Source organism: Schistocerca piceifrons, chromosome 7 (genome assembly GCF_021461385.2).
Source record: "Schistocerca piceifrons isolate TAMUIC-IGC-003096 chromosome 7, iqSchPice1.1, whole genome shotgun sequence".
Taxonomy (NCBI): domain Eukaryota; kingdom Metazoa; phylum Arthropoda; class Insecta; order Orthoptera; family Acrididae; genus Schistocerca; species Schistocerca piceifrons.
Window position 1 is genome coordinate 292,169,439 of NC_060144.1, and position 72,089 is coordinate 292,241,527.

Consider the following 72,089-nt stretch of genomic DNA (forward strand, 5'->3'; position numbering starts at 1 on the left):
ATGCAGTAGTTCACTGGTTACCAAATGTAATAATCATGATTTAATCGCACCTAACATTAGGAAATATGTTACGAAGGTAAATTCTACAAATAAGTATTGTTCCTGGTAGCAGCCAATGCTTTAATGATAAAAAAAGTATATGAAATTATTTTAAAAGGATAGCTAACTTACGGATAGATAGCAAAAAGAGTCGTTCGAAAATGCTTACTGAATAATGTGACTGGTTAGTCGCTGTTGCTAAATTACAGAAGAAGTGAATATACCGTAAGAGTGATAAGCGTAGACGAGTAATTGTGACAGTAACGTAATTGTCAGGCATTTTTTGCGTCGTACGTTCGTCTTCCGGAAGTCGGACGATTTCAATCTAACAGACATCCAGGGCTGCAGAGAAGAATGGATTGCAGATGTTGCAGAAAAGGCCGATTTTCTTTGTTCGTGTAGCTTTTCCTCTAATCAACAATCAACAATGCCTGTACAACGGTATCGGGGTGCAACAAATCAATTAACGTGTCTATCACCAGGGCCACATACAGCAATGATAGTACAATATAAGAGCACCGATGGTTCTAGTTCTATGGCAAACCTGCTCTGATTTGATGATTGTATCTAAAAGAATACAGGCGCTTTACGCCAATTTGATCATCTTATTTTCTCCTTTTTTTTATTAGACCATTTGTAGTATTAAATTAACACGTGAGTAAACTGATTAATTTTTCGGCTGCACTTAGGCTGCTGTGAGGTTATTCGCGATTAAAGTTATTTTTCCTGCAGTACTGTTATACACGCCGTGATATATGCTACTAGTTATTGTGAGTATTTTTCTGGGGGGTTTATATGCTGGCTACGTCGAGTGGCAAACTATCTCAATGTATATATCTGTAATACTCTTCCTGACAGATATTGCATATGTACCGTCTGAAACAATGAGGCACAGACAAACGAAAACTGAACACCCGTCACAACGGAACCGTGGGATGATTCCATTCAAAAGTAATCACCAGATGTATTAAGGCATTTATCTCACTGGGGTACGGGACGATCAATTGATCATTCGTCGAACGCGATGGCCGCTGACGGATCCAAAAGCACACTTACTCTTGCACTTCCTCGTCCGATTGAAACCGACGCCCACACATGTGTTTCTTCAGGTCACCGAAGATGTGAAAATCACACGGTGAAAGATCCAGGGTATACGGGGCATATTGCAATGTTTCCCAACCAAATAGCTGAGTAGTAGCCTTCATCCAGTTGGTAGCTTGGGGGTGAACGCTACCGTCTCATCTACCAGTGGGGTAAGCGGGGTTAATGTCTTAACCCATGTGATGACTATTTTTGCGTCTTATGGAATGAGCCCTGGAGGAAAGATAACCTTTTACACTGCAATAAATAGCTAAAGAATGAAAGTAAAAAATAGAGTCGAGCAGCTTTCAAGCTCATTGAAAGACCTGTTTGCATGCTTACACAATTTAAGGTGTGCATGTGTAATCATATAGGGTATTGCTTCCCTCTGCGATTCTTCTCTATTTGTGGCTACTGGTAGCATTCGTGTTGCATTTTTTATTTTCGTTTACGTGGACATAATTCTGACTCGTATTAAACAGAGTTATACTGATTAAACTTTTTAGTATGATTTCCATGTTTTACGGAAGTCATTCGATATTCTTCCGTTTGAGCTTCAGAAAAGCAGTTATTAAAGTTATAAACCTCATAAGCCAATTTCGAAACTATACCGTTTGTTATTCCTACCATCTCTGAAAGATTCATATTCTATGCCTTAGTCTAACTGACTAAGTTAAGTTAAACTGATTTTTTGGTAAAATTGAAACAAATGAGCCCTCGGTCACAATTTTTACTTATATTAACCAGGTTTCAACACTTCTAAGAGTGCCTTCATCAGAATTTAAACGTTTTAAGTAGCCTGTAAATATAATTACAAATTTCTGGGAAAAGAAATTTTTTATCTAAAAGTGTAAGTACTGACTATCAATACAAGACAGAGACAGTACTTATATGTCACGTATAAAATGAAAAAAAGGCCAAAGGGCATTAGTCAAAAAATTTTTTAAAAGAATGCATGAAGGTGAGCCACTATAGGCTGCTCATACCTGTAGAGCCACAGATTGCAACGGACTGAGGTGCCCGCGTTAACAAGTGCGGGCAGGTGAACATGACATTACATCGAGAGTGCCATCTAGTAGCCGGAAGTACAACTTGGCTACTTAACATTCAAGTGTATAATAAATATTATTAGGTACATAATGTAAAGCAATATTTTGGTAAAACAACGACAGATAAAGTAACATTTTGTCTACATCAGAACTTAGAAGTACAGTTTGAAGCATAAAAACGTAATTGTAGAAAATGCAGAAAGGGCTGAATGACAGCCTGTAGAAAACGATATAATATGAAATACAGCCAATATATCATTTAATAAATGAAAAATTATGAGTTGATGTAGATGGAAAAAACCTTTCGGTAAACTGCACGAGGAGACAAGAAATTAAGTGTCAAGTAACGGCTTAGTAACGTTGAAGAAATTTTTATTACGCAACTGCAGCTGCTCATTGACAATGAGCCTATCATTGCGAGAAAGATGTTTAAAAATCTCTAATTCTTCAAGAATATCTAATCCACGCACTTTCTTCTCGGTGTGCAAAAAGTTGATATCGTAAACAGCTTTAGGCGCGTGACCTGTAATGGCTCTGAGCACCATGGGACTTAACATCTGTGGTCATCAGTCCCCTAGAACTTAGAACTACTTAAACCTAACTAACCTAAGGACATCACACACATCCATGCCCGAGCCAGGATTCGAACCTGCGACCGTAGCAGTCCCGCGGTTCCGGACTGAGCGCCTAGAACCGCTGGACCACCGCGGCCAGACCTGTAATCAGGAGATGATCAGCAAAAGTCGAATTTTGGAGGCTAGTGCCATTTTTCCTTAAAAAGTGTTTCTTATATCGGGTTATAAAGGCACGTCCTGTTTGTGTTATGTAGTAAGAAGAGCAGGTAAGACAGATAATCTTATAGACGCTAGCACTTTCTAAAGAGCAACGAATGGATTTTAAATTATGTATTAAGTACTTTTTTTTCAAATTATTATTGGTAGAAAAGGCAACTTTGCAGTTGTCTTTTTTACGAAGAAGGCGTTGGATTTGATAGGAGATGGGCCCCAAGAGAGTAATAGAAAAATTCTTTTTTGGGTTGGATTCAATGACACAGACGCCGAGTGTAGTAACTCTTTTATCAGTTTTCTTTTTAAGTATGTCATCTACTATGCCAGGTTTATAGTCGATATTAGCTACTATCGTTTTGAGTAAATAGATTTCGTCGTTGAACATTTCTTTCGAAAGTGGAATGGAAGCGGATGGGTGAACAGCACAGTGAACAAGAGCGTTGTTATGAGATTGTGCATGCATAGAAGACGCAGGTATGATCTGATCAGTATATGTTTATTGGCGAAAAATTATGAATAAGATTTAATTTTCTTCTATTTTCAAGCACCAAGTCAAGAAAGTTTAACTGGAGGCCTCATTTTCAAGTTCGATGGTGAAAGATATTTTCTAATGAAGTTCATCGAAAAAATTAAAAATACGGTTAATGCCATCAGCAGGTCCCTTGTAGATGATTAAAATGTCATCAGCGTATCTGAAATAGGAGATCATGCCTAGTGCTGTAATTGAAAAACAGTTAAAAAACTTTTCTTCTATAGGTTTGATGAAAATATTGGCAAGAATAAGGAATTTCCCATAGCGAGAGCGTCCGATTGCTGGTACAATTGTTCATCAAATTCAAAGTAGTGGTACTTGACTACGATTGTGATGAGATTCATGAAATCAGTGATTATTCATCCGAAAAACATTTTTTGAAATGGCGTAATTTTTTTTCAATGATTGTAAGCGTTTCCTGTACTGGGACATTAGTATAAAGATATTTGATGCCTAGTGAAAACAATTTCGTGTCTGAACTGCATTCTAAATCTTTTATTTATGGACTAGGGTGTGACTATTGGGGATGGAACAATTGTTCTCGAAAACGAATCATTTTTCCAGAATTTCATGTAGAAATATGAGCAAATCATGGTGCGCGCTATTTATACTATTAGATATCGGCCGTATCGGATGGTTAGGTTCGTGGATTTTAAATTGAGACCCACGTTATGGGGAATGAGTGTTCATGTTACTAAGCATTTTCTTCTGGAAAGGTTTGACTAGAAATTTTGCGTTATTTATGCCTGACTTGACTTCTTTTTGTAATTCTGGAATCGGATCTTCATGCAGTTCCGAAATATTATTTCCAGTAAAAAATCTAAAGTTTCGGAAAGTATTCAGAATTGTAGGCAATAACTAACGAGAAACTTTTGTCAGTCTTAGTTATTAGAGCATCTCTTCTTTAAATTTATTATTAATGGAATTAACCAATTTTCCATCGTTATGCGTAACATTATGAAGAGAGGCTGTATTTTTACTGAGAGTGGTAGCTACATCATGAGCAATTCCAGTTTCACAGGAATTATTAATTTTTTTTTTTTTTTACAACCAAGACCAATTTTTAGATCGACAATCATTTTTTCTACCACATTTTTGTCTAACAATTTGGGCATGATATCGTACTTCAGCCCTTTTTCCAGCAAGACAGTTGCATTCTGTGTAGAAGTAATGTTAGTTTTATTTACAATTCTTTTATAAAAAACGTGACTGCTTTTTTTAAAAGTAATTTGAGGACAGTTTTCACCAGGAAACAGACAAAAAAGCTTACTAAGTTTCTTCTCGTGCGTACGCATTATGCCTTGTTTACAAATTTCTAAATGTTCATTAATCTGTGTCCTAAAATTATAATTAATACTAAAATTATTTGTGAGTTATAAATACAGATAATACGCATCTTCATTAAGAAGGTCTTTATTCGCATATAGCTTTTTACCATTATCAGAAATGATAATGGTAAAGTGTCTTATTTCAAGTGTCTTATTCCCCAGTATAATTCCCTCAGAATCACCTGGCTTATTTCGACAACATTCCGTTGTCCTCGTCTTGCTTTTGCTGAAGTTCATATTATATCCTCTTTTCAAGACACTGTCCATTCTGTTCAACTGCTCTTTCAAGTTATTTGTTGTTTCTGACAGATACACAAGGTCATCTGCAACCCTCAAAAATTTTATTTCTTACCCCTGGACTTTAATTCCTACTCCAAATTTTTCTTCGGTTTGCTTTACTGCTTGCTCAATATACAGATTGAATACCGTCGGAGACAGGCTCCAACGCCGTCTCGCCCCCTTCTCAACCACAAAATCCATTTCGTGCCCCTCGATTCTTATAAATCCCTCTGGTTTCTATACAAATTGTAAATAACCTTTCTCCCAAGTCTACATATGCTATAAACGCAGGTTTGCTATTCCTTAACCTATTTTCTACGAGAAGTCGAGGAGTCATTATTACTTTGTGTGTTCTTATATTTCTTCGAATTGAAACTGATCTTCTCCAATGTTATCTTCTGCCAGTTTCTCCATTATTTTTAAAAGGATTGGTGTTAGTATTTTGTAACTGTGACTTATGAAACTGACAGTTCGGTTATTTTCACAACTTTCCGCAACTGCTTTCTTTGGAATTGGAATTATTATATTCTTCTTGTATTCTGAGGGTCTTTCGTCCGTCTCACACATTTTGCTCACTAAATGGAAGAGTTTTGTCATGGCTGACTCTCTCAAGGCTATTAATAGCTCTAATAGAATGTTGTCTTCTCACGGGGCCTTGATTAACTTAAGTCTCTTAGGATTCTGCCAAATTCTTCACGCAGTATCATATCTCCCTTCTCATCTTCATCTACGTCCTCATCCATTTCCATAATTTTGCCCCACCAAGTACATCTCTCTTGTAAAGACCCTCTAAATACGCTTTCCACATTTTGTTTTCCCTTCTTTGGTTAGGACTGGCCTTCCATCTGGGCTCTATAGTCGTACATCTCGTTCTCTTTTCTCCAAAGGTCTCGAAAGTTTTCATGTTGGCAGCATCTATCTTACCCCTAGTAATATACGTTACTACACCCTTACATTTGTCTTCTAGCCATTCCTGCTTCGCTTTTCTTGCACTTCCTGTCGATCTCATTTTTTAGACTTTTCTATTGCCTTTTACCTGCTTCATTTAATACATTTTTCTATTTTATCCTTTCATCGACTAAGCTCAGTATCTCTTGAGTTACCCAAGAATTCCTGCTAGCCTTCTTATTTTTACCTACTTTATCCTCTGCTATATTCACTATTTCACCTATGCAAGCTACCCATTCTTCTCATACTGTATTGCTTTGCTCTTTTCTTGTTAATTGTTATCTAATGCTCTTTCTGGAACTCTCTACAACCTCAGGTTCTTTCAGTTTCTCCAGGTCCCATCTTAAAGTCCATCATTTTTGCAGTTTATTCAGTTTTAGTCTTCAGTTTATAAGCAATAAATAGTGGTCAGAGTCCACAGCTGCCCCTGGAAATGTCTTACAATTTAAAATCTGTCTCACCATTATATAATCAATCCGAAACTTTTCATTGTCTCCATGTCTCTTCCACAAATACCACTTCTTTTATGATTCTTAAACCACATGTTAGCTATGATTAAATTATGCTCTGTGCAAAATTCTACCAGGCGGTTTCCTCTTTCATTCCTTTCCTTCAGTCAATATTCGCATACTGCTTTTCTTACTCTACTTTTTCCTACTATCGAGATTCCAGTCACCCATTACCATTAATTTTTCGTCTCCTTTAATCATCTCATGGTACATTTCTTCAACCTCTTCATCGCCTGAGGTACTATCTCGCTTATAAACTTATGCTACTATGGTGGATGTGGGCATCGTGTCTACCTTCGCTACAACAGTGCGTTCACAATGCTGTTCACAATCGCTTATCGGCATTCCTATTCTTTTATTCATTATTAAACCTACTCCGGCATTACCCCTATTTCATTTTGCATTTATTACCCTGTATTCACCTGACCTGAAGTCCTAATCCTTCTGCCACTGAACTTCACTTATTTCCACTATATATAATTTTAACCCTTCCATTTCCCTTTTTATATTTTCTAACCTACCTGTCCGTAGAACGCCAGATGGTTTCTCCTGATAACGACGTCCTCCTGAGTAGTACTCGCCCAGAGATCCGAGTGGGGGACTATTTTACCTCCGGAATATTTTTCCCTAGACAATGCCACCATCATTTAACCACACAGATAGAGCTGCATGCACACGGGAAAAATTACTGCTGCTGTTTCTCCTTGCTTTAAGCCGTTCGCGGTACCAGCACAACAAGGTCGTTTTGGTTGATGTTACAAGGCCAGATCAGTCAATCGTCCAATCTGTTGTCCCTGTAACCTCTGAAATGGCTGCTGCCCCTCTTCAGGAACCACACTTCCGTCTGTTCTCTCAACATAAAGGCCTCTATTGTGGTTCACCTATCGTTGCATCTACGTTTCGGATATCTGTGTCGCTGATGCAAGCAAACTTCCTCACCAATGGCAAGGTCCATGGTTCATGGGGGTCGTTTAGTTATTGATACCAATTAACTGTTTGCTCCCAGAGTGGGGTGACCTAATTAGTAATTTTTGTCTTATATGATATCGCGAACAATTTCTCTAGTTCACAACATCACCTATACTTAACGGCAGTGGTCTTACCATGCAAATACATAAATTCTTCCCCAACAAGTTTCGAACGTACTACGTCACGGGTGAGAAAAAGCACGTGAGTTTTCTTCAGTAAATTAGTACATAGAATAACCTAAATTGCCGTAGAAACTGGTACAATACTAGCATACTTTTACAATAAAATCTTTACGATATTTCAATGCCTGTATTGTTAAGAAGCACGAAGCAATGTTCTTTCGAACATGCAATATCGTATGTATCCGCCGATATCAGGCAGCGACTTTCAGTTAAAATGTCCTCTTTCTATGCAGAAATTACTTAAAGTGTGTAAGAGTGCTGGCCATGACGCATGGACGACGACATATGGAAGTTTGGTTGGTGCCGTGAACAGTGCACGAATAGCCAAAGTGCTTAGGGCTACCTCTCGCGTAAGGCGATAAAGCTTCGTTCTAATTCCAGTCGGGCACAAATTTTTACCGTCGCCGTTCTATTATATGATGGTTGTCGGCATTGTCAACGCCGAATGCTGTTCATGTACTCAATCTTTGCTTAATTTCTTCACCAATTAATAACAGTTGCCACCTTCATCCTCTTTTCGCTTCTTAGCACTCACTGCACTTGAAAGTGTGACAGTAACGTGGTCGAAAGTAGCAGTGGTAAAGATAGATGTAGCAGTGTACGCTACGTAAGTGAGGATGCCTGGAGCCGAAGAGGATGCTGGGACCAACGGCGATAAACAAAAAGAATTCCTCCTAAACGACGAGTGGACAATACACGTAATGGGCGCCATGCGCTTTTTGCAGCGAGGTAACGTATTATTTAGGACTTATTCCATCAGCGACCGCTTTCATCAGCCGGGGGACGTGCTCTGGGTCTGTTGTGGATGCGCACGCGGCAAGTTACGACGTAGATAAAAGCACGAGATTGCCTCTTTTCCCACGAGCGCCGAGTCATAAATCAGCGACGCCGTTTCGGATCTTCACTTCCAAATTTGCTCAAAGTCTGAGGCTACCGGAGCGGCTCGTCGATCAATAAACTAAATTGATTCCGTAATGCGTGGCGCCATCCCTCTGAATTGCGAATAAATTTTCCTTAAGATGTCCCGAGGGAAATAATAGAGGAGCGCTGTACGGAGCGCATCTGCCGCCGCATGCCTCCCCCGCCTCAGCCGGCGCATTCACCGCCTCCCCCCGCTGCAAAAGTACCGAGAGACCCACATTTCAGTCGATACACCAAGGAGAGCATTAGTCTTGTACCTGCCTCCAAATCCTGTCTACAGATGTATTGTTTATGGCTGCAGCGTCACGAAAATAATGATGTTTACGGATAAATGTGTCTCGGTTCACTTTCCATGACAGATTCGCCTTCATACTCGAGCTTTCAACGAGTTCCTCTGTCATTGTCGTTATGAGTTTACTGTCGTGATAACAAGTCTTGTCGCACTTTCATAAACAGTTGGCCAGATTGTGTCATGGAGAATTCAGAAAGTCGCGGTATTTCGAAACGCTACTGGAGAGTATGTCGATGTCTGTGATGAAGGAACCTTAGTGGTGATGCTGATCGCGTTGGAGGTTAGATAAACGATTAAGTTCCTGAGCGCATTACGTACCCTTACACCGCGAGAGGTGGCACACATAATGCACAGTGTCGAAAATGATGATTTAGGTGGTCCAGGTAATGGGGGAGAAGTAGTGTTATGAGGCTGTACTCTCCACTGAATTTTCCAACATGATAGCGTCCCAGTTCAAGGTTTTTGTGACACTGTACTCCATCCCCATGAGCCTCTTTTCAGGGGTATATGCTGGCCCAGATTTCGTTTTTATGGATGACAATGTGCAAACGAATCGAACTGCACTGCTGGAGGAGCTGTTGGATATTCGGCGAATGGACTGACCCACCCGTTCCCCTGAAAAATCCCATCGAGCGCGTCTGGCATGCGTTAAGAACTGAATGGAACACCCCATCGCAAGCATTCCTTACTAACCTTGTGGCAAGCATTGGATCGCGTTGCAGAGAACGCATTGCAGTTAGTGGTGATAACATACTCTATAAAGACCATATACCACGATTTCTAATATCCAACGTACCATCATAAATCACGGTGCCTCCGATGTAATTACTGTCTTTGAATAAAAGTGCCATATCTGTTCGTCTCATTGAGTATTTCTTTTAGTTACCTTCTGTACTGTACTGTGATGTAGCAGTTCATTCTCTGTATGATCCAAGTTTCAATGAGATGTGGCACTTGTCAGGGACACACCATGCGAAAGTCACTTTCGTTCATTATTTTGCGCGCCAGTGTAGGATATCAAGGGCTAGCTAGCTTCGACCAACTCGCCTTAGGAGTGCATAAAACGGCTTTGAGGCACCCTTCCCAACAGAATTAACGAATGAGCCAGTCCACAGTGGCTGCATCGTTTTACTGTTCAGCAGACTTATACTGCGAAGAATTTTGACAGTTTGAGTCGATTTCGTAATCAGTGCAGCAACAACCGCGAAGTTTTATTTATCGTCCTCCTCCACTACAACGTGCTTTTCGCTTCTTGTCAAACAGTTTACAGCGTTTGGGGTGAAATGAAATTCTAGCTGTGCAGGCATACCGACCGTATATTTCAGTGATACGTTGATTATCAATTAATATACAAATATATGAATATTTTCTCCAACCATTTACAGTTATTCTGGGTTTAATCGCTGACAAGTCAATGTAAGGTGCTTGTAAGCTCACCGAACAAGATTTAAGTTACCCACTAAAATGAGCAAGCAGGTCACGTTGGAGCGCTATGGGTGGCGTAGAACTGGTGCCAGGTGCCAACAAAGGCGGATTTAAAAATTTTCGCTCCGCGGGACACCATATTATATGCGCCCCTTCCTCAAAAAACTTTTTGAAACAATAACTATTACCCGATAACTTCACAATTGCTGTTTTGGGTGGGAGTGCTGTGAGCTTTTTCAGTACTCTGCTATTCGTTGTTCTGAAGGACGTGTCAGCGCCCTCGACGCGTTCAATCAAACTGTAATATGGTTCCTGAATTGTACAGTACTTGGTGTACGGCGGCAGACAAAACAAACTTAAAACTGCAATGTTTTAACACATTTTTTGTCGAAAGGCGAAAGAAACGAACACAAGGAAAGTAACTTTTGTTTTATAGGCAAATAATTCATCAGAGCGTGTTGGAGACAACGGATTTTTGTTATATATTCACTTTTAACATGTTCTTTTACATGAAACCGTTGAAAATTAAAATAAACGAGTTGTGTTACGATCTAGAAATTGAAGAGAACGTGACATAGATTATAAATTAATACGTACCTTTACAGAGATGCGTTGAAAATCAAAATTAATCAGGCGTTTTACGATCTAATAACATGAATGTGCAGCAAATAAAAAAAAACTCGATCGGTATTAATACGTGAATCTATAGGAAAATCTTAAGAAATGAAAATGAAACACAGGTTTCGGTGCACGAACTAATAACTAAATACAGACGAACAAACCCACACCAATGGATTTGCTATTACATAATTTTACAGAGTAGTATGGAAAAATCAAATTTGTTTTATTACCTAATAGTTAACGTGTAACGCATTAGGGTCTGTGTAGCTAGATGCTGCACATAATACCTTTAATCCACTTAAGACCTGAAAAGTTATGTACTGCAGCTACTGCTCCCACCATAGCTCTTACTAACGGTATTAGCAAAGCTTTTCCGTATTTATCGACGGAACTGAACTACGTTATTTATTAACACTTTTTCATCTGAACGTACTCTCCGATAACGTATATTTCCTCGATAACTATACATTTCAGCAGACGCCAAGAATACGTATCAGTTGTAATATACTACAGTATCAGTAGGACTTAACTGTACAGCGCCGAGCGGCCTGGATCATTTGGGCATTGTTTAATATTGTCGGGCGCCCGTAAACGAGGTTTAGTTCCGCGTTCTGCCATCGGCAGTTGTAAAATAAACAGGTAATATGTGGTTTGTAAATCCAATGATTGTGCTCTAAGTTATAATAAAAGTCACATTACAATCTCAAATTTTTAAAACTACTATCAATAAATAAACAAACTTACCAGTCAGCGAAGTTTCCGTCTGGCTTTGACAGCAGAAAACTCGTGGATCATATCTTCATAGTTCAGACGGTTATCAGTTAGGAGGGGTCGGCTTCGATGTGAAGAATGGACAAGGCGTTCAATCTCTCCTCAGACAACGTCGAACGTAGGTCCGATTTCAGTCTTTTAACAGCCAAAAACGAGCGTCCTCCTGAACACTTTGTAAGTGCCACACATAGAAATATTCTAACGACAATGTCAACATTCGGATACTCGGACCGTAACCTCCCTTTTCGCAAATCGACAAGCATATCAATAATCTCAGAAGATTTCAGTAGTTCCACGAAATGTACACATTCACTAGGGAAGGAGGGCTCTAAATCTGTGTAATATGATGCTTGGAGTTTTGCAGCACGTTCAGCAATATCGTCAGGTAAACGGTTCTTAAGGTTACTGAAAACTGCGAAGGAGTCCAACAAAAAAAAAAAGAACTTCTTCATAGTGTGCTTCCTCGTCATCATGAAGTTTGCGTTTTTGTGATCTTTTATAGGTTTATTCATAATCTATATCAGTCACAACCTTCATGGATTTATTTTCAAGATAGTCGAACATGCCACGAATAGCTGCAATAAATCCTACAAGTGATTCTTATAATTAATGCACTGTTTTAGTATCAATATTTACTCTTTGCAATTTCAGATTATGTATGTCCATCCAAACTGTCATCATGAATACTGTTTCTAGTCTGCTGAGTTGATTCAATAAAGCTAGTCTCATTTCACACAATTGCTGACCAACGTGGTTTTCATAAACTTTTTATCGTTTTGCTTCATGGTTTCATGAACGAAAGAAGTTTATCCCAGCGCTGTATAAAGGTTTTGCACTACACTGAAAAATATACATGCTTCCCGACAGCAGCTTGCAGCAATAGTGCCGACTAAATTCAATGAACGTGCGGCACAAGGCATATAATGCGCTTTCGGATTTGTTAGAAATATTTTTCCAATCTGCAATAGTATTAGTAGCAATCGCGGCCTTACTTCCGAACAATTTACTTGGTGCACAAGAAACAGCACTGGTGCTACAGGAGTGTACTAGAGAATCACGCAAAGTTGATTCACCATTTAAAAGTTTACTGCAAAACACTTTATGTTCAAATATCTGGCTGTATCGCCTATTGCTCTTCTTGAATTAGAAAAACCACCGTTACAATTTTGATTAATGCCACTTTGTAAGAGAATGTCGATTGTTGATTTATTGACACACCATTCTACAAGATCATCACTAAAGAGGTTATTTCTTTTTGTAATGTCTGACCCGACACTTAGTTTCTCGTGAAACTCGGATTTATTCGTTCTTACCTTTCGTTTTGTCTGTATTTACTTCTTTTACAACAGCTGCAGTGCCAGGAATATCATCCATACTACTTGAACTCAAAGTCGACTAAACAACAATTTTTGCCAATAATTTGTCTATTATGCCAAGCGTTTTGAGAACGTTGGCTTATAGTACTAGCCTTTCCTCCGATAATTTCCGAAATGCCGCCACACTAATTTTGCACGTGAGCTTTTGTCATTGTTATTCATCGTAAAGCGCTTACAAAATATCTACCAACAGTCAAAACAAAAGAAAAACATTTGTAAAAGGAAAGAAAGAAACACTGTATCCAGTTCCAATCGTACGACACCGCACATAAGCATAAAGCTTTTTTCTTTAAACACGGCACGCGATCACAAAGATTTTTCCTTTAAACACGGAGCAATGAACTGACCAACTCGGATTACTCGACGTAACTGTGCTACGAAAGAGCGACAATGGAAAATAATTTAATTTCATTGTCGCCTGTTTCTCTGTTGCCAGTAATCAGTACAAGCACATCTGCCGGCTGGAATTCGTCTTGTAAAGAAAACGGGACAGTCCCTTTTTTCACTTCTGTTTCCCGCGTCGCCGGAATTTTAGCTGGAACGCAAATGTGTTCTGAATATTCTTGACACTGCCCTTCTACTTTAAAAAGCAAATAATTTTTACAATTCCTTGCAGTTAGGTGTGCTGGATCGACTCTTTTTCGACTTATTCTTATGACATTTTAGCGGTTTCTATGGGCAGAGAGGACAGCTCCAAAGTTTAAGTAGTTTTGTTGGCATTTGATGTGGTATGTTGTCATTTGTGTGAACACTGCTGTTACGTCAACAAGCAAATGCACCTTTTGTTCGAACATAAAACAAAATTAACCTTTTCTCGAAGAAAAAAAGCTGAGTTAAGAAGTATAATATAAAATTTGCAATGCTACGTACTATTCGATTGCTCATAGTGATAACTCTGATATCGTGCAGGCTGCAACACAACAAATGAAACAAATGTAAGTTGGTTTCTTCTTCTCATTTCGCCAAAAAAAGTAACTAATTAAATAAATAGATAAAATTTTTAAAGTGTTGTGCAGTGTATTTCACATATTATTAAATGTTCTGTTTATGTTCTTTCCGTATAAAGATGTGTTTAAAAATTTAAAACATTCCCAGTATCAACATGTTTTGTTAAACGGGTGTCATTAAAACAAAGCTCAGATACTGAAGACGACAGAGCATTCACATTAATTAGAGTAATGGAGGGTTGACTTGATACTTCCCCGTAATTTCTACATGAAATTTAAGTAGAGTCAGGTTTTAGATACTGAGGCCCACACTCGTTACACTGTTTAAGATACTGCTGACGAGTTTATCACAGCTTTTCAGAGGTCCCGGTATTTTCACAGTGAAAGTATGGTAGGCTTAAGGAGAAGCCGACAACATTCTCAGAATAATAACGTTTCCAACACTGTATTGTAGATTTCTGTCCTGACAGGTTACTTCAAAATATTTTGAACTATCATGAAGATGATACCAGACAGAAACCTAATGTTAAATTTCCAATCAGTCACCAAGTAAACTATGTATATTTCCAAGCTTGTATTGCCGAATTTAAAGTAGCAAGTTGTTTAACAATGTTATTAAAATTTTGTCGTTTGTAAGCGCAGTTATTTTAAAACGTAAAAGGTTAAAATGAGTACAGAGCGAAAAATGCCGCCCCCCTTAAGGGGCCGCCCCTAGGCCCGTGCCAAGTGGGCCATTATGTAAATCCGCCATTGGGCAACACATGGCTCTCGATCATTACTGAGCGTCACGCCTCTGAGTTGATGCATACAACACGCTCTATGGAATCAGCGTAGCAACACGCCTCGGCGTGTAGTCATGACATAATGTCAGAAAATCAGTATCGTGTAGAACGTGACAATGGCTATGCAAAGAATAAAGTTCCCCGATTTGTTGGTGCTTCATTATGGGCTGTCTAATGTGCCCAAGAGGAATTGTGGACTACTACTCGTAGCTTTCTGACAAGGAATGAGAACAGTGATTGTACACAGATCCTAAATGACAGGTACTGGAGATGGTGTCATGCCTTTTCAGCGACTACCAGTTTCAAACACGGCAGGATTTGCTGCTGTCAGTGAATGCAGGTCCATCGCAGTCATGTAGTGCATATTCAGAAGGGAACTTCATGAAGTTGACATTTCTAGTCGAGCTCCTCGCAAAATGCCATTGTTGTAGATCTTCAGTGGAGCATAAAACTCTGAAAGTTATGGATTGGTGGGGGGTGGGGGGAATGGAGGAGCATCTAGCCTCGTGCGGCAATACTAGATTTTGTGTCTTTCAGATTATTCAAGACTTCGAGTGCAGTATTTTAATACGCATAACGTGAAGGATGTACTTCAGGTCGGATGGTTGTTTTATCTTTTCGGGTATTTATGGTGACATGAGTTCGGCGCACTCATTTCCGTTACCGCCAACGTGAACCTGGATGATTATTTCAGCACTTTTTGAAATCTAATGATGCCGTTTCTAGTATGTCTTCATGCTGAGTGTGCTGAAGATACTTGATGTTCCAAGATAACCACAACGTTGTAAACCCATTCTTTCCTGATCTGACGAACACCCACCCTATCGCTTCTCGACTGACCGCTAAATGACCCTATCTTAACAGAAAAGATATCAAGTGTCTATAATAGCGGGCGAAATGCGTTAGTCAACAGGTTCGCAGAAATGCGGTCTTCGGTATATGACGTTTAATGAGTGGCTTCAGTTGCATGTAGTGTATCTGTAGAAGTCAATGGACTTTCTTCCTCGTCATTATTATGGCTAGGGGTGATAGAGGCTAGAGGTCATGTTACAAGTAATCATCGTGATTCCTCTTATGTTTAACATCGAGAAAGCGAATGATATAGATCCGCATTGCCAAACGGTTCTTCCAGCATAAGAGTTTCCATAAAAAGTAATAACAAGCCTACTCACATAAAAAATTATTTAATGTACGATGAGACATTCTGAAATGCTTTTCTAATATTCTAGGGCCACTGGCGGTTCATTCACCTTTACTGTCTTACTACTGTGCAATCCAGTAACTGAGCGATATGTCGTAAAGTATAAGTACCACAAGAGGAAGGCAGTTGTCATTATCAACATGGTCTTATTGTGAAGAAATCGTTATGGCTGGGCTAGAATCATCCAAAACTTTTCTAGAGCTGTAGAACTATGACAACATAGTGTTCTGACCCGATGTGTCTCAGACACAGTCATGACAACAGTTCCAGGTTGAAGACACACTTAACGCACAAATGGCTCTGAGCACTATGGGACTTAACTTCTGAGGTCATCAGTCCCCTAGAACTTAGAACTACTTAAACCTACCTAACCTAAGGACATCACACACATCTATGCCCGAGGAAGAGTTCGGACCAGTGACCGTAGCGGTCACACGGTTCTAGACTGTAGCACCTAGAACCGCTCGGCCACACCAGCTGGCCGTCCTCTTAAGGCCAATGCAATTATGGGCATGTCACTCATATCTTAAATATTCCACTGATGCAAAAATTTCTCTGCCTTATTTTCTGTCGTGTAAAGACAAAATTACATGGCAACTCAACTATTTCCCAGAGTACTATACTATGTAGCATATATACCCTCCAGCATGTAATATCGCAGTGAACGAAATGATTTGATTTACACAATGTCTCTTCTGTTATACGAACGTTTACGACATTTGTAAAAGGTGATAAGCTACGCAAGCAGCTTAACGGCATAACGTATTAGAAAAGAGAATGGTTAAAAATTAGCTGTCTAGCTAAACTGAGAAGAGAAAGGGGACTCGTTGCTCGTTGTCTTCAGTGTTTTTCAGTATGTGAAATAATTACTCCTGTAAATGTGAATCAATGAGTGTCACGTTTTGTTGTTTAGTGTAATGTTAATTTGTTTTGTATCTACGTTGCTTATGTATGAGTATGATGTCACTTCTACCTTACATAATATTTACTCTACAACAGAGCACATCAAATAACATTCATCCGTCGGGTGTCACACTCCACAAAAAAGTTTCATATGCGGCATGCTGTTGGTATTCATCCTGTTCACTTACATCAAGAAACATTAACAGGCTATGTATAAATAATGGAAACACCAAGTTCGATCGCTTTAAGTGATTTTTTGAACAGCGTACTCTGTTATTGCCGTTCTCTTTGAGTCTGGTCCATTAATGCCAATTTGCTGGTTTGCTAGGAAAGTTAAATAGTCGCGTTAGGAACACAGAACTAACATTAGGTGAAGTACATCACACAGAATCGTTATCGTGCGACCGTTAGCAAGTAATTTAATTACTTATTTAAGAGATACCACTATTTTGAATGCTTCATTTCAGTCACTACCATACGTATGTGTCATTCATGAAATGTATACGCAGTTGCGAATACGAACGACAATCAGCATGTTGTTCGAACCTAACAGTAATTAACTGAGCAGTTCGCCGGCCACAGTGGCCGAGAGGTTCTAGGCGCTACAGTCTCGGCGTGGATGTGTGTGATGTCCTTAGGTTGGTAAGGTTTAAGTAGTTCTAAGATCTATGGGACTGATGACCTCAGATGTTAAGTCCCATAGTGCTCAGAGCCATTTGAACCATTTTTTGAAACTGAGCAGTTCGCCTCTGAATTACTTCGTTCTGACCTGGTCCGGAACCAAAACACTCAAGCAGTACACAAGACTAAGTCACAGCAACGTCCTTTACAGGTGAACCACACTTTCCTAAAATACTCCCAATGAACCAAAGTCGATCATTCACCTTCCCTATCACAGTTCTCACATACTCGTTTCATTTCATATCGCTTTGCAATTCTTTTTTTTGGTCATCAGTCTACTGACTGGTTTGATGCGGCCCGCCACGAATTCCTCTCCTGTGCCAACCTCTTCATCTCAGAGTAGGTTCAAATGGCTCTGAGCACTATGGGACCTAACATCTATGATCATCAGTCCCCTACAACTTAGAACCACTTAAACCTAACTAACCTAACGATAGCACACAACACCCAGTCATCACGAGGCAGAGAAAATCTCTGACCCCGCCGGGAATCGAACCCGGGAACCCGGGTGTGGGAAGCGAGAACGCTACGGCACGGCCACGAACTGCGGACCATCTCAGAGTAGCACTTGCAACCTACGTCCTCAATTATTTGCTTGACGTATTCCAATCTATGTCTCCCTCTACAGTTTTTGCCCTCTACAGCTCCCTCTAGTACCATGGATGTCATTCCCCCATGTCTTAGCAGATGTCCTATCAGTGTTTTCCACATATTCCTTTCCTCTCCGATTCTGCGTAGAACCTCCTCATTCCTTACCTTATCAGTCCACCTAATTTTCAACATTCGTCTATAGCACCACATCTCAAATGCTTCGATTCTCTTCTGTTCCGGTTTTCCCACAGTCCATGTTTCACTACAATACAATGCTCTACTCCAGACGTACATCCTCAGAAATTTATTCCTCAAATTAAGGCCGGTATTTGATATTAGTAGACTTCTCTTGGCCAGAAATGCCTTTTTTGCCATAGCGAGTCTGCTTTTGATATCCTCCTTGCTCCGTCCGTCATTGGTTATTTTACTGCCTAGGTAGCAGAATTCCTTAACTTCATTGACTTCGTGACCATCAATCCTGATGTTAAGTTTCTCGCTGTTCTCATTTCTACTACTTCTCATTACCTTCGACTTTCTCCGATTTACTCTCAGACCATACTGTGTACTCACTAGACTTTTCATTCCGTTCAGCAGATCATTTAATTCTTCTTCACTTTCACTCAGGATAGCAATGTCATCAGCGAATCGTATCATTGATATTCTTTCATCTTGTATTTTAATTCCACTCCTGAACCTTTCTTTTGCTTCCATCATTGCTTCCTCGATGTACAGATTGAAGAGTAGGGGCGAAAGGCTACAGCCTTGTCTTACACCCTTCTTAATACGAGCACTTCGTTCTTGATCGTCCGCTCTTATTATTCTCTCTTGGTTGTTGTACATATTGTATATGATCCGTATCTCCCTATAGCTTACCCCTACTTTTTTCAGAATCTCGAACAGCTTGCACCATTTTATATTGTCGAACGCTTTTTCCAGGTCGACAAATCTTATGAAAGTGTCTTGGTTTTCTTTAGCCTTGCTTCCATTATTAGCCGTAGCTTCAGAATTGCCTCTCTCGTCCCTTTACTTTTCCTAAAGCCAAACTGATCGTCTCCTAGCACATTCTCAATTTTCTTTTCCATTCTTCTGTACATTATTCTTGTAAGCAGCTCCGATGCATGAACTGTTAAGCTGATTGTACGGTAATTCTCGCAGTTGTCAGCTCTTGCCGTCTTCGGAATTGTGTGGATGATGCTTTTCCGAAAGTCAGATGGTACATCGCCAGACACATATATTCTACACACCAGCGTGAATAGTCGTTTTGTTGCCACTTCCCCCAATGATTTTAGAAATTCTGATGGAATGTTATCTATCCCTTCTGCCTTATTGGGCCTACGCGCAGATATCTGAGCGAATTTACTGTTTCATGCAGGACACTACTAACTTCTTCCTACTCATCCGCATTAACTTACATTTTTCAACATTTAGAGAAAGCTGCCATTCATCACACCAACCATAAATTTTGTCTAAGTCGTCTTGGTTCTTCATACAGACATTCAACTTCGGCACCTTACCGTACACCACAGTATCATCAGCAAACACCCGCAAACTGCTGTCCAGCCTGTCACAATTTTCTGGGGCACTCCTGACGATACTCTCATCTCTGATGAAAACTCGCCGTCGAGGACAACATAGTGAGTTCTATTACTTAAGAAGTCCTTGAGCCACTCACAGATCTGTGAACTTATTCTAAATGCTCGTATGTTCGCAAACAGCCAGCAATGGGGCACCGTGTCAAATGCTTTCCGGAAATTTATGAATATGGTTCAAATGTCTCTGAGCACTATGGGACTTAACATCTGGGGTCATCAGTCCCCTAGAGTTTAGAACTACTTAAACCTAACTAACCTAAGGACATCACAAACAACCATGCCCGAGGCAGGATTCTAACCTGCGACCGGAGCGGCCGGGCAGTTCCAGACTGTAGAAATATGGTATCTGTCTGCTGCCCTTAGTCCATATTTCGCAGTGTATCAAGTGAGAAAAGGGCAAGCTGAGTTTCGCACTAGCGATGCTTTCTAGAACCATGCTGATCGTGGACATTAGCTTCTCAGTCTCAAGAAAATTTATTATTTTCAAACTGAGAATATGTTCTACCATCCTGCACCAAACCGAAGTTAGGGATATTGGTACGTAATTTTGCCGGTCCGACTTTTACCATTGTTATACACTGGAGCCACCTGCGCTCTTTCCCAGTCGCTTTGGACTTTGTGCTGGGCGAGATATTCACAACAAATCGAACTGTGTTTCCATCCGGGCCTGGTTAGTTACTTACTGTGTCGTTCATACGGCAGTCTGTCCGATGATCAACCGACGGTATGTTTGTACGATTCTCCGGTGTGAACGATTTCTTAAACGTGAAATTTAGAACTTTTGTTTTCGTTTTGCTATGTTCCACTGCAACACCAGACTGGTCAACAACGGACTGAATGGAAGCCTTAGACCCACGTAGAGATTTTTCATTGGACCAGAATTTTCTCGGGTTCTCTGCCACATCTTTTGCTAAGGCGTGATGGTGGTAGTTGTATACTTTGCGCGTAGAGGTTTTCACAGACGTACGAATGTCTACTAACCTTTGGTAGTCGTCATTTGCGCATTCTCCTTTGAGTCGAGAGTCCATCAGCCTCTGCTTCCTCTGCATCTTCCGAATTTCGATATTAAACCATGATGGGTATTTTCCATCCTTTATCCACTTACTAGGCACATAATTCTTCAGACCACTACTCTGCAGACAATGATTTACAATCTGTTTAAACTTTACCCAAATTCCTCTATGTCCATCTAATTGGAACAGAGTGATGTCAATTCACCGTCTAAGTGGGATGCTAACAACTTCTTATCTGCTTCGTCTAGGAGAAACACTTTCGAAGCCTTCTTGACTGCTTTATTAACTTTCATGACTTCATAGCCATATTTCATAAACGTAGTGGCTATAATGACATCATAATCGCTAATCCCCGCTGCTATATTGACACTTTCGGTAAATTCCGACCTGTTTATAGCTATAATGTCTAAGATAATTCCACTGAGTGTGGGCTGCTGAGCCAGCTGCTCAAGACAGTTGTCAGATAACGTTTCAAAAGTACTTCGTATGACTGTCTGTCCGAAACCCTGCAGTAAATCTATACGCATCCCAGTCTGTACTCTATAGGTTCTGACTGCAATACACTTACAACTTTAAATCTTTGTTGGACATTTTAGATGCAGCGTAGAAAATGAAAAATCCCTTATTTGGACATAGATTGAAAATTAGGGTCTGAAATCATTTAGCCGGCTGGAGTGGCCGAGAGGTTCTAGGCGCTACAGTCCGTAACAGCGTGACTACTACGGTCGCAGGTTCGAATCCTGCCTCGGGCATGGATGTGTGTGATGTCGTTATGTTAGTTAGGTTTAAGTAGTTCTAAGTTCTAGGGGACTGATGACCTCAGAAGTTAAGTCCCATAGTGCTCAGAGCCATTTGAACCATTTGATTTGAAGTCGTTTAATGAGATAGCGTCCGCTGTGTATCATATGCTTCTAACGACACTTTTTCTTCAGGCAAAGGAACGGTCTAACAGACATCAATCTGCTGTCGATGATAAAATAGTAATGCCATTAGTAAATGTGTGCTTCGAGTAGTTGAGAGAAGCTGGTACCCCATCAGGAGTATTGAATTAATTTTTCCTGTTGTTCGTCCTCGTTGTTTACCATCGGATCGCGTATTGTGCATACAGAATAATTTGTGATAAAACGCACCATGACATAGAAGTTTTTAAGAAATTTGAGACAGTGCAAGCATGTAGCAAGGAGATCGCTGTTTACAACCGGAAAATAATCATACTAACCACCTGAAACCTGTAAGAGATTGGCATTTCAAGTTTAACAAAGCGAAAAGAAAAATTTTAACACGTTCAAGAGAAATCGTGGATTCGGGAGGCGGCGTTTACGTTGGTTCAGACAAGAAAATGAACAAGTTATTTCTATGAGCTTCATGCTGCCGTTCGCTATATTGCCGTAAGAGGTGAGTCTTCTGTCCTTGACGAATTGTTTAAAACACATTACGGTATCGAGTGGGAAGATCGTAATGATCTTGAGTCTTATACTCTGCTCGCTTGGTCAGTTCCAGAGAGGAAGATAAAGAGCATCTCAGTAAATCAAAGAAACAATGTGAAGCACTGCGTATTTGAGATCTAGTTATCGTAGAAAACAGAGCCATTCTTTTGTGATTGTGACTTATTTTCCATATTAGTTCGAAAGCCATACAAAAACCTGTTATTGGTGATTCTATAAAAATATACATTATATGTGTCACAGGATTCAAAGGGTCTTCAATAAAGCACATTGTAGATTCAGGAACGGTAAATGTACTCAGGACGCAACTATCATGTGTGAAAATTAGCTTGAACTGCAGGTACAAAATATTTAATAGACGTAACTGGCGCGTGTCATACCTTATGGTATCCTTCATACTTTAATGGACTAAGAGAAACGGGATGCCCAAAAATAATATACTACTGCCTACTGGATTACTGCAAAGACCTATATAGGACGCCGTGAAGTCCAACATCAACAGTTAAGAAACATATTACAGAAGAATGTCATCTGGTCTCTGTTTGATATTCAGAATTCTGGGACATTCACCAAGAACCTACACTCGCTTGATTATAAAGCAGTCGGAGATTGTTAAGAGCTGTTGCATACGCTGATGATTTGTTTCTTTTAGTGCACGCAAACAGTCGAGGTACACTGGGAAATAAATGTGGCAAACTCCTTGAAATGTTGCATGAGTGGTGCTCGTAGATGCGACTCAAGATACCGTTGCTCCGAAAAAATTGACGTACATGTTACTTAAAGGAAGACTTATTGGGGCTCCATCGATTAAAGCAAATCAGGAGATAATTCGAAGGCATACCACCAACCGGTATCTAGATGTACACATGGACGAAAACTGGACATTTCTGGCCACGTAGAAACTATAGCAAGAAAAGGGAATTATCTATTGAATCAAATTGTTTATAAGGAAAAAAGCAGGATTCGTTTAGCCCCTGAATGTAATTAGACTGTAAAACAAGTCTATACAAACTGCAGAATTGTAGGCTATGGTGCCACCCTTTAGGCTCACAGGTTACGAATAGTCAAACATGCCGCTGCAGTAAGAAAATAAAAGCGAGGAATTCTCCTACGATCGTGCGGAGCCCTCGATACTAAATCTACAGACGTCCAACCTATATTAATGGGCGTATGTCCCACGGACCTATAAATAAGAAAACCGGCTGACATCTATCGCTTGAGGTAGAAACAGTATGAAAAATAGAAGGAATTCTCGGTGAAGCGGAAAGAAATTCAACACTAATAGACAAATGAATATTTTACATATTCCTGACGTTGCCAGTATCGAGACCATGTGCAATGTATGTTAACGGAAGAAAAATTCACAAGCTAAGATCGCTTAGAAGGTATTTTACTGGATGGATGGTTACGACAGACCTATGTTGTCATTATCAGACCTAATACAATACATGTTCCATATCCAAAGTGAAATAACTAGCAACACCGATGGACAATTTGTTGTAATATTTTAAAACTTATGATCTGATGATGACAGCTTAGTTCTGGTTGAACCCGTCGTCCAGTTAAATTCCCTTTTTAGCGAAGTTTGACATGTGAAGTTTTCTTCAGTTACAAAATTAATGAAACTTCCTGGCAGATGAAAATTGTGTGCTGGACCGAGACTCGAACGCGGCTAAGCCATCTCTCCGCAATATCCTTTCTTTCAGGAGTGCTAGTTCAGCAAGGGTCGCAGGAGAGCTTCTGAAAGTTTGGAAGGTAGGAGACGAGGTACTGGCAGAAGTAAAACTCTGAGGACGGAGCGTGAGTCGTGCTTGGGTAGCTCAGTTGGTAGAGCACTTGCCCGCGAAACGCAAAGGTCCCGAGTTCTAGTCACGGTCCGGCACACAGTTTTGATCTTCCACGAAGTTTCATATCAGCGCACACTCCGCTGCTGAGTGAAAATCTCATTCTGGATACAAAACTAATATTTGCAGAATGGGAGCGGAGATGGCACCAGAGATGTAACCCATCAGACACAGAAAGTAGAATGTTTCAGTTTCTTCCAAATATAATTGAAAGGCTTCTGATTTTTGGTAAAGTAGGGGACTGACCCACAACTTTAACGGACATGGGCCACATCCCACATATCTGACTAGAACTGGTAAAAGGACAACGACTAGCTACGACAATGCGAAATTGGCACACCAGATCTTGTCGTTTGGGAATGTCCCTTAGTTGAAGATACATCAAGGACCGCTAGGCAGGCTTTAACACGTAAATCTCTTTCTAATTATAGTAAAGAGGCCTCTGATACTTTACATTTTGTAGCTGATGCTGCGTCATAAAAAGCAAGGCGTAACTATAGCCGAAAGACATCGCAGCAGAGACGTGTAAGGCCTGTATATGTGTATATGATTCTATGGAACGTGAATGTAGCCCGACAGCTCTACGATAGCATGGCACTGTAAGGGAATGAATGAAGGAAGGTGCTCACAAAAGTACGCAAGTACGCAAGAAGACCAAGAGCAATCAGTGAAATATAATTGATACCCTCTGACCGGTAACCATGCAGCCTGCAGGCAGCAAAACATCGCTGGACATGACGGGCTGGCCGATTTGGTACGGAACATAAACCTACATATATCTCGACAGCACTAAATTGTGTATGTGTACGTGTGTCCATTTCAGACTGGAATAAAGACGAATAGTGTTCATTTTTAATCACAGAATAAATACCGAAATTTTATTATTACTAATAGTAATTTTCAGTGTTGATAGTATTTGCTGAAGAATAAATAAATAAAAATTTAGGTAGCGGTAATAGTATTAGCGACTTTTTTATAATTTGGTAGGGATACTGTTTGTTATTGTAGGAAAAGTATATGGTGTTATAACAGCAGTAATAGCGTAGGTGTAATGATCACTATAAATTAGTCAAGGTATTCAGAGATAATGAAGACTTGTGACTCTCTTTCTATTATAGTAAAGGAAGACCCGAACGAGAGTGGACGGAGATGTCATAGTAAAATGTTCGGTCGCGATGTAAATGTTAGCTTGATATTAGGGGAAAAAAATTAAGACAAGAAAAAATAGTGTTATAGACAATGTTATTCATGTTAAAAAAACGAATAAGAAAACAGTTAAATTATTATGAAGATTCAAGTGCATGTAATTTCTTACGTAACGGTCGATAAATAAATAATGCTGTTTGAGATTTTCCGACGTAATATCTACTTCACTGGTTCACAGGCGTCGCGTCGGATAACGTTATGAAAGCTGCTTAACATTTCAACGAGTCAGCTACTCGTCAATTTCGGGTGCTTACTGACGTGTTGCTGGAGTGGCTCACCAATGTTTGCGGTGGATCGCTAGAATAGCGCAGACGCCAAGGGGAGGGGCTAAAACGTCATCGTAGATCAGACACATAGCACGACGACATTCAGTGTCCCGTAGCGGAGAAACGAGCCACGGTCTTTGCATGCGCGACGCGGGAAAAACGCGGCAGTAAATTGCGAACCAACGCGCGCGTGGGAAGAGCGTTGGCGTCCAATTTAAGTGTGCAGACTCCGATTCCCCATCTGTGCAGAGTTGGATTCATTCGCCTGCTGCCATCTACAGGAAACGAAGAACTCCACTAGGATAGCTTTTCTACCCTATGCTGTTGGCAGCAGGCCGTTCAAGAAACATAAAATAAAATGTGTCATTCACCCTCCAGAACGAGTACAAATGATGTTTGGTTCCGTTAAAGACAACCTACATCTAAGGAGATCAGGGTTATACAAAACCCCGTGCCTGTGTAGGAAATCATACACTGGACAGACGTGCCGAACTGTTAAAGATAGATGCGCTGTACATAGATGCCACACCAAACTGGTTCATCTAAAAAAGTCTGCTGTTGCTGAACACTGTCTTGACATGGGACATAGCTTGAACTGCGAGGAGACACAAAAACCTTTTCATCTGCCTCCACACACTGGGACTCCATCGTTAAAGAAGTTATAGATGTACGTTTCAGAAAGACCTGATTAATAGAGACACAAGATTTAAACTGAGAAAGGCTTGGGAACCACCACTAGTGGCACTAAGGCATCGTCGGCCGCAGACGAACGAATTCGAGTCTACACAGACGGGGAATCGGGCTTCGGACACACAAACTTGGCACCAACGCATCGCGCATGGGAAGACCATGGCCCGTTTTTGCGGCAGAGGGCAATGTACGTCGCCGTGCTCTAGGACTGGTCTACGATGAAGTTATAGCCCCACCCCTTGTCGCCCGTGCTTTTGTTGCGAGTCAGCGCACACCAGCCCTAAGAGTGTATTACGATTCTATGCATAGGGAACAGTGTATTTTTCTTGCCTACAGCTTGAGAAATTACGTAGCTGAGCATACCGAGACGGTGAGGTCAAAGCGTGGAAAATTTGAAATGTGACGTTCTCATATGAGGCGTTTCTCCCTTGTATCGACCAGCAGTCCTATTTCACCTGAACGTGCAAATGAACAAAGTGTGTGACGAAGTGGAACATTTTAATCATTTGGTAAAATGTACTCGCGCTTGCAGAATTTCTACACTTATTTGTATTTCACACCTACAAGTATATAGCAGGCTTTACGTATGCACGACCTCCATTCCTACCATTTACAGTGGGTTCAACACTTTCTTAAAGAAGATGAAAGTAGACGACTGGAATTTAGTTGTTGGCTAACGAAAAATCGCCCAGTAATCCATTAATGTTGTATACTGACGAAGCCGCTTTCACTCGTGAAGGTACCAGTAACACTTGCCACTCACGTCTGTGGTCTGTTTGGAAATCATATGCCTCTGTGGAGACAGACAGTCAGGAACGTATCTTTGTAAGTGCGTGGTATGGTATGATATACAATCAACTTTTTGGGCCTGTTGTTTTACTCATCGTCTTACAGAGGCCGGTTCCCTAGACATCCTTGTAAACAAGCCCCCTGCAGTACTGCTTTCCCTCAAGGGAGGGTGCGTTCTTCTAACGTGTGGAGGCGGCTGCACATTCTAGTCGTCAATTTATACTTGATGTAAACCTGATTTTCCATGGAACGGGGATCTGCGGAAATGGTTCTTGGCCGCCATGGACCCCGCATCTTGCTTCTTTAGATTTTTTGTCTTATGAGGACGGTTGAAATGCAAAGTACAAATAGAAAAAATAAACACAACGGACAAATTCATCTGGTGGACTATGAATAGTGCTGTCGCTATAAATGAACCACCGTACGACATCAGAGCTCTGCATGTTGTATTGTCGAAAGAATTCGAGAGTGAATTAGAATCTAAAGTGCAATTTATGAAAATCAGCTTTGAACTTGTAACGTGTAGGCTTGTATGTAAGAGATAAAGAGTGGAATTGATTGAATGAGTTCATTTTAGCATCTTAATAACGTAAGTCAAGATCCATACAAAAGTGCAATTTTGCTTGCACAATAAGCCTGTGCTAATAACTGAAAGCAAAACAAGGACAGCAAATGTTTTAAACACTCAGACGCAATAATGTAGTGCAGCGTTTAGTATCACAGGAAATTGAGCATAAGCATAACGACCAGCGGCACGAGTACTTCCAACATTTATTCAGTTTGCCGGCCGAAGTGGCCGTGCGGTTCTAGGCGCTGCAGTCTGGAACTGCGAGACCGCTACGGTCGCAGGTTCGAATCCTGCCTCGGGCATGGATGTGTGTGATCTACTTAGGTTAGTTACGTTTAACTAGTTCTAATTTCTAGGGGACTAATGACCTCAGAAGTTGAGTTCCATAGTGCTCAGAGCCATTTGAACCATTTTCATTGAGTTTTAAAAATGAAGTATTTACAAAAACACCCAATAATCGAATTCCTTAAACTGACAATAATTAGTTTCATTTTAAATTAAATATAATTTCTACTGAACCGTATTTTAGAAAAACGCCTGCTCATTTTAACATGTTACAAATACACTGTTGAGACAAAACATTATGACAACCTGCTCAATAGCTTGTTTCTCCATCTTTGGAACGACATACGTCGTGGATTCTGCGTATCAGGGTCCGACAATTTGTTGCTAGGTTTGTGGATCATGTGAATTTGGTTGCCGAGACATCAACGTGACTTCAATATCATGCTTCTCTAACCACTGCGGCACGGTTCGGCTCCGAGAACACGGGCAATTATACTACTGAAAGACGATATGGCAGGAGAATCTGTCCCATAGCACAATACTGCTCCCACCAGCCAGCGCCAGTGGCGAGCTGGACGTTTAAAGCGGCCATTCACCTCGATGACGGCGTTTGTGGAAACGACTGGCGACCAAGTGTAGCTAAAATGTGATTCACCTGAAAAGCCGACACGTTTCCATTGATCGACGAGAGAATCCCGATGGTCCCGTTCCCACTGCAATCGTAACTGACGACGTCGTTAGATACACATGTGAACACGTAGGGATGGTCTGCTGCGGAGCTTCATTTTCAACAGTGTACGACGAATGGTGTGCTCCGAAACACTTCTGCGTGCAACAGCATTGTGCTGTTTTCGCTGAGATGTCTCAGATCATCATCCATCCTACTTTACAGAACTGACAAGCCTGCGAACTCTACGTTTTGTGAAGAGTCGTAGACGTCCAACCATTTGGCGCCTCGTGGTAGTTCCATTGGCCTTCTACCTGTTTCCGTAAATCCTCGTGATAGTAGCACGTGAACATTCGACCAGATTCGCTGTTTTCCAGATACTCGTTCACAGTCTGTACGTAATAATAATCTGTCTACATCTACATCTACATGATTAGTCTGCAATTCACATTTAAATGCTTGGCAGAGGGTTCATCGAACCACAATCATACTATCTGTCCACCATTCCATTCCCGAACAGCGCGCAGGAAAAACGAACATCTAAACCTTTCTGTTCGATGTCTGATTTCTCTTATTTTATTTTGATGATCATTCCTACCTATGTAGGTTGGGCTCAATAAAATATTTTCGCATTTGGAAGAGAAAGTTGGTGACTGAAATTTCGTAAATAGATCTCGCCGCGACGAAAAACATCTTTGCTTTAATGACTTCCATCCCAACTCGCGTATCATCTCTGCCACACTCTCTCCCCTTTTTTGCACCCGTTTGATCTCCTCCGTCAATCCCACCTGGTAAGGATCCCACACCGCGCAGCAATATTCTAACAGAAGACGAACGAGTGTAGTGTAAGCTGTCTCTTTAGTGGACTTGTTGCATCTTCTAAGTGTCCTGCCATTGAAACGCAACCTTTGGCTCGCCTTCCCCTTATCTCAATGAGTTTCCTCATTTGCAGCCTACGATTTCGCTAGGGCGATTCCCCGTCTGTGTCTGCTCCGCTTACATACTTCTGCTACCGCGTCAGGTGCCTGCAACGCCACCACGCTCCATGCAACTTCACTGTGGGCAGTTGCCATGTTATGGGTTATCAGAATGGACATGTACCAAGTATGAAATTACATTGAACCGTTAGGACAAGCCCTCATTTAGTCATAACATGTACTTCGGTGTATGACAGTCAGCCGACTGGAGCCCATACTAATCTAAGGAAATGTTACAGACTACCCTGAAATAAGTAAGTAATACCAACAGAAAACCATGGCTTCGTAGCGCAGCCAAGTCTAACAAGCCCTCTGTGTATCAATAAAGTGCTATTATAGAACTCCTGTCGCTATAGATAATATTAAAATGCAGTGAGCTGTCTCATTCATAGAAACGGTATAATCAGACTACTTCATGTTGGCGACCTAGATTGATACAAGGTAAGTCTCTGTATAGTCACATGAACACAACGTGAGGCCAAATCCGTGAACACAGTTTAAATAGCTCCATCCGTGCACAAATTGCTGAGTAGAAACAAGATAATGGAGAGACAAAATTTCAGTACCTATTTTTGTCTGAAGCATAGATGTAACACCACCAGAATTCAACCTATGCGTTCCACTTGGGCTGGACACACTGTAAGCGATGCAGTAATCTTAGGCTGCAGCCTCCAGAATCCGCAGTACATCAGGTTCGCAATCGATCAGTGTGTGAGACAGACCCACAAACGAACCGCATTTACAACTTCTGGCAAGGTTGCTTCAGAGCTATCGAGTATCTGTGACTGTGTGCACCGACTGACTGACCGATTCCGTGTCACTGCAGAGGCTGGAGATAAACACATTGGCAACCTCAGAGATCCGAGCGGAAGGTAACAGAAATTATACGAGGACCTGATGGAAAGCGATACCTCCGAATTTTTTACGTGAAAACTCTTAAGGCTTTTTAATCATATAAACTTTTTAACAATCTACATTTTATTCTTCATGTATACATTTTCATTTCTCAACAAAGTGCCTCTGCGACGAACGCATTTCTCCCAAAAAGGCACCAGTTTGTTGATACCGTCGGTGTAGTGTTCGATAATGTTTAAGAAACAACACCCTACCCCGTCTTGCACCGCTCCTTCACTGTCAAAGAGAAATCCTCGAAGATGCTATTTTAGTTTTGGAAACGATGAAAATCAGACGGTGCGAAGACGGGACAGTACGGAGAATGATCGACGACAATAAACAAAAGGCGTCGTGTTGTCTCAGATGTCGCAGCGCTCATGCGAGGCCTGGCATTGCCGTGCTCAAGGAGAGGATGCTGCACCTGTGGACGAATTCTTCGAATTCGTGCTTTCGGTTCGTTGAGAACCGCTTACTATTTCTCACGTGTTGCGTTACACAACGCCATGGTGCATACTACAATTCGGGGCCCTGTAGTGTGAGACGGTTGTAACTTGCGTCAGCGAAGTGCCAAAGTTGACAGAATAATATACGTGGCATAGAATACGTCACCACCTCAACCGATATTGAGAACAGAATAAAAAATTCGGAGGCATCCCTTTTCAGCAGGAACCCGTAGCGGACCTCTGAATTAGGCTTGATAGTGGTACCAGAGACAATAAAGAAGCAAGCTACACAAACTTGATCATTTACCTTTGCTTAAAACCTTCTAGTGTATTTATTTGAATTTCATTCAAAAAGTTGTATCTCTGTAACTAATAAAAATTATTACATGTTATTTGGAAAGTCTTATTACAAATCTTATCAGTCCATACAAATTATAAAAACGTATGTACCTATATATGTATGTGTGTATATACATTCCACATTTCCTGCTAAATCCATGGACCAAACTTTGCACATATATAACTTACATGGGTAGAATCATTTCTGGGGTAAAAACCCAAACGTATCAAAGAGGCTGGGGTGGTGATGAAGAAGTGCAGCTCACATCGTGCGAATTCGCAGACATTATTCATCCCATATTTGAGAATGAGGGCTCTTAGTGACTTGCAACAAACTTTACACATAATATCGAACCATTAAGAAACATTTTCTTGGTGATAACACCCACAGACGGTGAAAGGATAAATGTCTGCCGCTTATAACAATTTTGCGTCTCATGCCGTAAACCTGCCACGTCGGACACAAAATTTTAATATAGTCCTGCTTTGCTACTAACTGTACTCATGACAGTTTTTGCAGGCAGTATTCAGGTGTACCACTGAATTATATAATTCTACGACTCACAATTCAGGAGATATGACGTCATAAACACTGACATGCCTGAAAAACTACCGTATCCTGCATGACGTTTTAATTTATTACTTATTTACTACAAACTGTATTCACGAGCTATTTTGCGGACAGTAAACATCTATAACATTAAATGAACCTACTAAATTGTGTCACTGCACGACAGTCACTTCACTAGATATGATATGTCATAAACACTGTGCATGGGGGCTTAATTATATATTATGAAAATGATTTTGTGTTTTTAGTAGCTGTCTGTCCGATTACGTAAGTCTCGTAATCGGTTGGCCCTGACTAGTACTATTACGCAATCTGACGGCAACAAACAATGTAAGAAAATTTTCGTAAACACAGTTAATTAATTAAGTCCCCAGCAACTATAAAACCTACAAAACCAACAAGCACAAGAGTAACTGTTCTGTATGTGGGAGTGTGACTCAACGTCCACATCTGGCACGGTTCTTCTCCAACAAGACAGGAATTTTTTTAAATACCAACTATACTGACGTGATAAAAGAAAATTGGAATAACTGTAATTACGCAAGAAAAACCAGAATTCACTCTAATACAAGAACACAAGCCAGATGCTTTGTTGACTGAACCTGTAGTGACGCATTATTTCAGACACACAATTAATAAAAGAACATTGTAGTTTTTACCTTCATATATATTGACGAAATGCACTCATTACAACAACATCTGCTATCTCTCCCATCAAATAACTGCATAAAACATGGAACAACACTCTTTACTACCACATCTCGCTCCAACTTCACGACAACCACGAGCTCTGCCCACGCACACACTGCTACGAGCTCTCGACAAACACACTCTATGAGTTCTCAACACACACTGTCCTCTCCGATCTCCTAACAAGCACTGTGGAGGCGGCTTAATAGTACTCTTTGGCGCAATCTCTGGCGCAGTGGCACAGTGTAGCCACCTTTCATATGCCCCTCCTCCACAGGCCAGAATTTGATGGTATTTTTGCCAGCATTGGTGGTGAAAATACCACCAAATTCGTCCACAAAAATACAGACAAAAATAAAAGATAATATTAATACCTAAATATCACATAATTAGTTAAAATTTTGGCTTTGCACTGACCTTTCACTAACCTAATATATGAAATACAGTAAGCAATACAACTTCTTTTCATACACGTGACTTTACATAATAGTTTACACAATATACAAAAAATCAGTTCATACAAATGTTCACATAAAATGCTTTAAATGATTAGTTTATACAAAAAAAAGAAAGACACTAACAGGTAACATCTTTTCAGTAAAAGCATTCCATCAGTTGCACCCAGTAAAGTTTAGCAGGTACACCCAGCAACAAGTCACATTAGTTCAATAGAAGCAATCCATCAGATGCACCCAGCAATGTTGAGTAGGTGCAGACAGCAACAAGTGACTTCATTTCAGTAAAAACAGTTCATCAGTTGCACCCAGCAATGTTGAGAGCAGGTGCAAACACCAACAAGTGACACCATTTCAGTAAGAGTAGTCCATCAGTTGCACCCAGCAATGTTGAGAGCAGGTGCAGACACCAACAAGTGACATCATTTCAGCAGAAACAGTTCCATCTGTGGCACCCAGTAAAGTTGCAGAGGTACACACAGCAACAAGTCACATTAGTTCAGTAGAAGCAGTTCATCAGTGGCACCCAGCAATGTTGAGAGCATGTGCAGACACCAACAAGTGACACCATTTCAGTAGAAGCAGTCCATTAGTGGCACCCAGCAATGTTGAGCAGGTGCAGACACCAACAAGTGACATCATTTCAGTAGAAGCAGTCCATCAGTTGCACCCAGCAATGTTGAGCAGGTGCAGACAGCAACAAGTGACATCATTTCAGTAGAAGCAGTCCATTAGTGGCACCCAGCAATGTTGAGCAGGTGCAGACACCAACAAGTGACATCATTTCAGTAGAAGCAGTCCATCAGTTGCACCCAGCAATGTTGAGCAGGTGCAGACAGCAACAAGTGACATCATTTCAGTAGAAGCAGTCCATCAGTTGCACCCAGTAATGTTGAGCAGGTGCAGACAGCGACAAGTGACATTATTTTAGTAGAAGCAGTCCATTAGTGGCATCAGCAATGTTGATCAGGTGCACACAGCAACAGGGGACATCTTTTCAGTAGAAGCAGTCCATCAGTTGCACCCAGCAATGTTGAGCGCAGGTGCAGACACCAAAAAGTCACATTTCTCAGCAGAAGCAGTTCCACAAAATTCACTAACACTGATCACACTGTTCATCAGAGTTTATGAGCAGAAATTAAACATGTCCTAGTGGCACCAATCATGAAGGAAAGGTACAGGTAACAGTCCATAATTTTTTTTTACAATCACTGATCACACAGTTCATCAGCAGAAATTAAACACGACCAAATGTCACACATCATGTTGAAAAAGTGCATGTAACAGTTCAGAATATTTATCTTCACTAATCAGACAGTTCAGGCATGAACAATAGTTTGAATGCACATACAAATGCTTTTACAGTAACATACAAATCATAACAAACACACAAATGATGTCAGATAATTGTCCTATTAACTATTACAATACACAAATACCAGTAAACCTATAATATTTATGAGTGTCAGTGCAAGCCACTACAAACAATAAAATAATATTTAGGAGATAGGTGGGTAGGATTAGGAAAGGAAAACACACAAAACACACTCACTCATCTTTCATCCACATTAAGTACTACTGTGTAACTGAATAGCGTTAATTGTGTAAATGTAATTCTGTCAAAATCTGATGTTCATCATGTGTATCAAGTAGTACTGGCAGCAATGTATAATAGTCAATAATAGTTAGTCAACGTCATAGTCATCATGTCAAGACCAATGTTTGCCAAGCCAGATCAAAATGTACTGTTGTTGAACAACTGTCAGTGAGCCAAGATATGCAAATACTTCCTCTCTTCAAAAAAAAAGTATATACTGCTTAGTGATTTAACAAAGTGTGTGTATAGACTATCTTCCTTCTATTTTAGTGTTCTAGTCTGCTATCTTCATCCTCCTTGTTCCATAAGACCAACAAAAAAATATGCATTTCACTTACCTTACCTCTTATCCACCAAAACTCCAATAATCATCAACTTCACACAATCTCAATAATACCTCAATAATACCTCTTCAATACGTCTTATCACCAATATCATTTACCTTACCTCTTGTCCACAAAAACTCCAATAATCATCAACTTCATATAATCTCTATACCTCAATAATACCTCTTTAATACGTCGATAAATATGAACCTTATTGCCAATATCACCTCACTTCCAACACAACTCTTTCCTCTAGTCAGCCTCCTCGAACAAGTACAGATAAAATCCTAATGCAAACCTCATCATCCCATACAATCCGAAGACACATTGTCAACACACAACCTCTGTGTAATCCATCTGATCCCAATCTTCTACTCATTATGAATTATAAACAAAGAAATGCATACATGACCTCTAACAGACTTAGTTCAAATAACTCTCAGTAATTAAGTACGATTACGGAGTGTGAATGATCATAATATTTCACAGTGTGTACACCACTTCAAGAATCATAGCAGAAGCAAACATGTGGAGTATTTCTTGTGTCAAGTGTCACTTCCTATTTCAATTGCTTACGAAAAATGCAGTCTAATAATTGTTAATGGTCTAAACCTAGTTTTGGTCTGTCATGTCGTTAGCCTCCTTCCTATTAGCATAAATTTATACAGCTTCCATAAAACCTCAGCTCATGTGACTTCTATGACTTTCTTGTACTAATGTCGTTCGTCGAATGATAGCAGTTAATTTTTTTATCTTAAAAATATAAGGCACTGAGCGTAAGCAAAACATGCAATAGCGAGTAAATATACCAGTAGAGAACAGAATGTCAACAAGTGGATGCAGCACAATTCCTACAACGAGGCTCTGCCAAGCGAACAATCTATAATTAATCCATAGTATGACCTAAACTCTATGTTTGTACACCTTATATCAGCATTTCTATATACCAAATTAAAGAGCAGTTATGGCAACAAAACAGAAATGTGTAAATATGTAATCCATACAAAAAGCAGCAAACATATATCTTACGTAATAAACAAGTCATTAGCAACATATCAGCATAAGCAAATAAATGTTCATATGTAATCTTAATAAGTAAACATGAAGGCGCAAGCAGATAAATCACAAAGTATAACTTACATACCTAAACACATCAGCACAATACATCAGGTTACAACTATAATTTAAATAAATAAGCACAGCAGGCACATAATTAAAAAAAAAATGACATCAGTGAAATAGCAGTGCAGCTAAGCGATGCATAATATATACAAGTCACAACCCAGTTCATTAATAATCATTGTCAAAATCAGTTAACGTACGCAAGCACGTCGCTTCACAAGTAAATTCATAGCACATGAAATTTAGCACAAAGTATGAATCACGTAATCGCGAGCAGCAATTACTTCTAAAGTACGTACCTAAGTGGAAATATGTTACCTGAAAAATGAACTCAATTAACAGTTACCTTTTTTAGTTTATTAGTTTCTTCTTCGAAATTACATTCTTCCTGAAAATTTCTCGATAGCAAGTCGTCTTAACGTCGGACACGCACAGAATTTACCTGAAGGTCTTAAATACTTTATACACTTATCCTGCAAAATACTGAATGTTAATAACACAATTCAACAAGTCCTTATAGCTTTATACTGAATTTAGTCGGAGAAATTAGACTGTGTGTTTGTTTACGGCTGTCAGTGCATTCGCACTGAGCGCTCGATCAGCTGTAGGCGCGTGACGTAGGAAGCAATTGTTCGCGGTCAACGACTGCCTTGTGCGGCGCGCAGACTTGACTGTTGCTTTGAGTATGTGCCGCCGCCAAAACACAGCGCGGTATCCTTGTACTCTCCGCATGTTTACATGTAGCTGTTAGTTTCTCACAAGTATGTCATTCCACAAAAATTTTAACGTTTGATATATGATGTATTCCTTTAGAGCGTCGAGATTTAAGAGTTTCTACTTCGACAGTGTTATCATGTATAATTTTGCGAATTCTATATGGACCGTTATAAAGCAGAAAAAATTTGCGACACAAGCCTTTTCCTTTGTGAGACAAACGGTGGGACTTAATTAATACCTTCTGACCAACTGACAAGATTTTTGAACGACCAGGACGCTTAGCTGATTTCTCTCTTCTAGCAGCCGCAGATGCAATATTTCGCAGAGCCAGGTTGACAACTTCAGAATGACGCAGTTTCCGGGTAGGTGGAAAAGGAACAATTTCAGATACGCGATTTGTCGGTACTTTATTTTTTAATATCTATAGAGGCGGTAAAGAAGTTGAGTCATTAGGAAGTTCATTCAGAATGTTTTGAAAAATATGAAGATACTGATCCCAAGTTCTGTGATTCTGATGACAATAAAGACGGCACAATTTATTGATTTCCTTCATCCATCTCTCTGAAGCGTTAGATTGAGGGTGAAAAAGTGAAATGAAGATTGGTTTAATTTTACGACGCTGTAGAGTACGAAGCCAAACTTTAGAACGAAACTGTGATCCATTATCTGATGTAACCTTATCAACGTGACCGACTTCTTTAAGAAAATGTTTGATGAAAGCATTAGATACTGAACGAGCTGTTGCTTTGCGTAAAGGTGTAAAACACACATATTTTGACGTCAACTCCACTGCTACGAAAATGTACGCAAAACCATTAGTAGAACGAACCAGTGGACCGAACAAATCGACTGCAGCCATCTCCTTTAATTTCGCTGGAATGATGGGAAACAACGGTGCTCTGTGAGAAATCGTTGGAGGCTTAGCCATTTGACATAATTTGCATCTGGCAAGAACAGATCGAATACGTTTTTCCATATTACTGAAGTAACAATTTTCTCGTAATTTGTGAAAGCATTTTCTGGGACCAAAGTGTGCATAACTGAGATGCGTATACCAAATCAATTTATTGACCCACTCATCAGGAATACAAACTAACCAAACGGAGTTGTCGACCGATTTTCGTTTAAAAAGAATGTCATTGCGGACTAAATAATGCTGTCTAATCGCTACGCTTTCCTTTCTCCTCCACTTCTCCTTAATGTCCTTCCAGATTGGATCCTTATTTTGCTCCTTAGCGATGTCCTGGAGCGAAGACGAAATAAAGTTCTCAAACGCAACACCTTGAATATACATCAAACAATAATTGTTTTCCTTGCAGTCCTCTTCAGCACTTTGTTTCAAACCTATAGGTGCACGTGATAAAGCATCAGCAACAATATTTGAAGAACCCTGTATGTAAACAATACTAAAGTCAAATACCTGTAGGTACAACGCCCATCGTGACAATCTGCCATGAGTTAATTTTGTTGACATAAGAAATTCCAGAGCTCGATGATCGGTGTAAACCTTCGTATGTCTGCCAAACAAAAATGTGCGAAATTTTGTGAAAGCCCAAACAACAGCCAAAGCTTCAAGTTCCGTAATCGAATAATTCTTTTCGGATTTAGAGAGAACACGACTTCCAAATGCAATAGTTTTCTGTACTACAACGCCGTCTTCTTCTATCTCTTGAAATAAATGTGCACCTAAGCCCTTGTATGATGAGTCCGTTGCCAAACAAAAATCTTTAGATAGATCCGGGTGTGAAAGAAGTGGAGCAGCAACTAAAGCATCACGAAGCTGTTCAAATTCTGACTGAGCTTCCTCGTCCCAACACCAATTAGATTTCTTTCCAGATAGTTCACATAAACGAGGTGTGGCCAAATCGTCCAATTTAACAAAGCGTCGAAGAAAGTTACAAACACCAAGGAAACTACGAACATCACGTTTTGTAGTAGGAACAGCTTAATTACGAATAGCGTCTAATTTTTCTGGATCAGGACGAATACCTTCTGTAGAAATAATGTGACCGAGAAATTTCACCTGAGAACGACCAAATTCAGATTTTTCCAAGTTCACTGTAATGCCAACTCTTGCAAAAATACGTAATAATGAATCCAAAATTTTGTTGTGCTCACTCCAAGAACGTTTAGCAATAAGAATGTCGTCAACATAAGAAGTAATATTGTCACGAAGACAAACAGGTAAAATTTCATTTAAGCTACGAATGAATGCTGCTGAAGATACAGTAAGTCCAAACGGTAATTTCCGAAATTGGTAACAGTTACCAAAAGCTAAAAAGGCAGTATATTTTCTACAGTCAGGGTGGAGTTCTATTTGCCAAAAACTTGCGCGCATATCAATCGTGGATAAAACTTTAATTCCATGAAAATGTTGAAGAAGTTCATCTAAATTTTGTGGGCGGTCAGTTTCAGGAATGATGATGTTATTTATCTGTCTGGAATCCAGAACCAAACGAATTGACCCATCCTTTTTAAGAACAACGTGTAATGGGCTAGTATAAGGACTGACTGCAGGCTCAATAATGCCCTGATCTAACATGTACTGAAGTTCATTCTTAACCTTGTCTCTGTAAGCCAAAGGAATAGCGTACGTTTTTCCGCGAAATGGTGTGTGTTCTTTTACTTTAAATAAATATTGTAAGCCTTGTATAGTTCCTGTGTGATGACTAAACACTGTAGCATGTGAAGTTAAAATGTGGTGCAGCTCTTCTCTTGCAACGTCATCTGGCACTTCAGCTTTCTTAACCTTTTCGTTAATTAATTCTTCGCTATTAATTATATCATCCATCGCGTCTCTGTATCTGTTGTCATTATCATGAATAAACACATTGTCGTCATAATGCTCAACGAAAACATCAGAAGTAAGAAACCTTAAACATTTTGTATCTGACTCAGATCTTGTTAAACACTCGAAAAATTTTAAACATTTCGGCATTCCAGCAACAGTCAAATTTACACTTCCTTCTTTAAAGTTCAAAATTGCCTTATGTGCGTTAAGAAACTCCATACCTAATATAATTTGTGTACTGAGTAATGGAACAATAATAAAATTAGCAGAAAATTCGTATCCTTGACAAATGAAATTTAAATTGGTCTGTTGTTTGACTTCCACACTTTTTCCAGAAATAGCACCTCGAATTGTAGTTTTAGAAATAGGTAACACAGGACAGGCAATAGTTCTTTCACATATACGAAAAACTGATTCACTAATGACATTCAATGGGCTCCCAGAATCTAAAACTGCAGTGAACTTATTCTTACCCACACATACTTCAATAACAGGATGTAAAAATGCGTCTACATTATTTTCCTTTTCATCTAACAAAATGTCTCTCATGTCTTCCAGGCTTACGTAGTGTAAAGTCGTAGTGTCATTACTTTCTGAACCGTCTATATTGCTGCCAGAAGCCGAAGCTGCAAGTCATTGTCGATTGTTTGCGTCACGTCTTTGAGTATTCGCGTCATTTCGCGGATCAATTTCTACGATTTGCACTTGTCTCTCAGAAGTTCTGTCACGTGGAGGATGCCAATTAGGTCCCTCCTGTCTGTTAGATGCGAATTCTGGGTTGTGTCTGTTATTAAAATTTCTATTTTCCTGTCTGTCTGCATAACTACTTCTTGTGTAATTTCGACTGTCACTTCTGAAATTATTGTTGTATCTACTCCCCTGATTGTTTCTGTAGTAAGAGTTTCTATTACTGTTTGAATAATTTCTGTCTTGATAATACCGATTACTGTTTCCGTATGATTGATCATTCCGATACGAATTACCGTTGTTATAGTTGTCTGTGTAATTTCTGTTAGAACGTCTGTTATTGTCATAGGGCTGGTATCTATTGTCGTGTCTGTTACGTCTGTCATTCTCAAAATTACCCATATAACGCCCGTTCCGATCACTATCTCTTTTCTCTGAAAGTCTATTATAAATACTGTTACTGAAAAAGTTACAAGAAGTCCCGTCGTCGTTGTCATACTCAAGTTCTTGCAACAAAGTCTTAAAAGTCTCGATGTCGTCCTTACATCTTCCAGCTAAAGCAATTTGTCTTATGGATTGTGGCAACTTAGTTAAACAAATGCGAATTAATTCAGTCGGGCTATAAGGGTTCGACAGGAACTGATTCTTTCGAATCATGTCTTCAAAGTACTCTGCCGGCGTGCGGAACTCAGACTGTTTAAAATTACGCTGCATAATCAGACTATGTTTGACTCCGTCTTGTGTGTTTTCGGACCAGTATGCCGATAGAAATGCATGATAAAAATCATTTAGATTATTACAATCTCTAATGAGTGCACGCATCCGCGTCGCCGGTTCGTTTTCTAAATATCCACACATAAATTCCAGTTTGTGACTTAGTGGCCAATTTGGTGGAAGTGCGTACATAAATTGATCTAACCATGCACATGGATGTATGTCATTCTTAGAGTTGCGGAAGATCTTAAATTTCCGGACAGTCAAAAAGTGTTTATAGTCAAAGTTTTCGCCTCGTGGCGACAAAGACCTACCGCGTCTGTCCCAGTCCGAATGTCGATTATTGTCAAGTTCACGCGCCTGGCGCTCTCTTGTTGCATCCCGTAAATGAAACAAATTATTTTCTTCAAACCCCTCTGCTACCTGTGATTCTAAATTCCTTCTACTGTCCTTTCCTACTATTTCGCCTTCAATTTGTTTGACTTGCTTCCGTAATGCCTCAAATTCCTTTTTCACGCGTTCATTAAATTTTCCCTGATTTTCAACATGCTTATTTATGTTCTGGTATTCTTCGGTTTCTGCAAATGGCAATGGGGCTGTATCATCTGAATCTCTGTCCCCATGTAAACTAAGATTTGTCAATTTATCTGAAATTTCCTCAACTCTTTCCGATAAGTCACCTATTTTTTCTTTCTGTTTGTTTACGTCTTCCGTAAGTGTCGCGACTCGGGTTTCAGTATTGACACATTTGGTAGTTAACTGTTCATATTGTCGTGTTAGATTATTTATTCTGTCATTTGGTACGGATTCCTCGATTCTTTCAAATATTTCTTTCTTATCGTTTGCACGTTGTAAATTTAACTCTGAAAATTTTTGTACTATCACGCGATCTCTTTCTTCCTGTTCTCTATCCTGTTCCCTTTGTCTGATTTCTACTGCAATTAATCTATTATTGTGAGAATTCAGAATCGGTTGTACTTCTTCCCTGATTTCTTTCTTTAATTCATCTTTCATATTTTTGAAACATGTCCCTATTCGTGAATCTATCCGTGTTTCCAAAGTTCCCATCTCTGTTTTTAATTCAGATCCTAACCGAGTTTCCATTGTTCCCATATCAGTTTTTAATTCAGCCCGTAAAGTTCCCATCTCTGTTTTTAATTCAGATCCTAATCGTTTTTCCATTGTTCCCATTTGTGTTTCCATATCTGTTTTTAATTCAGATCGTAACTGTGATCCCACATTTAATATAGCACTCATCAACTGCTCCATAGTAACTGTTTCAAAATTCTTTTCACCCCTCACATTTCCCACAAAACCAGCTTCCTTCTGCATGGCTGTAAAGCTATCTGTGTTCGATACTATTCCAGAATCTTCTATCGTTACCCTCGTATTCTGTGAATTTTCTGATTGAGAAAAACCTTGAACTGGTTCCGGACTGTCTTCCCGACTTATTAAATTGTTTTCCACTTCATTATCCATCATACTGCTTTCCTCTGTTGGCGAGTTCGCCATGTCAACAATTTCGTCATTCTCACTATTCATCATTTTTCCCTTTTTCATCGATCGCGTAATCATTTGCAAAACATACAAAAAATTCGTCACTGTACGAAAATTACACACGGTGACCCTTTATCTCAACAATACCATTCAAATGCAATGACTCCCTCAAACACGATCAATCGAACAATTGAAATAATTGCACTAAATTGTCAAACCCGTTGACAAGACAACAAATTTAATTCTGAGAAAAAATACCATTAGAAGAATGACAATTACCAAATCTACACATGCAAAATAGACTACAATTACTAACTACAAATCACTACAACAATACTACAGTCTACAATTTTCACAATCAGAAGAATCCAAGGGACGATCCGAAGCAGCGGTCGCCACGTGCATGGGGGCTTAATTATATATTATGAAAATGATTTTGTGTTTTTAGTAGCTGTCTGTCCGATTACGTAAGTCTCGTAATCGGTTGGCCCTGACTAGTACTATTACGCAATCTGACTGCAACAAACAATGTAAGAAAATTTTCGTAAACACAGTTAATTAATTAAGTCCCCAGCAACTATAAAACCTACAAAACCAACAAGCACAAGAGTAACTGTTCTGTATGTGGGAGTGTGACTCAACGTCCACATCTGGCACGGTTCTTCTCCAACAAGACAGGAATTTTTTTAAATACCAACTATACTGACGTGATAAAAGAAAATTGGAATAACTGTAATTACGCAAGAAAAACCAGAATTCACTCTAATACAAGAACACAAGCCAGATGCTTTGTTGACTGAACCTGTAGTGACGCATTATTTCAGACACACAATTAATAAAAGAACATTGTAGTTTTTACCTTCATATATATTGACGAAATGCACTCATTACAACAACATCTGCTATCTCTCCCATCAAATAACTGCATAAAACATGGAACAACACTCTTTACTACCACATCTCGCTCCAACTTCACGACAACCACGAGCTCTGCCCACGCACACACTGCTACGAGCTCTCGACAAACACACTCTATGAGTTCTCAACACACACTGTCCTCTCCGATCTCCTAACAAGCACTGTGGAGGCGGCTTAATAGTACTCTTTGGCGCAATCTCTGGCGCAGTGGCACAGTGTAGCCACCTTTCAACTGAGACACGAAAAAAAACGGACGCATCACACATGACGTTTCAGTTTATTACGTCTTTGCTTCTAAATCTATTCGAAACACATTTCACAGGCAGTATCCTAATGTACCACTTAATTTATCGGCGAATTTATATCGCTACAGATGAAGGTGAAGTGTGTGTACAAATATGTGCGGAATATGGTAAGCATATGTGAAATATATGCGTACGCGTGCGAAGTCACCGGTAGAAAGCACCTTCGAAGCCCCCACAATAGGTTCAACCAAACGTAACACATTTCGTATTGGAAAAATGAAAAAACAGATAAATCAGAGCTATAGTACAAGGCTTATTGAAAACTCCTTAGCCTAGGTTTCGTCGTCTTTAAAACAATCTACTTCAGAAGGTGAAACAGGTGTTATCAAGAGGTTGAAATCGAGGTCAAAGAGTTTTTAATAAATCTTGTACCACTGTAATCGATTTCGCTGTTTTTTTCACATTTTCCTCTGGAGTAGTACTTTAAGTTTCTGCCTCCAGCCTTGTTCAAGGTTTTAAACTAAACACATATTACTTATTTTTCTTTTTTTGAGTCATCAGTCTTCTGACTAGTTTGATGCTCGCCGACAAAAATTCCTCTTCTGTGCCAACATTTTCATCTCAGAGTAGCACAACCTCTGTCATCACCCTTCGCTGGATGTATTCCAATATCCGCTTTCGTCAACAGGTCTTGACCCCATAAGCTCCCTCATTACGAAGTGTCGTATTCATGATCTATGGAACAAGTATTAATCTAATCTAATCTCATATGCTTCGATTCTCTTCTATTCCGGATTTCCCACAATCCATGTTTCATTACCATACAATGCTGTGCTCCAAACTTGCGGTCTCATAAATTTCTTCAACAATTTTAAACCTATGTTTGACACTAGCAGGCTTCTCTTGGTCAGGAATGGCCTTCTCGCCAGTGCTTGTCTGTTTTGTACTTCCTCCTTGCTCTGCCCGTCATGGGTTATTTTGCTGATTAAGTAGCAGATTCCTTAACTTCATCTGCTTCGGATCACAAGTTCTGACATTAAGATCTCGTTGTTCTCATTTCTGCTACCTCTCGTTACATTCGTCTTTCTTCGATTTACTCTCATTTGTGTACTCATGAGACTGTTCATTCCATCCAATAGATCCTGTAATTCTTTTTCACTTTCACAGAGGACATCAAGGCCATCAGCAAGTAGTATTACTGATATCTTTCCACCAGGATTTTTAAGCCCGCTCTCAAAACTTTCTTTTATTTTCAGCGTTTCTTCTTCGACGTACAAAATTGAACAATATGGGTGGAGGTCTGCATCCCTGTTTTACACACTTTCTAATCCGAGCACTTCGTACTCGGTCTTCCAGTATCATTGTTCCGCCTTAGGACATGTGCATACTGTGTATTATCCGTATTCTTCTATAGCTTACCTCTACTTCTTCCAGAATTTCGAACAACTGCCCCATATTAAATTATCGAAAGCTTTTTTTTCAGGTTGACAAAACCTATGAGCGAACCTTGATTTTTCTTCAGGCTTGCTTCCATTATCAACCGCAATGTGAGGTCTACCTCTATGATGCGTTCCCCTTACGTAAAGCTAAACCGTTCGTCGTCTAACAGATCTCAATTTTCTTGTCCATTTTTCTGTATATTATTCTTGTCAGCAACTTGTATGCAATACCTATTAAATTTATTATGCCTTTATTTTCGCATTTGTTGGATCTGGCTGTCTTCGGAAATGTGTAGATGACACTTTAACGATAGTCTGCTGATAATTAGTCAGATTCATAAATTCTACACACAAACGTGTTTATTCGTTTTGTTAATACTTACTCCAACTATTTTTGAGATTCCGATAGAATGTTATCTAACCTTTCTGCCTTACGTGCTCTCAAGTCGTCCAAACTACTTCTAAATTCTAATTCAAATGCTTCATCCCCTATTTCTTCCACATCGATTCCTGTGTCTTCTTGCATCACGTACGTCGTCAGAGAAGTCTTCCCCCACATAATGTCCTTCAATGTATTTTATCCACCTATTAGACCTCTCCTTTGCATTCAACAGTGCAATTCCCATTTCGCTGTTAATGCTACCACCGCTGCCTTTAACTTCACCGAAGGTTGTTAGAGTTGTATAAATCCTGAGTCAGTTTCCTGACAATCAACTCTTTTTTGATTCCTTCACATTTTTCATGCAGCCATTCTTCTTAACTTCCTAGCATTTCATTTCTAAGTGACTTGTATTTCTGTACTCCTGAATTCCCTTGAACATTTTTTTACTTCCTTCTTCCGTCGATCAGGTCATGGGTTTCGCCTGTTACCCATAGTTTCGTCGAAATTACCTTCCTTTCTATTGTTGCCCTTTCTAGAAAGGTGCATTCCTGTTTAACAGCTCTACCTACTGAGATACTCACAATTGCAGTATCTCTAGCCACAAAGAACCTCAAGCGTATCTCTTCATTCCGTGGTACTTCTACGTCCAACTTCTTTGCGCACTGATTGTTTCTAACTAGTCTTTTATCCTCAACTTACACTTCACCACTGACCAAATTGTGGTCTGAATCTATATTTGCTCCTGGGACGCCATACAGTTGAAAGTAACGTGTAAACTTCTTCACAAATACACGCACACAGTCACTGCCTTACAATGGACGTGAACTTTGATGTCGTTTGACTAGGGTCTCCCGTCGGGTAGACCGTTGGCCGGGTGCAAGTCTTTCGATTTGACGCCGCTTCGGCGACTTGCGCTTCGATGTGTTTGAAATGATGAAGATGATTAGGACAACACAACACCCATTCCCTGAGCGGAGAAAATCTCCGACCCAGCCGAGAATCGTACCCGGGCCCTTAGGATTACATTCTGTGGCGCTGACAACTCAGCTACCGGTGGCCGACACGAACTTTGATGGTAACTAAATTTATTGTCATACCTGTCGCGGGGAACGCTCGTCAGCTCTGCTGCCTATTGCTATTATGAGTAATGATGTGAATCAAAAAATTCAAATTTCATTTACCACGCTTGCAGTGTGCAGTGCAAGACGGTATCTTACTGGTTGTCACAAATATTTCTCAATACACATCTCGCGATGTGTATTGCGAGTGTGCAAATGGAGTCATGAATCTTAACGACTGATAAAAGAGAACAAAGACTCCAAGTTTAACCATGCTTCATTAAGCTATGACAACAATATACCTTTTCCCTAAAGTTCTCACACGTAGATAAATTATCGAAATTTCTCTTATTAACTTTCCTGTGTACAGTTGGCTTCCTTGATAGATGTTTCAGAAAGACAGGAACGTAAGTTGCATTACAAAATTTCTACAGAAACCTTCTACCACACGCAATGTTCTAACAATAAGAAACTACACAGCTACAAATATAAAAATAGTTTACCTTAAAAATAGGCTTTTGTTATTCTTCCAGCCATGTCATCTCATTTCCTCAACATTTTCCCTCGAAACATATTATTACAAAATCCTTTTTAAATAATGCTGCGTCCACTACACGACAGGGCAACTTCCATCCCTCTCAAACCAAATAGATTACAGTATGTCCAACATACTCTCAGTCTTACTCTGACCAATATCTATGGTCTCAAGTACAGTTTTGCAAAGAATATGATTATATGGATCCGACACAGTTTGAGCACATTTATCAAATTCGCAACTTCAGTGATATTTATGGCCAGACCTTTCTGAGAATCATCAGAGCAAATAGGACAGTCCCCTTTCAAATTCCAGTATCCGATTTCTGAACCTCTGCCTGACCATGATGTGATCTAACTGAAATCACCCCGTATCTCACGATCTTTTCCATATGTAAGTCCTGGGATTCTTCAACAGAGTATTCACTATTACTGGCTGAAATTAATTGCAGAAGTCAAGAAGATCGCGCTATAGTTTTAACTAAGCGCGATCCGCTGGAAAGACCTGCTTCCGGTGCCGCCATTGCGGTTTATCAGCGCTTCACTTCCTGCCGCGCCCAGCTAGCTTCTAATTATCTGCAGTAAGTGTGACGTATGGCGCAGCTCTTATCAGTACATGCAGGCAGCTACTGCTTGTTTGTACGCTTTCAATTCATTCATATTGTGTAGCAGCTGTATTTATTTTAACACGAGGCAACTGCATGTTTTACACAGGTTTAAGTAGTTCTAAGTTCTAGGGGACTAATGACCATAGATGTTAAGTCCCATAGTGCTTAGGGCCATTTGAACCAGACAGAATATCTAAGCACTGAGATGCAAGAAGAATTACGTTTTCTTAAAGCGGTGACCCAATTGCCCACGCAATACTCATCCAGTGTTTCATAATGAGAGTACTTATACATTTCCAGCTAACTTTAAACTTAATTAAAAAACTTTCAAAAATATTTCTAGTCTAATGGCAAATATTTAACACAAGAACTCATTCTTGCTTATGTGTTTGTAGCTGTATTGTACAAGGAAGTTCGATTCTCTATAGTTCGGGGGTTTATTGGTCGTTATAACGGTACTTTGCGGACAGGCGTGTCAATTAGCATCATAATAATTAAAATCGGGGAAAAATAGACTTTATTTCGGAAGAATTAAAAAGGGGAAAGTAATACGAAACTTTAATAACTGCACAGTATTACTAAGAAGCAATATAATGGAAAGTAATAAAAAGCAAAGTAGCAAAGGCCAAGCGGGACAGAAAGATATAGGGGCGCGTTTGTTTTTTAATACATATAAAAGAACATGTAACACAGTATTGAGCTCTCTACGTTCAGTTATCGCGATCGGGCTAGTCGATGAAAAAGTGGCTCGCGACTGCGAAATTCGTTAAGGAGATTATTTAAAGACTCTTGAAGCACGTTTAAAATTCATTACGTGTGACGAAGTGATCACAGACGGTTATTGTCGGGTCATGTGAGAATGATTCCGACAACATAATTCGAACTTTGTGTTAGCTGGGAAAAATAATCTTGGGAAACTATTATGGTTGTGGAACCTACGAAAGTTGTACGCAACGGAAAGCTATAGTTTACTTAAGCATGCATTTTATGAAATTGTTAAATGCGTGTGCGCGGAATATTAAGAGAATCTTATCCTTGGACGGTTGCGGGGGTAACTGATACAAACAACGCACCAGCATAAAAATAGTTCGCTTATTAACTACCCGATATTAATGAACTGGGACCTAAAATACTAAAAACAGTGCATACACGGTTAAATTTAACCCTGCGTGTGAAAGACAATCACATCGAACATTTCGAGAGCGAAGAATAGACATTTAAATGCCGAATTGAGAGCCTGGGTCGTGCCGATATTAGGACATCATATGACACTGTAGGGAAGCAGCCTACTCACGCCGCATAAAATTCTCATCAGTCTTTCCATTGTGTGCCAGCCTAGTCCGCTGTAACTAGCTCTGACGTCATAAATGTAGCGCAATACTTTTAAAATCAAGTAAATAACCTGAAACGGTTCTAGCATGTCAGGAGTAATACTAAATTAATATGTGTTGAATATCAGTTCGATAACTTTAACCATTTTCGAAATGTGGACGTTTTTCTGTAAAAATCATTGGTGCAACAGAAAAGAGCTAGAGACTTAAAAATTTATCTTTAGATTCCTTTTTCATAATAATTTAATAGAGACAGTACTTTGGATCTCACAAATTAAGATTTTAGTTGAAATTCAATGTTTTCTGGTTTTTGTCTTAAAAATTAAGGAAGCAAGATAGATTAAGTAGGTTCATAAATAAGGCTAGGATGTTTATATTTAAGTAGAGTGGAGATCCGCTATAACCATAAAGATGTGAGAAATTTCAACTCAATGACTATAAAACTATAGCGATAGCGTATCTCCAAAGGGCAGGTTCAGAGCTCGTCTACTGCGTGTAGTGTAATTAAATTAATTCTCTCGCCCAAAATATTTAACTTAGCCACGTTAAACTTTTATTATGATTACTTACGTGTTTGCTGATTGCGCATTTAAACTGAGAGCTTCATCTGCCATCAGCAAAGGAAGCGATGATTTATTCAATAACTTAAAGTGGTGCATTACTAGCCCAGCGGCTAGTCGGGAGAGCCGATTTGATCAGGCGTTCCCTTAGCCGTCCGCACCGCGGCTTTATATGTAAGAACGCAGCACGAGAGAGTAAGGCCCCAGTTCTCTCCAGACGCTGGATAGCACACCATCTGTGTTGGGAGTCGCGTCGCGTCGGTATCATTGCTATAAACAGCCTCGGATGCTGTATTAAGTTACTCGGGATTCGCGTAACCATGAAATCATTTTCGAGTGAAGTGTTAATTCTGGGATGATTTTAATTATCTATCTTCAGTTTGCGTTTGTCGTATTTTCACGTGCCGTCGCGGGACAGACATTCTACCATTATTTAGCGTGGCGTTTGATGAACCTAATCATCAAATTATGGCGAGCATTCATTTAAACATTTAATTTGGACAGTTATAGTTGCATCAGCGCATTAGACTCTGAACTGCTCTGTTAGCCAGATTGTGTGGATTTTTCTTTTTCTTTTCATCTGTGACTTTCAGAATACAGAGAAATTTAGAAAATTGTTTTTGATTATGAATCCCAGACAATCTCCTAATTTCTCAGAGCTATAAGCTGCAGCTATAAGTGTGTTTCTCAGATGAAGTGGGCACTAGGAATTCTAATTACAGGCTTCACGTTTTGCTAATCACTTTCTGGTTGCCAATATTGTAGTTAGAGAGCCAGTGTTGAGAACGGCAAAAGACAGCATAAATAATAGGAACATTTATATAACAATTAATTCCACTCGCCGCCCCACATATGGTTAAAACGGCAAGGAATGCATCTTTTCTACCTCACAAAACATTATATAAAACACAACAAATAATTCCAACCAGCCGCCCCACAACACGCGTTATTCAGAACACGATATCGACCACTCTAATACTGAAAAGAAGGATAGGATCATCACCTCCAATCCCGATTCATATTTCATATTTAGTTAGCGGAAAGAAAAGAGTTAATAAACAAACTACATTTCAATTTTATCCACGATTTTGGCTTCCTTACGTAGTCTTGTTTACATGATAAACAATATCTGTGGAAGTTGCATACAACGTATCGTCATAATATTTATTCAACCAATATTGTGGAACACCAAAAATATAAATGCATGAAATTGTTCTTACAGCGGATGTATAACGTGTGAGTGCGACGAACTATATTGAGAAACTGAACATCCAATGCGTACTTGCAAGTTTATCTGCGAAAATGGTCCTTGTCGGTACATCAGCATGGAGTTCAAATAGAATCGCTGGAACATTGCAAACCATTCAGATTAATCGAACATCTAAATACGCATAATGCTGGTATCACCAGGATGTGTTCTTCCTCCTCACCCCCGTGGCAGTAATTGAATTAAGAGTCAGCCGGGAATAACATTTAAATCAATTGACGACCATTGAGCCAGCGTCACGAATTTTCAAACGTCCACCGCCATGTATGAAGGCGAGTGACACCACGAGTGCTAACGTCGATCGAGGGGTGTCGTTGTGATCGTATTGAGTGACATTGAGCGGTCACATCGTTCAGTATCTGGAAATATACGACAGTATAATTGGGGAGAGGGGGGGGGGGGGGCAGTGGAGATGCTGATAAAATCTTTGAAACGACTTGTTGCTATTTCTGTCCTGTATTTCGTACACTTGGAGTAGGTTTAAAAGTATTAAGTGAAAATAAGCCCTAGACAGAGCCAAAAGTTTTGGCAACGTGTTCGGGGACCTAAGATCAATCTACACTGCTGAATACCATAGAAATATTGAACATCTTCTCTGGAGTCGTCTGATGTAAATAGCAGTGAACCAGACACGCACGTGTTCAACATGTGTCACATACGTATGTATTCAATATCCAACCCTAAGCCCCTGGACCGGTTTCAATCAGACTTGGTACATACATTACTTACTGTTTAGAAATAAGTACTGTTTCGCTAAAAACCACAAACTTCACATTGGAGTTGGGGTCTATGGACAGAGAAGGGGGGGGGGGAGGGGGGAAGAGGAGTTGGGCACAGGGAGAGGGGTGGATGAGGAGATAGACTGAGAAGCGGAAGAGATGGACTTAGTTGTTCGCGGCGAGGGGGAGACGGATAGGCGGAGAGGGACAAATGGCTTAGGAGGAGATGGAAGTGAACAGAGAAAGGGGAGAGAAGGTGATTGACAGAGAGTGGTGAGGAAGGAATTGACATAAAACAAAGGCGATGGATCGTAAGTGGGTTGAGGTAGGTGGTAGGAGCTAGGAAGAATGAACTGAGAGAGAAGGTACGAGGAGATGGACTCATAGAATACCGAAATGAACAAATACTTGGGCAATGCTAGGTTTCTCAGCTGCAGCCTTCTAAAAGTTTTACCGTTTCACCTGAAACACTTTATAAACGAAATAGAAACTGATTCTGAAATACATTTGCTCATCACGTAAACAATAATGTTTCGTCGGATAGTGTGAGATCAACATTGAGCAAATGAATCACGCTCGTTTCAAATATATATGTGCGATAGATCACCATACAGTCTAGTAACGACATACGCGTATTAGCTAGTGGAGATATCTGTGTGCTGGTGGAATGCATGGCGAAAGTTCGTTTATGCTAACGAAAATAACTGAGATGATATTTCTGAATTTGTGTATGTATGACACTGATCAAATCATACTCAGAAAATAGTGTCCAAGAAACTGCCTAAATAAGTCCGGAGAAACATAACTACAAAATTGTCCGCATTTGACTGTTCCCAGTACTAAAACTGGTAGACTGTGTATTACGGACATAAGCAAACCGTTAAATCCACTTCCTAAAACTGCAGCTCCATTAGAAATTGTTATGTGAAATAAACAGTGAGGCCGGGGTCTGACGCCATGTTTTATGGACTCGCGGAGAACACTCTACAGACGCCGGGGGGAGAATCCCGAGAGAAAGCTAAGAATGTTGGCCCTCATATATCTCCTATACCGAGCCGGGAAAGCCTCCGCATATCTTCTTTGTAGGTACACTAAAGTTCTCCCGGAGGTGCGTGTATATCAGGCCAACTTAATAATTTATTTTGGCGCAACTTCAGCGGCGGCAGGGCGAAGCTCCCCGGCGGGGTTATTGCGGACATGGCTGGCGCCAGCGAGGCGCTAAATCAGCTCTGCACTCATTAGCAGTCGCCGGCTGTAGTATTTCACCGGCCGCAACCTGATTACACGCCAATTGCACTCCGAAAACAACGCGTCGCCCGCCACACGCCGTCTCGCGCGAAATCACGTTGATGGAACACCGCGCTCTAAAAATGCCATTTGCAGTCCGTCCGTAGCTCGTGCTTGTCCTGTGTACCTTCGCTACCGTACGGTCTTTCCAACTCTGCTCAAATTTCGTGACGCCTGACTGAATACCGAGCACTTCTATCTCTCTCCAGAGAGAACAAGGAACTTGTTCACAGTACCCATCAGAACATTTTCCTTATAGAGAACGAAACTGAAGGCGTATATACCGGTACATCTGTAACGCTGTAGAGAACTGACGATATGGAAAGCCACAGTCCACCATCTTACATCCAGTATTCATTTTCAGTGTCCCAAGAACCAATTAAGAGCAGTGAAAAGAAAACGAGAGAGATGGAAGAAAGTGTTAAACTGTTTATTATTTCGGTAGTAACTGCCGTATCTTATAATGACATAGTAGTTATTTTCCCCTTTTTCTCGTTTTAATAAAATTTGTTTATTTTAAAACAAATGTAACAGTCTGATTTTAAATGTGCTATTTGTAATAAAGAATAAATACTTGTGTATGAGACATAAACCATGATGCTTAAGTCTAGAGTATTCAGTTTAGAAATTGTTATTGTTTTAAAACAATATCTATCTATTGTCAGAGATACTTCGCTTATTACTTCTCTCTTCATCTTTCCTCATCTTGTCTTCGGTCTGTTAAGAGCCATGAATCAATTTACCTCCTTTAAATAATACTAATATTTGCTTAAACCTCATATGATGTTACGTTATTCTGTGTACACCGTAGATATGTTATTGAGAGGTTTTACAGTGGAAATTCGGATGAGTCTGATTGTATGAAGGCCAATAACCGGCTTGCTCGATGTGTGTTTAGCCACCACTACGGCTATCGTATCTCACTGAGATAGCTTACATAATTCTTCCCTCACCGGTGCGCATCTGTGGCGTGGTGCATGATGAGTGCAGCGATTCTCCTGGATGTCGACGTTTAAGGAACCGCCCATCGACCTGGTGTAACAAGAAATGCGATTTATTCGACAGGCGACAAGTTTCTTTAAACCACGGTGTAGATTCAGTAACGTCGTGCCCACTGAAATCATAACTGACGATGTTGCTGGGTCATCATAGAAACACGTAGGGGTCGTGTGATGTGGAGCTCTGAGTACAGCAATGACTTTTGAAGGGTGTACTTAGAAACACTTGTGCCTACAATAACATTGTACTTTGTTGTCAGATCTGTGGCAGACCGCTACCTATCCTCTATTACAGACTGGGGGATCGTCCGACTTCTACGTTTTGTGATAAGATGTGGTCGTGCAATACCATACGGCCTACCCTATGTTTCACCATGGTTCAACCACTTTCCATAGGCACTCACGACTGTAGCATACCAGCTTCGTCGTTTCAGAGACTCTAGTTTCCAGCCGCAGCGCCTCAACATTGTGCCCTTTGTCAAAACCGCCTATATCAGTGGATTTCCGCACCTGCGGGCCATATCTTCACTATAGTGACTACCCATTCGTCTCTCTTCCGCCCACATTTTTTCCTTACTGCGTCCACCCGCAACGATATCAGGAGGCATTCAACCTTGCGATGGGGACGAGTTGCGATGTTTTGGCTCATCAGAGTATATTGGTTTCTTGACTGTTTCTTTTGCACGTAATTGAACAATGCGGACGTCTGACGTCGAACAACTAATAGGTGATTTTTTTGAAAGATTGAAAACCTTATGCACAAAAGAAGATGATTTATTTTGCACAACTAGTAAATTATGTGAACATGAATAAAACAGTAAGAAATCAAATCAGGTAAATTCCTATTCAGACATCAATGTTTACGACTACAACATGAGGTAAGGCGATATCTCATTCATTCCGCTTAGTTCTGCTTTCAATAGCTGTAAAATCTCTTTATTCGAGGCTTCTAAATTAAAATAAAAAGTAGTCATTTGTAAACTTAGTAGTTGTAATTATTGTATGTCTTGGTAACCATAATTAGGTGTGCGGTGGTTGTAGTAGCAGTTAGCATTTGTTTTCAAATGCTAATTTCTTTAGCTTTGATGACGCACTGTGAGTAGATTCTATCTTTGAGTTGTTTATACTGCATTACATGTGTTCTAGATTTGACCAATTGTTTTTACTTAGTGTGGTGATAATCAGATAGCAATGTAGAATGATGACTCCATCACGAACAGAAATTAAGTCTGATCGGATACCAGAAGGCAGTTACGCCACGGAAAATGTAAATAGCACGACAGCTTCGTAGAGTGAAATTACATCGCCGGTTACACTAAATAGCTGCTAGAGCAGCAACAGATCCTACTAAGCAGCTACCCTTGGAAAAAAGTGGAATAGGTACAACGAATCAGAGACAGGAAACTATGGCTAATGACTATGCTTCTGTGAAACAACAACAAGATAGCTTATCTAGTCAGGTCCCACAAATTAAGGAACATGTAAGTAATCAGACGAAGTAGTTAAAAAGCGACTAGCTAGTCACGCTACCAACGACTTGCGAGGTGATCCAGAAACTGTAACAAGTGAGATTTGTCTTGAAAAACACCATTAGAGGTTTTCCTGAACCCTTAGTACTTTGCAATCAGAGCACGAAACTCTGAGATACATATTTCAACACCCAGTAAAAGTAGAATATCAATCTGAACAGTTCACCGAAACATGCACCGAACAAAAACAATTCTACACAAATCATCTATAGCGACCTGGACCAGACGCAAGAAACTTTAACACACAATTTGCTTTAATGGCAGGAAAATGTCTAAACTCACCTTAAAGGTGAGCGAGGTAACATAGAAAAGGAATTAAACGCTGTAAAGCAACAGATTAGGAATGACATATTCCCGGCAACTCAGGTAACTGAGGTCTGTGACGTTTACCTAGTCCAGTATCCAACGAGAATATTTATTTTGATGAAGTGCGGTGTAGTAATGTGTCGCCACATAACCATACGGCTAGGAGTATGGAGGCAGAAGCAACAATTCCTGTTATTCTGACAGACTGAAATACAAGCAGCCTGAAATATTGACCTTTATGACTACAGAAATTTTACTTATTTTATTAGTTGAGATAGTTAAACATAGATCCGTATAAGCGTTTTGTGATATTCCTGGCTTTTACCCCCAGTATTTTATTTTGCTGCAAGCTCGCCTTGATGCTGCTTGATAAGAGACATGTGAAGTAGCAGCTGGTACAAAAGCCGAATGAGGTACCAACGACAAACAGTACAGTATGTACGACTCCCATGGGAGAGTCCGCCCATTGTACTGAACTTGCTTCTGATTTGTCGGCACGTTCGGCTGCTAGGCGCCAGACAGCCAAACTTCTCTTATTAATTATTTATATACTTTTCATAGTATTTAGCCCAGTTTTCAGTATGACAGTCCCTCATGGTTATCCTAATAGTCTGTCGTTTTTGTTTATTAAAAATCACTAGTTTCGAGAAACAAAAGAGTAACGATATTGCTACCGAAGTGCTTCAGGCACCTTCGGATCGCTTTGGCGCACCTGGGAGACGAAGTACTTCGGCTGCGCTAGCCAGTCTGTTTCGGGCGTTCTGGAAGGCCGGACATTTATCTCTGTTTCGGGCGTTATTTGGATGTGATTATGTGAGAGCCTGACATGTGTGTCATATTTCGGAAGCTTGGTGGATAAGTTACCATTCAATTAAGAAAGTTACGTCGAATGTTGTAAAAGACAGTGTCAATGTGTGAATATTTGAGTAGTAACCAAACAGGATACATCAATGAGAAGTGTCGCCGAACATCATTGTCAGTACTACAGATCTTGTCATCTGTAGATACAGAGACTAATCTGGGCAAGCGGCATTCCGCAAAAAGCACAATCACAGGTTCGAATCGAGTCTCCGCCGAAGAAGATCCCAAGACAAATTTAGAAGACGACAGGTTGGTGGAAAGAACGGCCAATCTCTCCAGACCTCTCCAGCTTCCAGATATGACTCCCAGGACAAATAATTTAGAGTTTGCATTCATTCAGATCTCTACGATTGCTAGGGTTGCCATTTTAGTCAACTTAAATAATCATAGCCACGTCACAGATCGGAGACGTCGTTTCGCTGACGCGAGCGATCGCACTGCAGCTGCCTCTACTCGACAAACAGAGCGCGGCCCATATTATACCCATAAAATAAGACTGACGGAAACCCAAATGGTTATCGTCATCCAGATTCTGACACAAACATGACACATTACACATATCATAAAACGTGAGACAAATAATGGACAACCTGCATGTGTATTTGCAATTTATGTCTAAATCAGTTATTTAATGGGATAGCCCACTACCAGGAAGATTAAAGGACCTTACTAACACTGAGATTAAAAAAACACTACTTTACAGGAGTAAAGAAATAGAAAGTGACTCAGAAATTTCTTTACGTGAGGTAATATTTACTACTTGCTCAGTTAAGCGCCGCTGAATGCTTTCAAATGATTGATGAATTAAGGCAAAATAAAAGTTAACAGGATTGTCCTTATAAAGTGAATAATTTTGTCTTTGAGATGCTTTACCTATGTGCAACTAAATGAATCTTCATACTATTTTGTAACTAGAATACATTGTTCGCCAGTTGCTGTTATTCGGTAGATGCCCACTTGCTGTGGTGAGTAAGAATAAGTACATGACCACTGTCATTTTTAGGATAAGTTTGTAAAATGGAATCGGAACCGAACGGCGCGGTCCAGATTGGTATTTAGGTGCAGGTTTGTCGAGAGTGTGGGATATCGGGAAGGGACGGATTGATCGACATTCTATAAAGAATGGTATTTAACAAATGAACTTGTCAACATGTGTGTAACGATTTTTATCAAATAAGTATGTAGTAAATCAGATACTGTCTCATGTAGAAGAGTTAAGGCTATCTATCTATGTTGATAAAAATATAAACACGATAAGTCTCAGAAGTATGTATGAATGAGTGACGCGTTAACAAACGCTTATACTGATCTAAGTTTAAGTGTTTCAGCTGATATAATACTGGTTTGGATATGTAGATATGTCCTGTGTATGTGGACAGGTACTACAAGACAACACATTTTTGAAAAATCTAAACAGTCAACATAAAAATATTCTGTTCACAATGGAGAATGGCAACAAATTTATAAACTTCTTGGATCTCAGTATTGACCTCACTACACTGACACTTTGTTTCGAAATTTATGGGCAAACTACAACTAGAGACAAATACCTTCTCGCTCACAACACCTCATAGCTCACAAACATGCAGCTTTCAACTCAATGATACACCGTCTCATGTCCGTCCTCATGTCTGCAGATGATTTTAAAGCAGAGTTAGATACAATAAAATTTATTGCCTCAGCCAATGGCTGCTGTCCATGCCTTATTGACGACATCTTGCATAGGAAACCAAAACGGTATATTATACCCCTCCTCTATGCTCCATCTGCTTCCCCATCCACTGTCTACAACAAATGGTATAGATTAACATATCTAGGCGAGGTATCACAGATTGTAGCCAAACCACAGAAAGCATGCAAGTATACGCTTTCCTACCATGTTAAGAACACCACAGCCCAGTGTATTTTCAATAGCAAAGATGGGATGCAGTTATTAGCCAACAGTGTGGAATACAAAATCACCTGTTCTGATTGTGACAAGCTTTACATTGGTCAGTCAGGCCGAGACACAGCAACTAGGCTCTCCGAACGTGTACTCAGCAGGACGTTGCAGAATTTTGACTCCTCATTCACTGGGCTTGTAGCTAGTGAGAGTCACAACTACCAGCCAGCGTCTCATATCTTTCACTTAACAAACAAAGACATAAACTCAAGCTGCTGGAAGCCCTGGATATTAACCAACATCTAGTTTACAGTCCAGATTTAATTCTAAATGAAGAGAGCCGGCCCCTGTGGACTAGCCGTTCTAGGCGCTTCAGTCTGGAACCACGCAACCACTACGGTCGCAGGTTCGAACCCTGCCTCGGCCATGGATGTGTGTTAGGTTGGTTAGGTCTAAGTAGTTCTACGTTCTAGAGGACTGATGACCTCAGATGTTAAGTCCTATAGTGCTCAGAGCCATTTGAACCATTTTAAATGACCAGACACAGCTCAACACTTCCCCTCTCCTGAACTTCACATAATCATGTCTGAATTTCATTACTTCTCACATTGTCTGTTCCTACATATTCCTACATTTTCATGTATTCATTGAGTTCTTTTATTTTATTGAAATTGTCTATGTAAGCCATATAGACTGTAGTTGTTAAGGCTTTCTTTTAACTGGTACTTTCATTACTTTCCATGTTTAATACCTCTTGTAGTTGTCTCATCAAGTACTGTTTTTATCTTACTTGGTTCATTTATTTAATGCAAACTGTTACATAATCGAAGTGTTGAGTCTAACGTTAATGTTTTTCCTATCTGCTTCTTTTGTATTTGCGCTCTGTTCAGCCTTTTCTAACTTTTAAAATACAGTGCCAACACACTCTCAAACATTGCATTCACTGTATGTTCCATCACACTGCTCCATTTTCCTGCATTTATTCAGTTCTGTTTATCTTATTGATATTGATTAAGTTCCTTACATATTCCATACTTAAACTGACGACTCTTTCTCCTTTCAATTGGTTTGTGTATCAGTCTCCATGTTTTATACCTCCTGAAGTAGTCTTGTCAAATAAAATTTTTATTTTATTTTATTGTTTTGTTTATTATTAAACTTTTACGTAGGCTTGCTGTTCATGTTTTCTGTTGAAATATTTTCCCGTTTAGTCCCTCTTTAGTTATGTACTGTTCAACGATATACTTTTTACATTGCATTACCACCACATTGCCAGACATGTTATTTACTGTACGTTCCTGCTTCAATCTAGACTTTTAACTTCTCTTCCAGTGTTGTTTACAAACGTTGTAACTTCGTTAGTGACAATATTCCATAAACGTTTGAAGATGGCCTTGTAAGCCTATAACAAGTTAACACAATAAAATTAATATTGTAGAACAAAAGCGCTGCTCATTTACTATTTTATCCATTAAAGCTACTCTTCGTCTTCTACTGTGTCCTTTTCCCTGTTCTAGTCATCTGTTACCTAATGCTCCCTGTGAAACTGTCAGCAACCTCTGGGTCTTCCAATTTATCCAGGTCCTAGTTCCTTAATTCCCTGCCCATTCGCAATTTCTTCAGCTTAAATCTACAGTTTATAACCAATAAAGTGTCGTCATAGTCCACTTCTGCCCCTAGAAATCTCTTACAGTTTAAAATCTAGCTCCCAAATCTCCGTCTCAGTATTTTAAAAAGAATCTGAAACCTTCTGGTCTATCCAGGTGTCTTCCACGTACACAAATTTTCTTTCAGGATTCTTAAACCAAGAGTTTGCTTGATTCTGTTATGCTTTGTGGAAAATTCTACCACGCAGCGTCCTCTTAAGTCCCTTCCCCCAGTCCCTATTCACCTACTATTTCTCCTTTTCTTCCTTCTCCTTCTATCGAATTCCGGTATCTTGGCTGCAATATTGCGTTCATTATGCTGTTCATAGTAGCTTACTTGTATTTATCTTTTCTTATTCATCGTTAAATCTTCTCCTACGTTACCTCTGTTTGATTTTGTATTTATAGCTCTTTATTCACCTGACCAGAAGTCCTGTTCCTTCTGCCACCGAACTTCAAAATTCCCACCATATATATAAATTCCATCTATCCCTTTTCCTTTTCAAATTTTCTAAGGTGCCTGTGCGATTAAGTGATCTAAGGTTCTACATTTCCATCCGTAGAACGCCTGTTCTGTTTCTTGTGAAGACGTCATCCTTCTAAATAGTTCTCGGCAGGAGATCAGGATGGGGGATTATTTAGCCTCCGGAATATCTTACCCAAGAGGTTCCCATCATGATTTGTAGTATGTCCATGATTTAAGCCGTTCGCAGTACCAGCACAGTAAGGTTGTTTTGATTGATGTTACAAGGCCAGATCAGTCAACCATCCAAAGTGTAGCCCCTGCAACTATTGAACAAGCTGCAATCCCTCTTCAGCAACCACACGTTTGTCTGGCCTCTCAACAGATACACCTCCGTTATGATTGAATCTACGGTACGGCTATCTATGTCGCTGAGGCTTACCTCACTGACGGTAAGGTCGGTAGCTCATGGGGGAGTAAGGCGCTAAATTTTGAATAGCACAGAGCAGTTGGACTGAGTTATTTTTCTTATTTCTATAAAATTTTGAAAGTATGAATAGACCTATCTGTAGCATTAAGGCAGTAGTCTCATATGAAGATATATATTGGGACACAATGTGATATGTGAACAAGGAAAGGAGCCAAGTTACGGACTTAAAATGAGAGCTGAAGATAATCTAATAAATAAGAAATTTATGACAGAAGTGATATGGCAATCTTATTTCTAAGGAGAGATAAGTAAATAAGACGTGGTATAAAATTATGTGTTCTTTTTTGGTGCAAACTGGTGCTTGTAATGTCTTCGTGGATAGCACCCGTTGTCTAGGGGTGCCGGCACAGAAGTTTAACGTACTTGGTACTCGGTCAGAGGGCTGGCTGCCCTCTCCACAAAAAAAAGCACGATTGAAGGCTTCAACGATGGAGGACTTGAACGGGTGGCGTGTGAAGTAGGTCCTGACGAAATGCAGCAAGCAATTATGAACAAAATGAAAACCGAAAGAAACAGGGTAGCGTCTTTCATTAGTAATCAAAACGTTCTCGGACTCAGGTTGGAACACTACCATTGGTTAAATTTTGAACAAACATCATCAGCAATGACGGCCGAAGACTTATAGAATAACAAGTCATCCTCATTCTACCAACAACCTTGTCAAAGAACTCGGAGGAGCGGACAGAGATTCAGAGCACTATCTTGCTCTTGGAGTGTAAAACTGTCCCTAAAAGGCGGAAGAATCAACAGCATGAGCATGCAAAATGCTATAGAAACCCGTGCATTAAAGACACATTATGTGTATCCACAGGGCATGTGTCCTGTAACTGAAAAAGTTTCATGATGATCTCTCCACTGGCAAATGATTCCGGGCTAGTCTCTTAATCCGATTGGGAGGGGAGTGCTAAGAGGGAAGAGACCATAATAAAAAGACTGAAGAATTTTAAATTGTAAGACATTTCCAGGGCAGATGGGGTCTCTGACCACACTCTATTGGTTATGAACTGTAGATTAAAAGTGAAGAACCTGCAAAAAGGTGGGAATTCAAGCAGAAGGGACCTGGATAAACTGAAAGAACCAGAGGTTGTACAGGGTTTCAGGGAGAGCATAAGGGAACAATTGACAGGAATGGTGGAAAGAAATACAGTAGAAGAAGAATGGGTAGCTTTGAGGAATGAAATAGTGAAGGTAGCAGAGGATCAAGTAGGTGAAAAGACGAGGGATAATAGAAATCCTTGGGTAACAGAAGAGATACGGAATTTAATTGACGAAAGGAGGAAATACAAAAATGCAGTAAGTGAAGCAGGCAAAAAGGAACACAAACGTCTCAAAAATGAGATCGACAGGAAGTGCAAAATGGGTAAGCTGGAATGGCTAGAAGACAAATGTAAGGATGTAGAGGCTTATCTCACGAGGGGTAACATAGATACTGCCTACAGGAAAATTAAAGAGACCTTTAGAGAAAAGAGAACCACTTGCATGAATATCAAGAGCTCAGGTGGAAACACAGTTCTAAGCACAAAAGGGAAAGCAGAAATGTGGAAGGAGTATATAGAGGACGTATACAGGGGCGATGTACTTGAGGATAATATTATGGAAATGGAAGAGGATGTAAATGAAAATGAAATGGGAGATATGATACTGCGTGAAGGGTTTGACAGAGCACTGAAAGACCTAAGTCGAAACAAGGCCCCGGGAGTAGACAACATTCCATTGGAACTACTGAAAGCCTTGGGAGAGCCAGTCCTGACAAAACTCTAATATAATAATTCCAATCCCAAAGAAAGCAGGTGTTGACAGATGTAATAATTACCGAACAATCAGTTTAATAAGTCACAGCTGCAAAATACTAATGCGAATTCTTTACAGACGAATGGAAAAACTGGTAGAAGCCGACCCCGGTGAAGATCGGTTTGGATTCCGTAGAAATGTTGGAACACGTGGGGCAATACTGACCCTACGACGTATCTTAGAAGCTAGATCAAGGAAAGGCCAACCTACGTTTCTAGCATTTGTAGACTTAGAGAAAGCTTTTGACAATGTTGACTGGAATACTCTCTTTCAATTTCTGAAGGTGGCAGGGGTAAAATTCAGGGAGCGAAAGGTTATTTACAATTTGTACAGAAACCAGATGGCAGTTATAAGAGTCGAGGGACATGAAAGGGAGCAGTGGCTGGGAAGGGAGTGAGGCAGGTTTGTAGCCTCTCCCCGATGCTATTCAATCTGTATATTGAGCAAGCCAAGGGAACAAAAGAAAGGTCGGAATAGGTATTAAAATCCATGGAGATGAAATAGAAACTTTGAGGTTCGCCGATGACATTGTAATTCTGTCAGAGACAGCAAGGGACTTGGAAGAGCAGTTGAACGAATGGACAGTGTCTTGAAACGAGAGTATAGATGAACGTCAACAAAAGCAAAATGAGGATAATCAAATGTAGTCGAATTAATTCGGGTGATGCTGAGTGAATTAGAGTAGGAAATGAGACACTTAAAGTAGTAAAGGAGTTTTGCTATTTGTGGAGCAAAATAACTGATGATGGTCGAAGTAGAGAGGATATAAAATGTAGACTGTCAATGGCAAGGAAAGCGTTTCTGATGAATAGAAATTTGTTACCATCGAGTATAGATTTAAGTGTCAGGAAGTCGTTTCTGAAAGTATTTGTATGGAGTGTAGCCATGTATGGAAGTGAAACATGGACGATAAATAGTTTAGACAAGAAGAGAATAGAAGTTTTCGAAATGTGGTGCTACAGAAGAATGCGTAAGATTAGATGGGTAGATCACGTAACTAATGAAGAGGTATTGAGTAGAATTAGGGAGAAGAGGAATTTGTGGCACATCTGGTCTAGAAGAAGGGATCGCTTGGTAGGACATATTCTGAGGCATCAAGGGATCACCAATTTACTATTGGAAGGCAGCGTGGCGGGTCAAAATCGTATTGGGAGACCAAGAGATGAATACACTAAGCAGATTCAGCAGGATGTAGGTTGCAGTAGATACTGGGAGATGAAGAAGCTTTCACAGGATAGAGTAGCATGGACAGCTGCATCAAACCAGTCTCAGGACTGAAGACCACAACAACAACAACAACAACAACAACAACATGGTGCCCCTTCCTACAATTAGCAGCGTGTAGTTGCCGGTTTGCCGAAACATTAGAAGGTATATTGACCGTGATGAAGAAATGGGCCGGATTCAAACTTGCAATGATGGTTTTACTAACTACTGGGAATATCAATAACGCTCCTTTTTTGACACAATTTGTGAGTGTAGCGTAAGAATAACGCCCAATAATACACCCATACACAGTGGTACATTGTCCTGATTTTCATAGCAAAATTGAGAGTGAGAAATGGGCACGCAGGGTATCGATAGACAGCGTTACCTCTACTTTCCAATAAAGGGTTTATTCACATTAAAGTAGTCACGGTAATTAAGAAAAGATTAGTGACTTGATGAAACAATTATGTAAAAATTTTCTTTGCCAGACAAAAGTGGAAAGTGGACAAATGGGAAATCAAACCGACCAGTGTGAGGTCCACTTTCGCAAAAAAAATGTTTAATCGCTGGAATGTAAATCGGGTAATACGAAAAAAGTATAATTGTTGAACTGACGGAGAATTAATCTGGATCATTCTTCTAATTTTCAGAGCCAAACTAAGTTTGGGAAACGGTGAAAGGACGTATCACACACAACAACGGTCTACACTATGTGATCAAAAGTATCCGGACACCTGGCTGAAAATGACTTAAAAGTTTGTGGCGCCCACCATCGGCAATGCTGGAATTCAACACGATGTTTGCCCAAACTTAGCCTTGATGAAAGCTTCCGCTCTCACAGGCATACGTTCAATCAGCTGCAGGAAGGTTTCTAGGGGAATGACAGCCCATTCTTCACGGACTGCTTCACTGAGGAGAGGTATCGATGTCGGCCGGTGTTCCAAAACACCAAAAAGGTGCGTTGTATAAAATTCAGGTCAGGACTTGATGCAGGCCTATCCATTAATGGGATGTTATTGTCATGTAACCACTCCGCCACAGGCCGTGCATTATGAACAGGTGCTCGATCGTGTTGAAAGAGGCAATGGTCATCCCTGAATTGCTCTTCAACAGTGGGAAGCAGGAAGGTGCTGAAAACATCAATGTAGGCCTGTGCTACGATAGTGCCACGTAAAACAACAAGGGGTGCAAGCTCCCTACATGAAAACCACGACCACATCATAACACCAACGCCTCCGAATTTTACTATTGGTAGATGACGTTCGCCGGGTATTCGCCATACCCACACACTGCCTTCGGATAATTACATTGTGTACAGTGATACGTCACTCCACACATCGTTTTTCCATTGTTCAATCGTCCATGTTTACTGTCCTTGTACCAAGCGAGGCGTCGTTTGGCATTTTCCAGCGTGATGTGCGGCTTATGAGCAAACGCTCGACCATGAAATCCAAGTATTATCACCTCCCGCCTGTCATATTACTTTTAGTGGATCCTGGTGCTGTTTTGAATTCCTGTGTGATTGTCTATATAAATGTCTATTATTACTCATTAAAACCCTCTTCCACTGTCGGCGGTGTCTGTTACTCAGCAGACGGGGCCGCCTGTACGCTTTTGTGCTGTAAGTGTCCCTTGACGTTTCCACTTCACTATCACATCGGAAACAGTAGACCTAGGGATATTTAGGAGTGTGGAAATCTCGCGTAGAGACATATGACGCAAGGGACACCCAATCACCTGACCACGTTCGAGCGGTTCTAGGCGCCACATTTCGGAACCGTGAGACCGCTACGGTCGCAGGTTCGAATCCTGCCTCGGGCATGGACGTGTGTGATGTCCTTATGTTAGTTAGGTTTAAGGAGTTCTGAGTTCTAGGGGACTGATGACCTCAGTAGTTAAGTCCCATAGTGCTCAGAGCCATTTGAAGCATTTGAACCACGTTCGAAGTCCGTGAGTTCCGCGGAGCGCCCCATTCTGCTCTCCCCCTATGTGTTGTTTTGCCTCCAAGGTTGCCGAATTTCATTTCATCTTCTTCGTGATAACCATTTTTGATATTAAGTTAATGGTCATTCTCAATTCTAAAGGTTAGGCGATTTGCAAATAAAAAGTTGCTCGGATGAGATATTTAACTGACAAAATGGTCTCCTTCGAACCACGTACTAAATTCAGGACATTTGGTGAGAAGACGCTGCAGAAGCAATTTTGTAAACATATCTATGGTAAAGCCTTAGAGTTGTCGCAGCTCTATTGATATTGAGAACAGGCGTCGTGAGTGGGTGATAACTCTTGAAGCGAAGATTGTGACTTCATGACTAAAACTGGCGAAGTTACGACCACGGTAAAGCCTCTCTTTGTTGTGTCTCGGCTGCTACATTTCAGCTCATTTCATATCGCCCTTTTAAGAACACAAAGTCAGGCGCGATAAATTCACAATCGACCTAAGAAAAGTCTACATCTTGTCAAAGCATTGTAAACATCCATCGTGCAGACGTTCAATCTCTACGTTTATTCTTTTCTGGAGGCGCTGGAATTGGTAAAGGTTCGTGTTCAGAGCGATGTGCGAACTGGTACATAGTGCGTACTCCAAGGCCGATGGTGTTCTTGCAGCTGCCCCAACTGGTGTTGCAGCTAATAAGGTAAATGTGTAGACATGCCATCGCGCTTTTACGTGTGGAAGTGATCCGAAACGTCAACTCACTTATGTGTCATTGCCTGGCGAATAACTAGAGAAGGAACACGCTATTTCAGAGACGTATTGACTTGTTCATACTTGATGAATGCTCAATGATTGCACGAAATGTTAGCTGTGATTGGCAGGCGAATCAGATACGTCAAACATGAGGTTGTCAATTCGATACCTGGGCAGACGAAAATTCGTCACTTGTCAAATCCGTGAGACGATGGGAAGATTTCGATATTCGAGTTCTGCATTAATTTCCGTTGATATTACATTAGTTATATTGCCTTGAAAGAAGTTGTCGTATAGTGTACACGTTTGGATGCCACCGTTAGACTCGGAGTAGCACTTTAGAATGGAAGGAGTTCCTACGAACTCGACTGAATTTCTCTTTGACAATGACAAGCGTGATCATGAAGGTCGACACGCTGCAGCTTTGCACAGATGTGTTGGACGGTCATACTTCTCATATTTTACGTTCCCACATGTGGAATGTAAGTTCTAAATTCACTTTAAACCTTTCCCTCATGGTTATCCACTCCTTGGCAGTCCGCTCCCAGACATCCGAATGGGGCATTAATCAAGAGTACTTTCCTAATGGAGAAATCATTATAACACTTCATAAATTATATGCCACCTGCCAGTGGATACACAATTATGAACCGTTAATGCAGTTAGATCAAATACCTTCTGCATTCTTATGCCATTGATCATTGCAGAATTTTCAGCATTTTGGGAGCTGTTTCCCACCCCTAGGCTAACACGTTTTCCGGAAACAATGTTTGTTCCTCCTCCCTCTTTGGTAAGGGAATTGGCAGAACGACCGGGGGGGGGGGGGGGGGCAGCGAGGGACTCATTATAGGAGAAATAAATCTGTAAAACATTCAGACTTATTGCTCTCATTCCATTCTTATGTTTCTTGCGGCTGAGGAAGAGCAATCTGCGTAAATCGAAGTGTCTACGGAGCTGGTCGTTACATGGTCTCGCGGTTCGAGCCAGGAACCGCCGGAGGATAGACTTGGGCCGCCTACGTCATCAGTGACCGTTATTAAGTTAATGTTACAAAAATGAAATTAAATGTTCGAGTTTCATTCATAATCTCATTCTGTGGAGTTGCTAGTGAGATAATGTCGCGTACCATAATAGAAGAGCTTATAAGGAAAGAATATTCCTATCACATGTGAAACTTTATTCGCTAAGAGTGATAGATTATTTATTGATAATGAACATACAGCATTCGTACAAAAAGTTCCAAGACTAGTTTCGTTCTTGATGTATTAGCAACGTCATTGCAGTAACTACGGTGGCAGCTTGAAATAATAACCGTGATCAACAGATGTGTAATCGACCAATCAGTTGTGAGCAGTCAGTGTTAAGCAGTGGATGGCCGGCCTTATTGTGTCGTAGTAGTTGCGTCACGATTCGCAGTACAGCAACGAACTAAACAACTACAAATCGGGTGTTAAAGACAATCGTCAGAATGTTTTATAGAAGAGAAAACCATGTGTGAAGTTTTTCTTGCCCGTCTTGACTCTGTAACGAAAACGACGACACGTTTACATCTGCCGAGAGCTGACTGAAATTAAAAACGCGAGGAACTATTTTCCGGGAAAAGATCATTACCTGTGGAGAGACTTGATGTTACCACCACCACCCTATACCAAAACGTCAACGAGCAGAATGGGTCTCTGTCGGTTCACCAAGACCGAAGAAGATGTGTATTTGTTGAATGAACATTCTATTGCCTTTATTCACCTGGTGGAGAATATGAACACCACTTGAGGCTTGAAAACCAGCATATTCATTGTCCTCTAAGTTTATTAATCCACTCTCGAAACATTTTGTACTGACTGGTAGTACAGTAAGGTATTCTATAAGAATGTGTGTAGTGGTAAATAGTTTGAAGAAGAGGTGCACCTTCTTTCGATATATGATTTAAAATGATTATGATACTATAGTTTACATGTAACTTGTCGTGCTGAGAGATATTGGAAGTGATACAGCAAATTTTCGCCACTGACTGATCTTACTAAAGTAATGATCGACACCGTTCACTAAATAGATCCACAAAATGGAGTTTGGCCAAACAACTAAATTAATCCTTGAATTTTAATCTATTAAAATAATTCATGCAATACGACAGATATTTACTTGTCACCACCAACGTTATGTCCTTGGTTCAGACTGAGTGTTTGGAAGAGAAAATCGGCAGGGAACTTCTGTGGGAAAAAGTGACTGCTATTTTTTAATTCGAAACCTACCATCCCAATTTCGTGTCATAATGAACTGAACAAATATCTGTTTTTGACGAAATCGGCAAGGATACATTTCGTATTACATGCCAAACGCAGCTTCGTAATGCTCTTGAGTATTAAAACCTCTTCATAACGATACAAGAAAAGCGTTGCACATAGAATATAAGTATTACGACTTTGATACAGGGTTGACACTTTGACATATTACTGAAATTAACATAGTGTACATATACACTATACCAGGAAGAAACGTGTAAAACCTCATTGTGTTACGACGAATAATAAATAATACACTTTTCCATTCGTAATCGTACTATACATCACCTTAAAGTATCGAACGTGTGTTGAGAATATTTATACTATTGCTTGAATTAACAAATACTTGTATTAGAATGAACACTATACATTCATACACCAAAATAGTCGCAGAGGAGATTGCTGTAACCACGTAGCTGAATGGCCAGGCGAACTATAATAAAAGACGTACGCTATGAATTGTTTTACTACTGTAGACAATGTTAACAGCACTATATTTGCGTTGCATTACAGCAGTTCCATTACCGAACCCTAACTCCAATTAGTAATATATACATGACATGAATGTTGTTCAGAATATTGGGTCTGCAAAACATTTACCTCACTACGACGCGACGTTCTTCGCACTCGCCCGGTTCCGTGTGGCCAGCTGCTTTTACTGCCTAGATGCGGGCAGCATCGACCAACAAGCCATTAGCAGCAAATGGCCCGGCATGTCCGACTTTTTTTAGCAACCGCGAACAGTGTGCCACAAGCCACGGTGATCATAACTAATTAATACAGTCGAACCGAAGACTGCTGCAGCTCATCTGTAATGAGATGCAAACAACTGTCTGCGTTATGAATGTAAATGCAGTTCACCCCGTCCCCCTGCCGATGACGTAACGTTATGGATACAGACTGGAACTGAGCTGTACATTACTGCTGGTCAACAAATAGCGGCTTCTGAGAATATGACAAAGCCTCCGATATTTCTAGTTATCGCAGGAGCGCCATATGATTTTGGGAGGGACTTGTGTAACCTACCGACCTAAAAGACGATATTCATGAAAAACTTACTTAACTATTGCTAGTCACGAAGCTGAATCATACAAATGTTAAACGCACGATGTCGAATTACGATGAATGGATTTTACATCCAGCTGGGAAATATTGTAGTGAGTACTGGCCTACTACGAGGTGTCACAGTCACGTACAACTTTCTGAACGGCATTACTTTCACCAGTCGACTACCATTTTATTTCCATGTCGATATTGTCCCAGTTTCTACTTTGTAGCCATTTAATGTTTTAATGTAAATTCTTTTCATACTTGTTAGTACATTTTTTCACACAAGTATAGATCGTTTATGAGCATAGTTCCTTTTAAATAAAATGATGTAATATATAAATTTTTGTAGTTAGAAACTTACGTAATCAGTGCATTCAAGTCACAGGGAAGAACACGACACCCTTGGTTAGTGGAATGGAAGTGCGTTAGTGTGGTCGGTTTACGAAATTCAGTAAGGGCTAACTATTGCGGATTAGTATTTCGGCGGTGGCTTATGGGGAAAAGTGTTACAAGCAGTACTTTACGTGTACGGAAGAGTATTTTACCTTCGTTTACTTTTCACGCTTTCGCCTCTAGCTAGTCATGTAACAGAAATCATATTTTCATATTTCGTTTTTAAATTACGGCAATAACATTTTATGCGTTTTTTAATGAAATCACAAAAATTACTCTGAAACATTAAATTTTTCAAGTGTTAAAACACGTTCAAAGGTACGACGTCGTTATAGATCTGGCAACCTATATTTGACTGAAATTTAAAAGAGTTCCAATCGAGAATACTTGCCGATATTTTATGTAGTAGACTTTTACATTATTTTTCTACTACGAACTAATGATCATCAAGCAAAACTAAACTAAGCAGAGATGTTATTAAAAGCCATTTAGAGGTTAACTACAATCTGAAATAGAGGCTATTGTAAACGCAAATAAATTTTCATTTTCAAGGCAGTGAACCGTTTTATGTAAAGAGACATTTAGATTTTACTGTTTTTTCGCTGAAATCATCAACCTGTAACTCTTACATCACAAAGTATATACGCAGTATCGATGATAGACGTACACATGTTAATCGTAACAGAGTCTAATATCTACAGTCAAGACACTCTCTCGTGCGAAAATTGTTACCGTTTGACGATTGGAGCGACACTTGCGCTCCAGGTGGTGCAGAAGCAGACAGTCACATCCATCGAAAGGACGATGTTGAATATCGATAACTTTCTACTTAATCAAAAAAGTTGTTACATTTTTGCGTTTCATGCGTTAGTAAATTACCACGAGACATGAATTATTGTGAAATACACACATTAAAAAAGTTTTCCATCACCTCGGTTCCGAGAGCTCCGGAGCCTGTACAGAAAATTGAAGTACTGATCAACATAAACATCGTTTCCGTCCTGTTTATTGCTCATGAAAACCACACATTGCGTGTTGTTCCACCATACAGCGAGAACTTTAGAGGTGGTTGTCCAGATTGTTTTTCACACCGGCACCTCTAATACCCAGCAGAAAGTCCTCTTGCATTGATGCATGCCTGTACTCGTCGTGGCATACTATCCACAAATTCATCAAGGCACTGTTGGTCCAGATTGTCCCACACGTCAACGGCCATTCGGTGTAGATCCCTCGGAGTGGTTGGTGATCACGTAGTCCAAAACAGGCGTTATGAATCTATCACAGGCATGTACGATAGGGTTGTTCGTACAGCCGTTACGGCGCCTTCCATGTCCACCAGAGGCTGACGTCGGCCCCACACAATGCCACCCCAAACAGCAGTGAACTTCCACCTAGCTGCACTCGCAAGACAGTGTGTCTAAGGTGTTACCTCCAAACACGTCTCCGACGATTGTCTGGTTGAAGGCATATGCGACACTCATCGGTGAAGAGAACGTGATGCCAATCCTGAGCGGTCAATTCGGCATGTTGTTGGACCCGTCTGTACCGACCTGCATGGTATCGTGGTTACAAAGATGGACGTCGTCATGGACGTCCCGAGTGTAGCTGCGCATCATGCAGTGTATTGCACACCGTTTGAGTCGTAACACGACGTCCTGTGGCTGCACGAAAAGCATTATTCAACATGGTGGCGTTGCTGTCATGGTTCCTCCAAGCCATAATCCACTGCAGTAGTAGCCCTTGAGCGGCCTGAGCA